Consider the following 71,519-nt stretch of genomic DNA (forward strand, 5'->3'; position numbering starts at 1 on the left):
ATCCTAGTCCATATTTGATCCCAGTCCATATTTGATTGCAGTGTGTGTGGTCCAGCACACACTCCCAGGGTCTGGAATTCCAGTTCCCAGCCAGGAAAAAATGTTCCTGCCCTTGAACTTCCTTCCTATTCTCTCAGCAAATTATAATAAATTAGAAATCAAGAAATTATAATTAAAATTAAATACATCAGAATAAAAATGAAATATAAAATGAAATATAATTTCAACTCTTCCTTACAATACTCCGATAATGACTCAAGTCAAAACAACAGTAATCTATTAATATAACATTACCAAAAATATAAATAAACAAATTATATACAAAGAAATACCTTTTGTAAGTTTTAACTCAGTAACCAATATACTTTAGATAAAAAATATCTAAAAAACTATCATAGAATCTAACACACCTTAGTAAAAAAAATTCCTATTACAAATATATTAAACACAAAACCAAACGCCACTATAATTTCTCACACATTTGAACCAAACAATTAAACTTTATTAACATCCTTAAGTACTCTAAAAAATTAATTTTTTTTTTCAAAATTCTAATTTCGTGTGCGTGGTTTTATTTGGATATTGGTTTTTGAATTGTCTGGGTTAGAGGATTTAAAGAATGAGATTTTTATAGGAATTGAAACAGCTGAGAAGGCAGCACTCTGCACACAGAAGTGACTGAAAATGAATGGGACAGAAATCAGTAACTCTGAAAGTTTTATTTGCTGTCAAATACATCCCACCCAGCCACCCCACACAATCCCCATCCCACTGCTCCAAATTGGGATCCCACTTCTACCAATCACCTCCCAACCCCAACTCACCCTGGTGGCTGTGGAATGGAGTGAGTCTGGCACAGGATTGAGTTTTTGTGAGGCGGGAACCAGCAATTTGAGGTGAGATTGAGCCCTGTTGGGTTAAAATGCAGTTGTTTTCATTGGGATTTGAGTGGTTTTGAGGTGACAGATTGATCCCTCTTGGCTTTGGAGTGCAAAGACATGGAGAAGAGAAAAAAATTCAAGCCAAACCAAAAGGAGAAGCAGCCAGGTGTGCTCCCAAAACAGATCACAGGGAATGTGAGTGACCAGGACTGTGCCCAAAGTGCCTCCTCCAGTGGGGGATGGAGCTGGAGCAGAGCACAAAGCTCTGACTGCACTCGAGGCACTCGCAGGGCTTCCCTTAGTGGTGCCTCCGTTGGTGTTGGGTCAAGCTAGAGCTGCTGGAGAAGCTCTTCCCATACTGGGGACACTTGTAGGGCGTCTCCCCAGTGTGGATGCAACGGTGTCTGATGAGAGTGGAGCTGTGCCTGAATCCCTTCCCGCAATCGGGGCATTGGAAGGGCCTGTCCTTTGTGTGAATCCAATAGTGCTGGAGGAGACTGGAGTTGGTCAGAAACCTCTTCCTGCATTTATCACACTCGTAGAGCCTCTCCCCAGTGTGGATGCGCTGGTGGGTGTCGAGGGTGGAGTTCTCCTTGAATCCCTTCCCACACTCAGGGCAGTGAAAGGGCCTCTCCTCTGTGTGACTCTGATAGTGGCGGAGGAAATGGGAGCTGGTTGGAAACCCCTTCCCACACTTGGAACACTCGTAGGGCCTTTCCCCAGTGTGGGTCCTCTGGTGCTTGATCAGGCTGGAGCTCCAGCTGAAGCTCTTGCCACATTCTCCACACTCGTATGGCCTCTCCCCAGTGTGGATCCTCTGGTGCAGGATCAGGGTGGAGCTCAGTGTGAAGCTCTTCCCACACTCCACGCACGTGTGGGGCTTCCCCCAATCATGGATCTGCTCATGGAGCACTAGCTCCGAGCTGTGGCCCGATCTCCGGCTGCCTTCCCAGTCCAGGCTGGCTCTTTCCCCCTCAGATCCCTGCCAGCTGTGTTTGCAGCCCCTCCTCGTGCGGCATCTCCAGGGCTTTTCCTCCCCATTGGCTTCCTGCGCTGTGGAACTGCTCAAAACGGCCTCTTCCACCACGTTCTGCCGTGGGCATTTGTCCTCCTTGCTCTCCATGCTCAGCTCCTGCTCTGGGGGAGGAAGGACAAGGACAGGATGGGATTTGCCTCCGTGCCACAGGCAAGAGCAAGGAGATCCCCCCAGGGCTGAGCTGCAACCGGGGCCATGCTGGGCTGGGAGATGGAGCAGCACAGAGGGGAAAGGGGCACTGACTTCCTCCTCACCTGCATCAGTGTCCCGGGGCATCTTCCTCTTCCTCGCAGCCTCCCAGGGGTTGGCAATGGGAAATCCTGGACTGGGGAAAACAAGGGATGAGCACATTTGTAGGAGCGTCGGGGGATAGGATGGTTGGGACGGACAGAGACGAGAGATCTCTGAAGCCAGGTCATGGAACTTGCGGTTTATTGCAAAAGGCCTGGGTGCAGGGCCCTGCTTGGAGCTGCCAGCCACGGCTCGGAGCAGGCCCGAGAGAAGAGAGGGGTAGAGAGGCTGAGAAGGTAAGAGAGTAAGAGGGGAAGAGCGTAAGAGAGTAAGTTTCCCATTACAATACAATAAATCTTCTTCTGGGTTTAATATTCTATTTCTCACTAACCAATGTAGTACAAGATACAAATCCTAGAGCATTTATATACAGCCTATAAAAATCATTACATTACCATACTGTGTTACATTTTAAACCCTAAAATGTACTCTTTGGACCCCTTCTGCTGAGCTAGTAGGGTCTGCTCTGACCCTTGGACCTGTCTGCAAGAAGAGGGAATCGTTTCATCAAAAGGGGATTACCCTATATCGGGCCACACCACTGTTTTCCAGTAGTTCAGTAACCAAGGTACTTCAAACCTTGTTTTCACTTTATCTTGCTTTTATTTTCTATATTCTTAAAATCATTTGCCAGACAAGCATATTTATAAGGCTTCCCTGTTACTTCTTCCCCAACACACGTTTAGTTTCAAGGTCCCTCAGCCCGAGTCCATCTCTACAACTCACCAGCCACCTGGGCTCCAGAATATCTTCCAAAACCACAAAGATTCAGGCCTGAAAAAGCCTCGTAGGAGTTTGCCATGCCTGGTCCGTTCCCTCTGGTGTTCAGGGGTGTTCCCCCCTGTCCCAGCTGCTGGGGTCACACTTGGATTGGGGGTCCCCCTTGTGCTCTGTACCCACCCTGCCCAGGCTGCTGGCAGTCCCAGCAATGCCAAAAGCTCCCCCCTCTTTGGTCTCCCCATTTCGGGATGCCGGGGTGTTTGGGCTCCCGGGCTCCCTTCTCCCCTCATTCTCTGCTCTGGGCTGCAGTGGCTCCAAGGAGTCCCCCCTGCCCCTCTCCAGGCTCCTGAGGCTCCCGCCAATGGCGGCACTCCCCCCTCTCTGGGCTCCCCACTTTGGGCTCTTGGGGGACACAGGGCTCTGCTCCTCCAGGCTGCCTCTGCCGGCAGCCGCCACCGGCACCTCCCCATGTCCCCCCAAGGGGCCTTTTCCGCTCAGCCTTGGACTTCTTCATCCTCCAAACATCCCCCCAAAAACCAAACCCAGGGACCCCCCAGGATATCTGGGCCAAACTCCCCCTCCCTGCTCACCTGCGCGATGGGGGGGGGGGGGGGGGGGGGGGGGGCGGAGGCGATGATCTCACAGGTGGGAGCTGCGAATTCAGGCAGGGCTCGAAACGCAGATACCGCAGCTCAGCCTTGATCCGCCTTTGTCCCTCCTCCTCCTCTTCCTCCCGCTCCTCCTCAGTCTGATCTCCACCTCCTTCTCCTCCTCCATCCCTCCTCCCTCTCCTCCTCCCCCCGAACCCCGCCTCCTTCACGCCTCTTTCTCCTCCCACTCCTCCGCTTCAATTCCCCCTCCTCCTCCTCCTCCTCTGTCTTATCCCACCTCCTTCTCCTCTGCCGTCCCTCCCCTTCCATCCCTTCTCCTCCTCCTCCTCCCTTCTAACCCCACCTCCTCCTCCTCCCCCTCCATCCCTGCCCTTCCCTCCCTCCTCCTTCTCCCCCAGCAGCAGCCACACCCTCGGTGCCCCGTTCCTGCAGCCCTCGCAGCCCGTGGCAGGAGCGGGGATGGAGCTGGGACAGGTCCGGATGGGCAGCGCAGGGCTCTCGGCTGCTCCCAGCCACTGCATGTGGGAGGAACCCGGCCCGGGCCAAAGGAGAGGCAAACTGGGCAAACTGGGGGCTGCACATCCAAACTGGGCCGTGCTGGGGAACCTGCCTGGGCACTGCCAGCCCTTGGGGCTCCTCTCGGCACATCCGCCAGGGGGGAACGCACACAGGGCTGGGGCATCCCAGCAGTGACAGCACTGCCAGGGACTGGGCTGGACTGGGATCCTACTGGGAGTGACTGGGGCTGTGCTGGCTTTGTACTGACATCATACTGGGATGATGCTGGGACTGTGCTGGGCTTGTACTGACATCATACTGGGATCATGCTGGGAGCGACTGGGATCACACTGGAGGCACTGGCATCACACTGGGAGTGACTGGGAGCAACTCGGATTAGACTGCAAGTGACTGGGATCATACTGGGAGTGGCTACAATCATACTGGGATTGGCTACAATCATACTGGGATTAGAAGGGGTGTAATTGGACCCTGAGTGGAGGTTACTGAGGGCTACCAGGCCCATGCTGGGAGAAAACTGGGGACATATGTAGAGCAACTGGGAGAACCCAGGAGAATACTGGGGGCAAGTGAACCACGCTGAGATAACTGGGAGTGCCTGGCAATGATTGCCAGAATGTTCAGGGCAACTGGGATGTACTGGGAGTGTCTGAGACCATATGAGTGGTGACTGGGATGAGCCTGGGAGTGACAGGGAATGTGTTGGGGGAACTGGGAACACTGGGAACACACTGAGGGCAAGTGGGAGAGAGTGGGGCCCTGCTGGGAGAGAATGGGATCATACTGGGAGTGACTAGGACTATGCTAGGGGAGAACTGGGAGAACTGGGAACACACTGGATGAAACTGGGAGGAACTGGGAGCAGCTGGGACCATGCTAGGAGCAAATTGCATCATAATAGAGAATGACAGTGAGGGACTGGGTTCATACTGGGAGCAACTGAGCTCATGCTGGGAGCAGCCATTGCCGGCACCGGCACCCCCGAACCTCTTTTCTGACCATCCCGCCCCTCCAGCCCCAGCACCCCCCATTGCCGGGTCCCGGCAATCCCAGGGGTTCCCCCTCTCGAGGTCCTCACTTTGCCCTTCTGGGGCTCTTCTCTCTCTGGGCTCCTGCTTGGGGAAGCTGCGGCTCTCCCCCAGCCCCAGCTCCCCCAAATCTCCGTGTCCCCCCACTTCTGCACTCCCTGCAGTGCCTGGAAGTGGTGCTGTTGGAGCCCTGCCTGGGGGCCCCCAGTCCTGAATTGTGGGGCATGTGGACAGGACCCCCGGGGAGTGCTGGGGCAGCGAGCGGGGCCAGATGGAGCCACAGACAGTGGGGATGGGGTCGGGAGCTGAGCTGGGATATTGGGATAGCCAGGGCTGGGATATTGAGATAGCCAGAGCTGGAACATTGGGATAGCCAGATCTGGGATATTGGGATATCCAGGGCTGGGATATTGGGATATCCAGCCCCGGCTCAAGGACAGGACCCGGCCCATGGCCGACAGTGTCCTGGAGATGGGGCCGGTACAACCAGAGTGGGGGGGGGACTGGGGGGAGCCTGGTCTCAACTGGGATCTGTGGGAATGGAGGACTCTGAGGGGCTGGGATGGGATCTCTGGGGATGGGGGTGATCCGTGGGATTGGGATGGGATCTCTGGGGATGGGGGGGATCTGTGGGGCTGGGACATGACTCCCTGGGTCTGTTCTCTCCTCGTTCCCAGGGCTCCACATGCTGCAGGTTGTTTCCAGCTGTGCCCTCCTGTCCCACAGAATGTCCATGGATCCCACGGGTGCAGCTACGAGAACTGGGATTTCATCTCCTTCCAGTTGGGACCCGGGAGCTTTGCAGGATCCGATGGTGCCACCTGGATCAGCCAGAGGTGCTGGGAATCCAAAGGGATCATGGTGGAGCAGATGAAGCATTACCTGGGACACACCTGTGTGGAAGAGCTCCCAAAATACATCAGACATGGTCGGGAGGCTCCGGAACACAAAGGTGGATGTTGGGGGAGGAGGGGAGTTCCTGTGGGAGTGTGGGATTCAGGAATGGGAGACTTGGGAATGTAGGAATTGCCATGGAATTTCCATGTCCAGATGTCAACTCTCATCCTAGTCAGGTGAGAATTCCATGGATGGATCCCCCCCTAACCCACTGCCATGGGAATTCCATAGGGAAATTATTTGAATGGATGACCAATGCAATGCCAGCAGTGCAATGAGAAGTAATCCCTGCTGGGATTCCATGGGACATCAATCCCAATCCTTTGCCCAGGCCGGCTCTGCTGTGCCCGTGGCAGCACCAGGGGACTGCCCTGTCCCTGCCCCTGCCCTGAGCCCAGCATGAGCCTTTCCTTGACTGTTCTGTCCCTGCCCGGGGCAGGAGGGCACTGCCGGAGCGGCTTTGGTGGCCCCGGGCACCCAGCTGGGCTGCAGCCACTGCAGGGGCTCCTGGGGAATGTTCCAGAGCAAAGCTGAAAGCAAAAAACAGTTCCTGGAGGGGATTCTGTCCCTGGGCCTGTGCTGGGAGCCCAAGGGCAACAGCTCAAAGTGCTGGAGCTCAGTGTCCCTCGGCCAGGCCATGTTCCCTGGCTGTGCCCTGTCCCTGTCCCTGAGCTGTCCCTGTCCCTGTCCCCTCTCCCTGTCCCTGTTCCCTGTCTCTCAGCTCTTTGGGGTAGGAGATGGCAGCAGGACCCGGAGCAGCCCTGGGGGAGAACAACCCTGAGCCCCAGCTGGCCCATTTGCCCCGGTTCCCCCCAGGGGTGCCCAGGTCACTCCTAGCATGGGCCCTGTGGCTCCCAGTGACCCCCAGAATGGTCCCAGTCACTTCCAGTTACACTCTGGATGTTCCCAGTATCATCCCAGTCACTCCCAGCATGATCCCAGTGTGATCCCAGCATTGTCCCAGGTGTTCCCATCCACCCTTACTATAGTTCCAGGCACTCCCAGTTTGGTTCCAGTCCTTCCCACTGTGATCTCAGTATGGTCCCAGTCACTCCAGGTAACCCACTATGATTCCAGTCACTCCCAGATACTCCCAGTATTATTCCTGTAACTTCCTCTGTGATGCCAGTCACTCCTGGTCTCTCCCAGTATATCCCAGTTGACCCCAATGTGCTTCCACTCATTCTCAGTTGCTCCCAGTATTTTCCAGCATTATTCCAGTTACTCACAACCACTCCGAGTCACCTCCAGCACGGTTCCTGTCACTTCCTGTATATCCCACTTGCCCCAACATGGTCCCAGTTGCCCTCAGCCTGCTCCCAGTCAGTTCAAGTGTGATCCCAGAATGACCTCAGTCACCCTCAGTGTGATGCCAGTTGCTCCCAGTATGATCCCATTTGTCCCCAGCATGTCACCATTTCCTCCCAGTGTGATCCCAGTTGCCTCTAGCACAGACCCAGTCCCTCCCAGTATGATCCTACTCTGATGCCATGATGATCCCAGTTGCTCCCAGCTTGGTCCTAGCTGCTCCCAATTGCTCCCAGCTTAGTCCTAATTGCTCCCATTTCCTCCCAGTCTGATCCCAGTTTCTCCCAGTGGCCCTGTGTTATGTTTTGGAATGGGAGGAAATTTAGGGAAGTGATGCAAAGTTTTTTGTGTATCTGACAGTCTGTTGAACTGCTGAAAAGCTAGACATGCTTTTGTAAAACACACATGTTAAAGATTAAAAACTTCAGAAATTTTTTTCTCTTTCTTGGTCGGCAGGCAGGTGCTGGGTTTGGGTTTCAGCCTCAGCTCTGTGTCTGGGCTGGGCTGGGCTGGGCTGGGCTGGCAATCTTGCTGCAGGTTGGAGTTCTTTTCTATTTCCTGGGCTGCTTGCTGGCTTCTCTCTCCATGGGCTCTGGTTTGGCCGGGCTGGGCTTCAGCAGCTGCTGGGCAAGGAGACAGGGGAGGCTGCGGAGCTTTAGCCAGAGCAGGGCTGGCTGTGGCTGTGAAGATCTCGCTGTCAGGCTGCTGCTTCTTCTTCTGAGCATGGCTGAGACCAGAGACTTCTGTGGCTGGTGTAGAAAACTAAACACTAACTATAAAGCTGATCTGAACACAACTGAGCCACAGCTTTCTGTTAGTAGTTATTGGTGGGTAGGCTTCAGGCGTGATGTTAACTTTTTCAGTACTTTGATCTTCTTTTGAGTGAGAGAAAAGAACAAAATGCAAGTATATGTATAAACAACATGAAGACATTCAAGTTAATAAAGAAGAAGTTAAGTCCCAGATGGGAGGGGTGAGAAGTTGCTTTGGTTTTAGAGTTGAAATCCTCTTGTAAGCTATAAAGAAAAGACTATTTCCTTATAACACAAAAAACTATAGGGAGATGAAAGTGTTTGAATTGATATTAGGTAAAGGCTTCTATGTTAAAGGAAGCAGATGTTGAATTAACTGTAATTCCATGAGAAGTTTGTACAGAGAGAGTAGTCTTGTGCTTCTAAAAAAAGATCTCTGTTCCCAGAAATGAAGATGATTTTAGAGATAGATAATGAGAACTTTTGCCTTTGAACGACTCATCTTTAAAACAATACCCCATAAATCAACATAGCCCATCACCAAGCTGTTGGAAGGCTTGTAGAAATAAGAAAGATTTCAGGATAGCAAGGTTCCCCTGGCAGTTGCTATTCATAACAAAATTGAGAACCATGAGAAAACTGTTTTTTCCTTTTGTAGAAAAGTCTCCATAACTTTAATAAGAGGAACTTCTCCCCCTAAGTGAACTAAAAAATATTTTAGAGGTAGCAAACTGACTAGAAATCTTAAGTTTAGTTTCTTTACATTGTCAGTGAGAAAGAAAAAGTTGTGAGAAGTATTCTGAAAAGTTTGCTTTGATTCTTACTACCTTTTTTTTCTTTTAGTTACTTTTAATAAAATTTTTCTTTATACACTTTTAAAGTTTTGAGCCTGCTTTACCTTTCTCCTAATCCTATCTCACAACAAAAAATAAGTGTATTAGTAATTAAAGAACACCAAACCCATCACATTCTTTAGTACATTAACCAAAAAATCTCAAAATGAAAGAAACCTTATATTAGCAAACCAAAACCACAACACCCTAGCACAGACCCAGTCACTCCCAGTATGACCCCAGTATGAATCCACTGTGATCCCAGTCTTCCCCAGCATAGTCCCAGTCAATCCCAGTTGCCCCCAGTGTAGACTCAGTTACTCCAGTCGCTCTCAGTGTGTTCCCAGTCATCCCCAGTATGGTTGCAGTCACTCCCAGTATATCCCAGTGGGTCCCACTATGATCCCTGTTGCCCCAGTTCTGGCCCTGCTGAGTCCCAGTGTGCTCTGATCCTGCTCCCATTGGGTCCTAGTGCTGGGCAGGGTGTATCCTGGTGTATCCCAGTATGACCCGGCATATCCCAGTGTGACCCGGTGTATCCCAGTGTATCCCAGTTTATCCTGGTGTATCCCGGTGTCCCAGTCCATCCCAGCCTGTCTCAGTCTGTCCCGGTCTCCTCCCTTCACTGGGAGTGACTGGGATCATACTGGTGGAAAGTGGAACCTTACTGGGCCAAGTGGATATGACTTGGAATGACCGTGAGTATGCTGAGGGCAACTGGGATATACTGGGAGTGTCTGTAACCATGCTGGGGGTGTCTGGGAACACACTGAGAGTTCCAGAGGGTCCAAGGACACCATGGTGACACCATGGAACCTCATGGACCAAGGGAATCATTGTGGCACTACTGGAGCCCATGCGATCAAGGGGCCATGGTGACAAAGCAGGGGCTCCATGGAACCCAGAGACCATGATGGCTCTGTGGGGTGTGATGGAACCATGGAGACCACTGTGACCCTTCAGAGCCTGGTGTCACCAAGGGGGCATTATGAGACCTCAGGGTCCCATGGAAGCAAGGGACCATTGGGACACTGTGGGACTCCATGGAACCCAGGGAACAAGGAACAGGTCTGGCTGGTTTGGCCTCCCAGGGCCACTTGATAGGTCTGGCTGATGTTGGAATGTCAAGGACTGCCTCTCATCAGCTCCTGGAGCCTGGGGCTCTGTGCTTTCCTTGCTATGGGAAAGAACTGTCCCTCTTTTCAGATGCCCAGTGCCAAAATTGGTACTCTTTCTAAATAATTCCTATATGCACGGGTATCTCTCAGAAAAAACCCTTCCAGCTCTAGCTGGCCTTGGCCTCCAGTGGTCATCTCTCATCTGCCCCTGAAACAGTAGGCCTCTGTTCATTCCCTCCTATGGAGAAGAACCAGATTTCGTGTCCAGGGGCCATGGCCAAAATTAGACTTTGGCCTCCCAAATTCTGTATATCCAAGGATTGCTCCCAGGCAAAAGTATCCAGGACAGACAGGTCAGGCTGGGCCTGTCCTCTGGTGATTTTCTTAAGAATATGAGCTGAATGTTTTGATTTGAAAACACCTTGGAGAGGGCCCAGAGATGTCCCAAGGTGGAGTTTTGAGGCCTCGAGCACATGACCATTATGTATGGACAAAGGAGTTCTGTGCTCTGTGCTGTTGTGGTGGTTACGCACCATGGAAGTGATGTTCTAAGAGAAGCTGCTAGCAGTTTCCTCCATGTCTGACAACAAATGCAATCAGTAATTAGCTTTTATTACAGCGTCCTGATGAGGTCTCCAGGGTGAGAGAAGGACGAGAATCTTATTTCATGATCAGAAAGCTGGATTTATTGATATATGATATATAATACATTATAACTATACTAAAAGGAATAAGGAGAGAAGTTGCAGAAGCTGCTAACCTAAGAAGAGAATAGAAAAGAAAAAATCACAAAGTTCTGTGTCCAGCAGAAAGCAAGGACAAACTCTCCTGTAAGTGGTCAGCAAATCCAAACACTCACAGACGCCCAATCACCGCTGCACCTGTTACATTCCACACCAGCCGATAACAATTGTTTACATTCTTCTTCTGGGGCCTCAGCTTCCCAGAAGATGAACAAATCCCAAAAAAAGGATTACTATGAAAAAATGTCTGCGACATCTCACCTTTCTAAATTGTATAAATTAAAAAGAAAAATGCTGATGTGAAATGAACAGGAAATTTCTTCACCTGTAAAATATAAAATTCTAACAAATCACTGAAACAATCCTACAATCTAAGAAAATGCAAAAAATAATGCAAAGAGAATTCAAGTCCAAGCAGCTGAGTTTCAGGAACAGTCCATGAGCTGAAGTTGTTTCTCTTGGACATATCTGTGAGACCTTTTGGTCCTGAAACAGACTTGCTGAAAAAAAGTCCCATCAATAGTTATCAAAAAACCATTGACAGTCATACAACAACTTCAAACAATTTCAAATAATTTGAACAACTTTTGAAATGTCCTTTTCTGGCCCTTCAATGCTTCAGTGCTTCAGAGCTGGTGCCCGCTATTTTCAATCCTTTTTATTTAATTTAATTTTTTTTTTTTTTTTTTATCGAAAAGGAAAAGAGCAGCAGCTGAGCAGAGCAGTGCCAGAGAAGGAAAGGGCCCTGGGGGCCCTGGCCCGTGATGTACCAGGAACCCCAAAAGTGGTCCACAAAGGGGGGCCAGGACAGGTAGGAGAAACCAAAACTCCCAGAAACATCAGGAGGCCAACTGATGGCCCTAGCCCAGAAACTTCCTGAGCCCAACAGGCCAGGCCAAACCCACAAGGCAGGCTCTGCATTACCACAGGCCTGCACTCTGCTGCCAGTACAATGGCAGCACGGGTGGTGACACGCCTCCTTTCCCCAAAACCACTGAGGCATGCCAGCAGTGAGGGAACAGAAGCCTTCCCCAAAAATCCCATCTGGGGTCTGGAGATGTTTGTTTCCCACAGCAAACCAGCTATGGTCTCCTCCATCTGTGCCCTCTTCCCCTGCAATGCAAATGCATCAGGTGTATCTTCCATCCGCCCCATGGCATCATCCCCACTGGGCTGGGGACCAAAGGCAGAACTCTCAGGATGCACCTGCCCCCCGCCACTAGGGCGCAAGAGAGGCGGCAGAGATGGAAGCCTCTATCGGACAATCCCCAAAAAAACACCCCCCAACCCGCTGAGAATGCTGATCTTGAAAGCAGGCAGACGCACTGCCCCTGCCCCCAGCTGTCGCGCACCCCCCACTCCACGGAAGGGGAGACCAGCCACCAGGGCCACTGGAGGGGCAGTCCCAGGACAACCCGAAACACTCGGAGGGGGGGTCACGCTGGGTGTAGGAGCAGCCACAGACTGCTCCGAGGGTCCCGCGTGTTCGGCGCCGTCTCCAGTACCATCTGGAACAGGGACCGTCTCGGCTTGAGGCGGCGGGGCGGCTGGTGGAAGCGGTGGGGGGGCCGAAGGGGCTGGACAGAACAACTCCTCCGCTGAGCCGGAAGCTGGAGACGCATTGTCATCGCCTAGCAACTCAGCAGGCACAGGAACTGCGGTTTCTGCATTCTCAGACGCAGGCGGGGAAGCCGGTGAAGCCGCGGGCAGGACCGCTTGGAGAGGCAGAGACGGGATCGCCTGGAGTGGTGGCTGTGCCTGCGAGGCGGGTCTTGGAGGCGAATGTGGCGCTGGCAGGGGCGGGGAGGCCTCAGGGACCGGTACCACCCCCATCTCTGAACGGGGCAGGGTCCGAGAGGCTGGCTATGGCGGCGCCGCCTCCTCCCATCCCCCCAGCGAAGGAGAAGGGGGGGCAAAGGGAAAGTTTCATCTGCACACGCTCCAGAGAAAGAGTAAAAAAAACTTCTTTGTGCGGCGAAGTTTCAACCCCCCCTGCTGCGAAGCAGGGGGGGCTGGGAAGCCCCAACTCATCCCCCACCGGGTCTTCTCCCACTGGGGACAGGGGAAATGGGGCCTGCCCATAGCAGTTAGAAATCCATGGAAAAACAGCTGCTCTCCATTTCAAAACTGTGAAGAGCTTTCTAAATGCTGGGTAGACAGGAGGGAAAACGCACCCCTGACTCCAAACGAATCGGAAAATGGAGTCCATGCATTCCCACATGAAAACATCCAAGCCGTATAAGATATCAGTAAAGAACCCAAAAAGCTTTGCCCATCAAAAGAACTCATAGAGATCTGTTGCTGACAAAAAAATTCCATCTTCTCCATACCATTTTTGGCAGAGGGCAATAAGGATCTCCTCTGAAGGAGAGAAACGAACCACGTTCTCCAAGGGGTGTGTCCCCCATATAAACAGCCACAATTTTCTCACGGCTGAACCCTCAGGGATAGAAAAGCCAACAGTACCTTTTGAAAGAGTCCAGCTTGCTCTGGCCAGCTCCACGGTTATGCTGCTCTTGTCTACCATCTTTTCTGAAGGTTTTCCAGAAGAAGGTTCACTTGTGGTCAGCCTTGGCTGTGAACTCTGTCCAAATCAGGATCTTCAGTTCTTCAGCTCCTGGCTTGAATCCACTTCTGTGGTCACTTCAAAGCAACCATCACATGCTACACATACAGGATTTTACCCAGTGCAGCAATTTGCTCCTCTGGTCTTATTAAATTAATTTTTGCTCTGACACGAGGGGTCACCAAATATTACAGTGACCTGATGAGGTCTCCAGGGTGAGAGAAGGACGAGAATCTTGTTTCATGATCAGAAGGCTGGATGTATTGATATATGATATATAATACATTATAACTATACTAAAAGGAATAAGGAGAGAAGTTGCAGAAGCTGCTAACATAAGAATAGAATAGAAAAGAAAAAATCACAAAGTTCTGTGTCCAGCAGAAAGCAAGGACAAACTCTCCTGTAAGTGGTCAGCAAATCCAAACACTCACAGACGCCCAATCACCACTGCACCTGTTACATTCCACACCAGCCGATAACAATAGTTTACATTCTTCTTCTGGGGCCTCAGCTTCCCAGAAGTTGAACAAATCCCAAAGAAAGGATTTCTATGAAAAAATGTCTGTGACAATCTTTGAGAATTGACACTCTGTTAAACCACTAAGGAAACTGTACACACCTCTGTGAAGACACATGTTAAAGATGAGAAAGCCTGGGAGGGTCTCTTTCCCTTCTGATTGGCAAAGAGGTAAGAAGGCTTACCCGGCCCCCGTCTCAGCCAGGCTGGGCCGGGAGGGTCCTGCCGTGGAGCCAGGCCCCTTCCCAGGGACCTCGCCAGGCCCCATTGGCTGCCGGGCAGGGCAGGGGAGGCCGAGGGGCCAAGGCCTGGCCGGGCCATGGCTGCAGTTGTGAACATCTGGGCACTGCTGAGCCCTGCCCCACCGCCAGCCCGAGCTGAGCCAGGATCCACCGGGCCCCAGGAGCAGCCCCGGGCCGGGCCGGCTTGGCCAAGATTCTGCCACCGTTAAGGTTCACCCTCAAGCCCTGGGCAAGGAGAGGAGAAGCCATCAGTTCCCAGCTGTTCTGCTGCTGTGTTCTGGCCTGGCTGCTGAGATCCTGGCCTTCCCCACAGCGCGGCCCATCCTGACACAGCCTCAGCACAGCCACTGCAGAAGCCTCCATCATAAAACAGCTCCGGCCGCAAGCACTGAGCCCGGCCGGGGTCACAGAACCATCTGCAGGCCCCCGGTGAGATATGAACTCTTTCAGTGCTTCCATCCTCCCTGGAGTGAGAGAAAAGGACAAAGTGCAGGCACATAGAGGAGCAACATGAAGACACCGAGATCAGCAAAGAGGAAGTTGAGTCCCTGATGTGAGGGATGAGGAGATGCCTTGATCTTGGGGCTGAAATCCTCTTGTAAAGCTGCGGAGAAGGGTGTAATTGATACATCAGACTCCCTTTTCCCCTATAACTCATTGAAAATCATGGGCAGATGACTTGTTCAGCAAAGGCCTCCATGCTAAAGTAAGCAAATATTGAAGTAGTTGAAGTAGCTGTGATCACATGAGAAATTACAACATTGAAAAAGGGAAGAGTGATGAGAACCTGTGCCTTCATGGTGAGAAGAAGATCTCTGTTCTCAGAGATAAAGATGATTTCAGAATAGATGAGGAGAACCTTTGCTCTTAAATGGCTCATCTTTAAACTAAGACCCCATAAGTTGACATGGCCCATAAACACAACTGTAAAAGAGCTGTGAAAAACTGGGAGGGACGTCACAATCACAGATTTCCCAGGCAGCTGCTATTCATGGAAATTGAGAGCCACAAGAGAAGTGTTTCTTCTGGAGAAGTCTCCATAGCATTAAAGAGAGACTCCTCTCCCTAAGTGAACTGAAGAAAGACTATTGTAGAGGTGGTAAACTGGCAGAAAATTCTAGGTTTTTTCTCTTTACATTGTCAGTAAGAAATAAAAAGTTGTAGGGAGAGGAGAAGTGTTCTGAATTCTTATTAGTCTTAGTTACTATTGACAAACTTTTCTTTATACCCTTTTAAAGCTTTGAGCCTACTTTGCCTTTCTCTTAATCCTATCTCACAGCAGGAAATGAGTAAATCTATTCCAGTGAGTGCACTCGTAATTACCCAACCACACCACACTAATTGATGCTTTGGCCAAGAAATCTCAAACTGGTGAACCAAAACCACTCAAGAAACCTTACTGATGAACTGCATGAGAGCAGAAGGAATTCAAGGCAGAGCCATGGTTTGTCAGGACTTGCGTGATCCTAATGAGCCCCGTGGGGCATTTGGAACTGAGCCCTTGAACCTCAGGGCCTGAGAGGAGAATACACAAACCTTTCCAGGAGGAAAAGGCAGAGGAAACACCCAAAGTGTCTCCAGGCATTCATGGCTCCCACTGAGGTCCCTCTCCAACACAGGCTACTCATGGACTCCTTGGAGGAGAGAATTGGTGGCCAGGATGGCACAGAAACCTTTCAGACACTCAGTGTGGAAAGGAAAATCCAAAGCACCTTAAAAACCTTGAGTATCTCAAGGCATTAATGAGTCCCATTGAGCCTCAGTACAAAGCTCTCCAGGGACACATTAACGCAGATAATTGGGGCCATGATTGCACAAACCTCTCCCAGAGTCTGTATCCAAAGGGAAACACCAAGTACCTTAAAAGAACTGAAGTACCTTGAAGCATTAATGAGCCCCACTGAGGGTTGTTACTGAGAAAGCCTCTGCAGGGACTAATTACAGCAGATAATTGGAGGCCATGATTGCACAAACCTCCCAGAGACTCCAAGGCAAAAACCAAACCCGAAGTCCTTTGAAAAACCTGCAGTACCTGCAGGGAGCATTCAGGAGCCCCCAGGGCCATTGCTGAGCAAGGCTCCCCAGGGAATCCTTCCAGCAGATCCTTGAGGCCACTGGGATGTGGGCTAGGGGGGGATGCTGAGGGCAGGACAAGGGGCTGACAGTGCCCAGCCTGGCTGGGGCTGTGCCAGGAGGCCCCAGTGCCTCAGCACAAGGTGTCTCCTCACAGCCCTTGGTGGCACAGACCCTGCTGTGCCTCAGGGCACCAAGACTTGGCTTCTCTTTGTCCCCACCTGTCATCACTGCCTGCAGTTCTCTGCTCTGCCTGGGGCCTGGGGACACTTTCTCTCTCATGTCCCTGACAGGGATCTCTTCAAAATACAAGAAACTTCAGTGTTTCAATAGAACTGAGTTCTTGAGGGTTTTGTGACATCACTGAGTGGGTGGTGACATCACAGAGCTGGCTGTGACATCACAGAGTAGGGTGTGAGGCTATAGAGCAGAGTCTGCCATCATGGATTGTAGCTCTGTGGCATCAGAGAGTGGGTTGTGACATCACGTGTTGGCTGTGTAACATCATAGAGCAGGCTGTGACATCACAGAACAGATTGTGACATCACAGGGTGACTTTGTGACATCACTCTTGTGTGACATCACAGCACTGCTGTATGACATCACAAGGTGACATAAAGTTGGTTTTGTGATATCACAGGGGGCTGTGTGACATCACAGCAATGGCTCTGTGACATCAGATGGGCTGTGTGATATCACAGGGGCTGTGTGACATCACAGAGATGGCTGTGTGCCATCACATGGGCTGTGTGACCTCACAGGGGGCAGTGTGACCTCAAAGGGGGCAGTGTGACATCACAGGAGGCTGTGTGACATCACAGGGGCTGTGTGACATCACAGGGGGCTGTGTGAGGTCACTGGGGAGGTCACTCTGCCCCAGCCCCCCTCACAGTTCCCCCCAGAGCAGTCCAACGCTGCTCGTGCACAGCGAGGTCCCCTGTCCCCCCGGGTCCCCCCGCCCCCAGCCCCGCAGCCTCCCCCAGAGGATGTTCCACGAGATCGACCCCAGAGCCTGACACAGAGACGCAGGGCCGGGGCCCTGGGGGTGGCACAGGGGTCAGGGACCCCCCGGCAGCAGCGTCCCCGTGTCCCCCAGGGCCAGAGCCTGGGCCAGGGCTCCTTCACACTGCTACCAACGAGGCCTTGAGAGTGCTGAAAAATCCCCAGCAAGGGAGCAGCAAAAACCAGATTGAATATTAAGGGACAGCAGTACAAAGTTCCTTGCCAAGACTCACTCTGCTCCTGACTGGACACTTCAGACACTCCAAGGAAACAAAGCAACAACAAAACCAAATCCAGGCAACCAAACCAGAAATGAACCGAGAACTGTCCCTGTGTGTGTGTGTGAGAAAACGACAGTGAGGGCAAGGATAAAAGGAATACAGCCCAAAAGGTTAACAGAGCTCAAACTAAATAGGACTTAACTGATACCTTAACCTTAACTGATACCTTCAACTTCACAACTTAGAAAAGAACAGAGCTTAACAGTATTTAACCTAACTTATAACCTATGACTTAGCAATTTAACAGAGGAATAACACTTAACTATATTCAACTTAACTTATATTCAACATAAAAACTTAGCAAAAGAAGAACTCTTAGCAGCATTTAACTTAGCTTAAACCTTGTGACTTAACCTCACTTACAGGCCTGACTGACTCAGCTATCCAAGGCTCTCAAACCCCTCAGAGAGCAGCATTTCTGCCACATTTCCCCAGCACAGGCACTCCTGTGTGCACACAGACACAAAGAGTCAGTGCAAGGCACCTGTGAGAAATTCCCCTGAGTCCAGGGAATGCTCACTGTGGATCCTTTGGCATCTCCCCAGTGGGTGAAGGGTTGAGTCTGGAGGAGTGGGGGGCTCGGCCCAGGCTCCGTCGTTGTTCGGGATCCCCAAGTGCAGCAAACGGGAGAGTTCCCGACTGGGAGAGGCCCCACTCAGAGGGAGTCGCTGGCCCAGGAGAGCTCCAAGGGCTCCTTTTGGAGCGCTGTTTGCAGGGCCCCAAGAGAGGGGCTTCAGTCCCAGCAATAGTTCATCCCGGCCGCACTTGGCACCAACAGCTTTCTTTGGCAGTGTGAGAAGAGGGATGTTGTGCCACTGAGGGAACAAAAACAGTTCCCAGGGCTGCTCCTACAGAAAGCAGGAGCTGGTTGGGCAGCAGCAGTGCCTGGAGCAGACAGTGTTTGTGATGAGCTGCAGAGGACCGTGGAGACCATTGTGACATTTGGGGTGTCATAGAACCAAGGGACCATCGTGACACTGTGAGACCCCCTGGAGCCAAAGGTCATTGTGACATTGCAAGGCCTCATGGAACCATGGCGAGACTGTTAAGACACTTCACAGCCTCATGGAACCAAGGGGCCTTTGTGACACTGTGGGGCACCGTGGAATCATGGAGACCAATTTAACACTGAGGGACCTCATGGAATCACAGAGTTTATTGTGACACTGTGAGGCCCCATGGAGTAAGCAAAGCATTGTGACACTGCAGGGCCTCATGGAATCAGTGAGTGCATTGTGACACTGTGGAGCCAAAGGAGATCATTGTAACACTGCAAACCTGCAGGGTCCAAAGGTCCATTGTGACATTGCAGGCCTCATGTAACAGAGGAGCTGTAAGACACTGTGGGGCCTGGGGCACAACAGTGACACTGTGACACTGCAAGGCCTCGTGGAACCAAGGTGTCATTATGACACTATAGGGCACCATAAAACTAAGGGAACATGGAACAGGTCTGGCTGGTTGGGCCTCCTGGGCACCCTTACTGGTCCAGCTGACCATGGCATGTTGAGGGTCTCTTCTCCTCTGCTGCTGAAACGCTGGGGCTCTGTGCTTTCCTTCCCAATGGAAAAGATCTGTCCTTCTCCTCCAGGCACCCGTGGCCAGAACTGGGATTTCACCACCAAATTTCCTTATATCCAGGCATTGTTCCCATAGCAATATTGCCAGGACAAGTCTGTCTGGCAGTGGTTTCACAGGGGTCACCTCTCATCTGTCCCCAAAACTCTGGTGAAGGCTTTGTGCTTTCCTTCATATGGAAACAAACTGTTCTGCTTCTCCAGGTGCCCATAGCCAAATTTGGGTTCCACCTCCAACATTGCCTATTGTGACAAACTGGAGGAGATTGTTGGCTCAATATATTTTGTGTGGGGGAAGAAGGGGGAGGTCCAGCCTTGCTCGGCCCGGGTACCCCAGCACTGCCCTGCCCTGGAACCCCAATCCCCCCAGAGCCTCTATCCCAGCCCAGCAGTGTCTGCCAGTCCCCGGCACAGCACAGGCAATGCTCCACAGCCACCTCTGCAGCCCCAGCCCAGCTCCTGAGGGACCAAATGAGCCCAAGTTCCACCTGGGGGAAGGGCCCAGGAAGACCAAGGGGTATTTAAGGCTGACCACAAGGCAAGCACACATCTTGACTCTGCCTCCTCTTGGAATTTCCATCTGAATACTGCTGGAATGCAGGAGTTGGTAGTTTGGTAGGATCTGGTAGTGTGTGCTTCTCTGTATCTTTTTTGTCTTTCTTGCTTTCTATGTCTTTTTCTTCAGTTTCTGTGCTCCTGCAAATTTTGATTAACTTAAAATTGAACAGACTTAGAGTTTGTGAGGTTGAATGGGCCAAGTCAAGACTTTGAGAAGTGTTTTTTGTTGACTGAATGTCTGTCATAGTTTGACATGAGAAGGATTTTAAAAAGTAACACAAAACTTTTAGTGTAACTGACAATCTGTTAAACCACTAAGATACTGAACACGCCTCTGTGAAACACATATGTTAAAGATGAAAAAGCCCTGGAACCTCCTCTTTCTTTTCCAGTCAACAAAGAAGCAGTGGGCCCTGGCCCTGGCCCCCATCTCAACCAAACCAAACCCAACCAAACCAAACCAAACCAAACTAAACCAAACCAAGCCAAGCAACCCTGCCATGGGCTGAGCCCCTTCCCCCCTCCCCAGGCTGCCCCTCGCCATCGGCCCCATTCTAACCAAACCAAACCCAAAATACTTCGAAACGGGAAAACAAGAGAGGCTACAAACCCCTAACCAGAACAAAGCCAGCCACAGCTATTAAAATCTTATCATCAAGTCGTTGTCCCCCCACTCCCAACACAACTCAAACCAAAAACCCCTACAACCTATAACTCATAAAAAATAACCCTACAACCAAAATTAAACACAAAAAACCCCAAAACCTACCATAAAACCAATCCTAACACAACCCAAAACCAACTCCCACCACAAGTTACTGGCAGGTCAGGTGTTAATCCTTTCAATACATCAATCCTCCATTGAGTAAAAGAAAAAACAAAATGCAAACATATTAAAAAACACTCATCAAAGTCAGTAAAAAAGAAATGCAATCCCAAATTTAAAAAAAAGAAGAAAAAATACCTTCTTGTTAAATCTTAAATCCTCCTACAAACTAAGAAAAACCCCTCTTTTTTATAGCATATAAAATTATAAAAAATAATATTCAAATAAATATCAAACAAAAACCTACATAGTAAAATAAACAAATGTTAAAATTACTGTAATTTCATTAAAAGTTTAAAAAGTAAAAGAAAAAAAACATAATCCAATATCCTCAAGAGAAGAACTCTATTCGGGAAGATAAAAATAATTTTAAAAGTAAATAATAAAACCTTTTACCTTCAAACAACTCATCTTTAAACAATACCTCATAAGTCAGCAAGGCCGATCAACAAGCAGTAAAATGGCTTGTAGCAATAAAAGGAACTTCACAATACCCAAGTTCCCTAGACAACTGTATTCATGACAAAATTAAGAACCACCAAAAACCTAGTTTTTCCTCCTGTAATAAAACTCCTTAAGTTTAACACAAAAAACTTCTCTCCCAAAGTAAACTAAAAAAAAAGATTATTCTGGAAATAGTTAACTATCTAGAAATTTTAAATTTAGTTACTTCACATTGTCAGAAAAAGTTGAAAGAAAAAATAGTGTACTACAGAGTTTATTTTAATTCTTGCTACTTTCTTCTTTTTAAATTTATTTTTAATAAAATTTTCTTTATACCCTTTTAAAATTTTAAGCCTACTTTCCCTTTCTTGTAATACTATCTCACAATAAAATAAATACAGAAATAATTAATCGACACTAAAACCCACAATACTCATCAATACATTAATTAAGAAATTTCAAGATTAGAAAAATTTTAAATTAACAAACCAAAACCAATACAATATTGTAATAAACATTTTGCCAAAATTTCTCTGATTTTCTAAAGTTGCCAGTAAAGGCTGTTTGGTTGTTCTGAGTGTCTGAGAACCTCTTGTTATTTTCCAGGGAGTCCAACTCAGAGGACACATGCAATTGTAATTCCTTTTAAATCTCTCTTCAAGAGAGGTGTTTGGGGAATGGGAGTCAGGGCTTGTGTGTCCTGCTTGGCACAGCCCAGGCAGGGCTTTCCCAGCCACATTCCACACTCCATTTCCCAGCTGGAGCCGCTGCTGCCTCTGAGTTGTGCTGCCCCAGCCCCAGGGACGCTCTCCTTGTCTGCCCATTCCCCCACGGTCTCTGGGCAGGGATGGCCTCAGTGGGGGCTGCTGACATCCTCAGCACCTTGGAGGCTGCTGCTGAATTTCACTGCTCCAGGGGCTTGTTCAGCCTTCAGCTCTTCAGTGCAGCAATTCAGTGGTCCGGGGCTCATTAACATTCAGAACACCTGAACAAGCCAAGCCTCTGGGAACAATTTGATTGTAATTTTCAAATCTTTTGTGGTTAATTAGACAAATTCCAGCAGTGTATTCAAGCTGAATATATTCTTTTTAAAAAAGAGAGTGAGAAAAGATTTCTTAGGTCAAATTTTGGGGTTTTTTCCCTGTCAATTTATTGATATGTGCAATATCCAGCTGACACAGAATCCAAGTACCTCCTCATGCAGTTTGAATAGATATGAAAATCAAGACCCTTCATGGCTGACAATCAATCAGACTCTGTCCCTACCCCCACCCCACCATTTCCCCCATCCAAGCCCTGGCACTCAGAGCAGCCTTGTGCAAATCTGAGCTCCATCCAGCCCAGGCTGCACCTGCAGCTTTCAGCTCCTTGGCTCCAACTCCCACCTGCTTTCCTTGGAGAAGGAGCTGCCTGAGACACAGAGGGATGTTCATTTATTGTCAGTCAGCAAAGAAAAGGGAAGGCACAGCTCCATCAAATGCAAAAGTCATTCCTCTGCTGGATAATAAATCCACTTTCTACAGCAGACAGCCTGAGAGCAATGGAAAACACTTTCTGTGTCCAGCGCAGATCCCAAAGTCCCCCCAAACCCTCCCTGCCCCAATTCTGCCCAGATTTGCTCTTTGCACACATGAGTCACACACTGAAGTCAGGAGCTCCCTCCATTCCCAGAGGGAGGGAAAGAGAGAAAGGGGATGAAGAGCTCTCCTGTGCAGAGCCAAGGTCCAAGTGCAGCCCCTGCAGTGGGAGCCACAACTCATCGGGTTTGTGTCCTTTGGGCTCAGGGACTGGAGACACTCACAGGCACAGAAAGGTTTCTTGCCAACAAACAGAACCTGATCATTTGAACAGTTTAATAACCATCACAGATCTTCCCTCAGCTCTCTGTGATATCCCAGCAGCATCTGACATGTCCACCATCCCCCAAGGACCTCCATACAGGAAGAGTTTTAGACAGAGACAAAAGAAAACCTAATTCTAGGATAGATATAAATATAATTACGGTGTTGAGTAATGTGCTATATATTTCTATTTTAGAAATATTGAGGATAATCCGGCAGTTCAAAGCATGAAGCCAGTCAGTTGAGAGGCACTTGAACGACCAGAAAGCATATGGATGAGGAGATCTGGGAGAAATGGAAGGGAAATAGATCCAGCTGGTCGAATGAAGAGATGTCCTTTGACATGACCACAGACCCAGGAGGCCTGGAAACATCTGAAGGAAGAGGCACATGAAATATTAGACTGAATGTTGATGGCAAAGGTCAGGGGAAGATCAGTATTTCTTCTCCTCTCATCACTAAAAGGATCCAGTAGATCCAGGAAATTCCTGTTCCTGGTGGGAAAACTTTGCCATTCCTTAAAATACTCAAATGACCCAGATAATAAAAATGTGCATGTATATTATGAAACCAACTAGTCTTAAAACCTGTGCCCCTTTCCAGGCAGGTATCAGCTATGGGCCCACGAACAGGCAGTGCCACTTATGCCCTGAGGTGCCCAGCTGGGACTGGATCTCTCCGAGAGCAACTGAGGGACAGCAGAGCACCTTGCAAGCTGCAGGTCCCTGCAGGGCTCCTGTCCCATCAACATCTTCTCTACTCCAGTCTGGAACAGGGCCCAGCATGGTGCTGGGATCATCAGAGAGCTGAGGTGTGTGCTGGAATTCAATGCCCTCCCCATCACACAGCAGCCCTGCATTTCCCTCCTGCAGTCTTGGTCTCCAGCACAGCCATGGAGGCTCTTTGGGCTCTGGACTGTTGCTGCAGCCCCCAAGGGCAGCTGAGCTCTGCCTTTGGCACAGTCAGGCCTGGCCAGCGCAGGCCACGCTCAGCAATTGCTTGTGTGAGCCTGGCCTTGCTATCAGCCCCGGCAGCGGCTGCGTGGCCCCTTTGTGGCCCTGTGCTGGCCCAGCCATGGTGGCCCAGCCCCTGTGCAGGCCCAGCCCAGGCCAGGAGCATTGCAGCTGGGAACGGCCCCTGTGCCGTGGTGCCCACAGCAGCCTTGGGGCTCTGTGTCCCATGGCCTCCCTGCTGGGCAGCCTCTGCCAGCTCCTGCAGAGCCCCTGGCACCTGTGGGGCTGCACAGACAGCCCTGCCCCGGGCTCTGCCAGCCTCTGGGCCAGCAGAGAGGCAGCCAGGGCTGGCCATGGCTGGGAACAGGCCCTGAGCCCCGCAGGAGGATGAAGCTGGGCCACAGCCAAACTCAGCCCAGACCAAAGCTGAGCTCAGCAACCAGGGCTGCCAAGGGCTGGGCACAGAGGCTGGTGCTGACAAATGTCCTGGGCCCCCTCCCTGATCTGTCCATGCCACCAAGGGCACAGAGCAGCCTCCTCTCTGGGCCACTTGCCTGCTTGCAATGCCTTGCACAGGCACTGGCCCTGCCCCACAAGGCCTGGCCTGAGTCCTGCCCCTGCACGCTCAGCCAGGCTGAGATGGACACTGATGGTTTCTGGGCCAGGCTCTCTGAGCCCAGCCCAACTCCCTGCAAGCTCTGCCAGCTGCCCTGAGCTCTGGGCAGCACCAAGGGCCTCTCCCCAGCCCAGCCCAGCCCAGCCAGCTCTGGCCCCACAGCTGTGCTCAGGCCAGGCCGCTCTGGGCACTGCCCCATGGCCTCATCCCCTAGCAAGGGCACAGCAGCAGCTGTAGCTGCCACAGGACTCAGCCCCAGCCATGGGGGAAGGTGCTTGGCCAAGGCCAAAGGAGGCTCCCTGGCTGCCCTGCTCCCCTCAGGCTGAGGTGCTGAGAGCTCTGCAGCCCCTGCTGCCATCCCATCTGCCCAGGGCAGCACAAGAGCCGCGGCCTTGGGGCCCTCAAGAGCTGCTCCTGCTCCAGGCCCAGGGCCCAGGCCAGAGCTGGGGCAGCCACAAAGCTGTGCCCATTTCTGTTCATTGCTGCTCTGATGGGGATGGATCCTCAGCCACTTGGATTTTACTCCTCCAGAGGCTTCTTCTTTCTTCAGCACGTCATTTCAGGAATTCAGTGAGAAAAGCTCATAAACATTTGCTCAAAACACTAGAACAATACAAGCCCCACAGAAAAATCAAAGTTTTCAATATTTCTGTTGTTAATTCACAAGTGTATTAAAAGTGAAACTGCTATATTGAAAAAAAAAAAAAAAACAAAAACAAAACCAGAACTGTTTTGTCCTGTTTTCTTTTACTATTTATGGATTGATATCAGCAATGTCCAGTTGGTATTAACTCCCAGAACCTTCTAATGCATCCTGAACATATATGAAAATCAAGACCCTTCATGGCTGACAGTCATACAGATCTTTTCCACACCTCCTCCCCACCATTTCCATCATCCCATGCCTGTAACTCCTATGGATCAGGAATGGTGTGGCCAGCAGGAGCAGGGCAGGGATTCTTCCCCTGTGCTCAGCACTGCTTGGGCAGCTCCTTAAATGCTGTGTCCAGTTCTGGCCCCCAATTTAGGAAGGACATGGAGGGGCTGGAGCATTTCCAGAGAAGGGCAAAAAGGCTGATGACGGATGTGGAACACAAGAGCTTTGAGGAGTGGCTGAGGGAGCTGGGGTTCTTTATCCTGGAAAAGAGGAGGCCCAGGGGCGACAAGGCAGTGTCGGGGCACAGGTTGGACGTGATGACCTCCAAGGTCTTTTCCAACCTTGCTGACTCTGGGATTCTCTGAAACCACCCTTGGAGCAGTTCAGGATGAGCCCTGGGCCTCCTCTTGAGAAGCTCCAGCAGCCCAGGTCCCTCAGCTTCTCCTGCCAGCCCCAAAGCCCATCCTGTCAGTCCTGCAGAGCCTCTGCAGCTCCTCCTCATTGCCCAGAAAAGGGATCCCCAGAGCCAGACACAGCAGCTCTGATGTGCCCCCCTGGCCTGGGGTGCCTCTGGCAAGGGAGCAGCACCAGGCACTGCAGGAGCCTGCAGACAATTCCTGCAGCACTTGTAGGATGATCCTGCTGCCCAAGGGACGTTCCCATGGTGCCAAGTCAGGAACTGCAATGGGGAGTGGGGCCAGAGAGGAAAGGGAAAACAGGGATGGCAGTAGGAAGAAATTTGTATCAGGAAGAGTAAAGAAAGCAAAGGTGAAGCCAAGGAAATGCTCAGGGCAGTTTGGGGCTGGCGGCCAGGCGGCCCCGGCTCTGAGAAACAGCGTCTGCAGTGGGACAGGAAACTCCCAGCTGATGGGAACAAACTTTCTGGCTGAGTGTAGAGGCCAGGACAAAGCTGAGTGGTTTCCCTGGTGTCCCCCAGCCCTTGCTGGCCCCAGGGGCTGATGGCATTTGTGCTCTCTCAGGTTCATGTCCCCACAGCAACAGCATGGGGGTGCTCCCCCTGCTGTGTGCAATGCAAACAGGGGCTGCTGAGCCAGTGCTGCCGTGTCTGTGCCTGCAAGGATGGGGCACCTATGTGAGCTGGGGGAGAGGCCAGGGCTGCAGAGGGGGGATGTTGTTGGCAGCTCCATCAGGACACTCTGGGACACTGCCCTGGGCTGTGCAGCGCACTGGGGATGGATCAGCCCCTGCTCTGCTGCTCCTTCCCATATGCCCCAGGGCCCTTGCATAATCCCAGTCATGCTGTTTGCCCCCAGCCTGCCCACGGCCAGACTGGGGCTGCTCACGGGGGTTTTCTGTGCTGAGCATTGCCTGGCCATGTTCTTGAGAGAGCCTGGGCAAGGAGCCTGGAGCCCCCAGGCCCTGGGCTGAGGCGTCAGCGCTGCCCCAGCAGTGCCCATGGCCTGTCCCTGCTGCAGCCCTGGCACTGCCACCCCCAGGGCTGTGCCTGGCCCCGAGAGCACTCAGGCCCTGCAGCAACACCAGGGCCACCAGGGCAGTGGGGAAGGGCCACGGCAGCAGCACTGGCAACACCAAGTGCTGCTGCTGCTGGGCACAGCTGCTGGACCAGCACTGATCTGCCCCCAGCTCTGCACACAGACATTGCTGCTGCAGCTCCAGAGAAGGCAACAAAAGGGCATTTCTGCAGAAAACCCTGCTGGGAGATCCTTTAGTTCCTTTAAAGCCACAGAGAGTGCAGCCCCTCATTGACACAGTTTTGGTTACAGTGAAGGAATAGAGAAACAAAATGAGAAATGGTATAAAAATTGGCATTTCTTTGTAGACAATATGAAAAAATTAAAAGAAAGAAACAGAACCTCCAGAAGGAAACCAACAAGAAGTATCAAAGATTAGTTTTATTACAAGCACTTTGCATAAATTAGCCAGCAGTTTAATGTTCCTGAAACCATCCAGTCATCAGTCTCCACACTGCAGCCTTGAGCTCCTTGTTCCTCAGGCTGTAGATGAGAGGGTTCAGGACTGGAGGCACCACTGAGTACAGAACTGAGAGGGCCACATCCAGGGATGGGGAGGAGATGGAGGGGGGCTTCAGGTAGGCAAATGTGGCTGTGCTGATGAACAGGGAGACCACAGCCAGGTGAGGGAGGCAGGTGGAAAAGGCTTTGTGCTGTCCCTGCTCAGATGGAATCCTCAGCACGGCCCTGAAGATCTGCACATAGGAGAAAACCATGAACACAAAACAGCCAAAACTTAAACAGACACCAACAGCAAGAAGTCCCAGTTCCCTGAGGTTTGAGTGTGAGCAGGAGAGCTTGAGGATCTGTGGGATTTCACAGAAGAACTGGCCCAGGGCATTGCCATGGCACAGGGGCAGGGAAAATGTATTGGCCGTGTGCAGCAGTGAATAGAGAAAGCCACTGGCCCAGGCAGCTGCTGCCATGTGGGCACAAGCTCTGCTGCCCAGGAGGGTCCCATAGTGCAGGGGTTTGCAGATGGACACGTAGCGGTCGTAGCACATGATGGTCAGGAGGAAATACTCTGCTCCAATGAAGAACAGAAAGAAAAAGAGCTGTGTAGCACATCCAGTGTAGGAGATGTTCCTGGTGTCCCAGAGGGAATTGTGCATGGCTTTGGGGACAGTGGTGAAGATGGAGCCCAGGTCGCTGAGGGCCAGGTTGAGCAGGAAGAAGAACATGGGCGTGTGCAGGTGGTGGCCGCAGGCTACGGCGCTGATGATGAGGCCGTTGCCCAGGAGGGCAGCCAGGGAGATGCCCAGCAAGAGGCAGAAGTGCAGGAGCTGCAGCTGCCGCGTGTCTGCAAATGCCAGCAGGAGGAAGTGCCTGATGCAGCTGCTGTTGGACATTTGCTGTGCCTTGGCATGGGGATCTGTAAGAAAAGTAATCATGGAATACTTGGGTTTGGAGAGGACTTAAAATATCCTAGCATAGCCTGGGGGAACTTTCCCCCCTCTGCCTGCCCAGGACTCTGCTGCCTGGAGCTGTCCCTTCCAGCAGCTGCTTCCCTGTGCCCAGGGCTGGGCCCTGCCAGTGCTGCCAGAGCCCAGCCCAGCCCTGGGGGCTCAGCTCTGCCCTGCAGACCCCTCCCAGCTCTGGCATTGCCAAGGGGCAGGTCTGGCTCTGCAGGCTCTGATGGCAAAGTAATATCAACCCTGAGGAGGCTGGAAAAGGAACACTGATGCTGCCTGTGAGGGGGCCTCTGCTGATCTTTGTAACAGCCCAGTTTATTCACATCTAAGAGAATTTTTTTGTTTATTTCTCTCAGCCTTAACAGGGAGATGAATATCTGTGGGCTGTTTCTCACCCAGGCAACCCAGAGCATTAGATTCAAAAAGCAGGTTTTCCCCTTTATGCAACCCCTGCCTTGCTCTGCTCCCTGTATAATCTACTTGGAAATGTCATGCAGTTAAATGCCATGCTGGGAGCAGTCCTGAACAATGCAGCATCATCACCCCACACAAGGAGAACGCTTCCAAGCCTGACCAGCTGTCGCCTCCCACCCAGATCTTGTCCCCCAGCGCTGGGAGCAGCTGCCAGGGCTGGCTGAGAGCTGTCCCTGGCAGGCAGCAGAGTCCCTGCCCCAGCACAGCGCCCTGGGCTGCAGGACCCTGCTCTGCAGGACCTGGGCCCCCCTGGCTGCTCTGCACAAGAGACAATCAGAGAATGTACTCACAGGGTCTGCAGGCATTGGGATGTTCCAGCTCGATGTTCCAGCTTTAGGAGATCATTCCAGGAGCTGCAGCTGCATTGTCCTGCAGCCAGAGGTTCCTGTGCCAAGGGCTTGCAGTGATTGTGCCCCAGGCACTTCTCAGCACCTTCCCAGCCCTGACTGATTGAAGCTCTCCGTGGCTCTGTGCTATGCCCAGGGTGGCTGCAGGCAGTGCCCTAGCCCATCTGGGCTGGCAGAAGAGCTGCTCATCAAGAGAAATGTGCTTTTGAAGCTCTTCTTCATTACCAGGAGCTGCCTTTGTGCCAGGAGCCCAGCCCAGCTCAGCAGCACAGACACAGCACAAGGACTTTAATGAGCCTCTGGAGCTTCGTGCTGAGGCCCTGACCATCAGTCCCTGAGAGGGAGCTGAATAAACCTCTCCAGAACTCCCAAGTCAGAATCCAACTCCAAAGTTTCTTGGACTTTTAATGGGTCCCACTGAAGAGCACAAATGAGAAAGTGTCCCCAGGCCCCAGGCAGAGCAGAGAACTGGAGGCAGTGATGACAGTTGGGGACAAAGAGAAGCCAAGTCTTGGTGCCCTGAGGCAAAGCAGGGTCTGTGCCACCAAGGGCTGTGAGGAGACACCTTGTGCTGAGGCACTGGGGCCTCCTGGCACAGCCTCAGCCAGGCTAGGCACTGTCAGCCCCTTGTCCTGTCCTCAGCATCCCCCCCTAGCCCACATCCCAGGGGCTTCAAGGATCTGCTGGAAGGAGTCCCTGGGGAGCCTTGCTCAGCAATGGCCCTGGGGAATCCTTAATGCTCCCTGCAGGGACTGCAGGTTTTTGAAAGGACTTTGGGTTTGGCTTTTGCCTTGGAGTCTCTGAGAGGTTTGTGCAATCATGGCCTCCAATTATCTGCTGTAATTATTCCCTGGAGAGGCTTTGTCAGTAACAACACTCAGTGGGGCTCATTAATACTACAGGGTACTTCAGTTATTTTAAGGTACTTGGTGTTTCCCTTTTGATACACACTGTGCCAGAGGTTTTTGAATCATGGCCCCAATTATCTGCTTTAATGAGTCCCTGGGGAGCTTTGAACTGACACTCAGTGGGGCTCATTAATGCCTTGAGATACTCAAGGTTTTTAAGGTACTTTATGGATTTAAGAATACTTTTAGGAACTTTTAAGGAATTTCCTTCCAAAATTGAGTGTCTGAGAGGTTTTTGTGCCTTCCGGACCTCCAGTTCTCTCCTCCAAGGAGTCCCTGAGGAGCCTGTGTTGGGTATCTTCCCTCTTTCTGTTTTACAACAAAGACAAAACTGAAAGAATTTTGTAAGACTTTCTAAAAGCATCTAAACAAACATGAGACAATTAACAATACAACAACAACTAGGAAAATTAAATGTCCTGTTTTAGATAGATATCATCCAAGCCTTTTATCCCTTGGATTGGAAGAGTTTATTGAACCAGTCTTTGTTTTCCACTTGAAGCTTCTTGAACTCTTCATTCAGTACTTGAATGCTCTTGTGGATTGACTCTCTGTGGCTGGAGAGGTTCATGCAAAACATGCCCTCAGAGTCTACACAGCCATGCCCCTGTGCCCAGAGTTAAAACTCTATCGCTGTTTTGCAAGGTGGCATGTCTGATGGACTCTATGTCTGAGAGCAGGCCCCTCAGTGTGAGGGAGGTAGCATTGGTTTGCTTACTTAACAGGCACCCAAGATGGTGTAATTGTCCTAAAGCTTTAGCTGCAGCCACCCAAGCTAGTCCAAATTGGGGGTGCTACCATCCAATACCTGGATTAAAGCTTGCAAAGCCATCTCTTTGATATCATCCAATACTTCTCTGAGGATACCTGCTGCTTGATCATCTGGTAGGCTGTGTTGTCCTTCTCCAGCTAGATGGTTGATTGTCAATTCCGCCTTTGCCTCATTATTAGCATACTCATTGCTATTAGCATAATAAACATTTCCATCCCTCTTCCCACAGGGTGTATTTTGTAAATGACAACAACATAATATATTTTAAATCATAGGTGCCAGAATTTTGAAGCATGCTCGGGGTTCACATCGGTGACCTGAGCCATACGTGCTGCTGGAGCCTGGAAAGCTTCAAGAGCGCTCACGAAAGAGGTATGAAAAGGCAAGCAGCATATAAGTTATCCGCCACGTATGTAGAATGGTGAGGGATAAAGGGGATAGAATTGTTATTAGCCTACGGATACGCTGAAGAAACTTTCCTTAACCCACATGAACTTTCAGAATGGAGAAAATCTGGGGATATACTGTGGGAAGCAGTGTTAGAAGATGATAAGTCAGCAAAGAAACCGAGCAAGCCATGGCGGGTGATGTACAATACACTTCAGCATGTCTCTGAGTGCACAGCAGCAGCTGCGGCTCGGGACGCCTGCGAGGCTGTGCTGCTCCGAACTCGGCATGGGCGCTCCGCCATGGGGAGCAGCCGCGGCGAGCGGCCGCCTGAAATGCTGCGCTGCAGCGGCGGCAGCGGCGGCAGCCCTCGGGGGGGGTCGCCCCCTCCGACACAAGCGCCGCGGGACCGGAGCGCTTCTTCCAGCGGGAGCGCTCTCCCTCCGCCCCGCAGCCGGCAAAAGCTTCAGTGTGAGACCTAACAGCATAATAAATGTGACTCTTGTCAACAAAAGAAAGATTCCTACTGCAAGTAAGAAGCCAGTGATAATAAACAAAGGACACCAAGGACCATTACGGTCAAGACATTTTTCACCTATGTCAAAAGGATTTTTTATTTTTCCTAGCAGAGACTGTAAAAGAGACTTTAAATATCAGAAGCCCAACTAACTCAGTCAGTAGAACATTAAACTCTGAAATTATATTTTGAAAAAATTTAAAAACGTTAAAAATGTGTTAAAGTGGTTGTAGAAGTAAGATGTAATGAGTGTGTTTTTTGTATTTTTTAAACTTTGTTTAGATGTGATAAAAGTAAAAGCAAGCACTGAATTTAAAAGAATTTTTCCACAGGTATACCTTTAAAAAAAACATTTTATGTTTGAGTGCATTTAAGTATAAAAATGCTGCAGCAAATACGTGAAGAAACTTGTTTTAGTTTAGTATTTTAGAATCAGGCCTGTAAGTAAGTTATAGTAAATGCGATATTTTATTTCTATAGTAAGTGTTATCCGTTGCTTAGTTTAAGTTAAATTATCTATTAAGTGCCATTAAATGTTAAATACTGTTAAGGTTGAGTTTTGTTAAATTTATCTCCTGTTAAGTTTAAGTGTTATTAATTTTAAATAAACCTAGATTCTGTTTAAATTATATTAGGTTTAAGTTATGTAGAATTTAAAGTCAGTTAAGTTTTGTTGAAGTTTTGTTAGATTTAAGTGATTTTACATGTAAGTTCTGTTGATTTAAAAATCTGTTAAGTTTAAGTAAAGATAAGTTTAAGTAATGTTAAGTTCTATTAAGTTAAAATATTTTAAGTTTAAGCATTTTATGTCTAGGTACTATTAAGTTTAAGTGATGTTAGATAGATCTATACTTTTATGATAGGCGTTTATTTTTATGACTTGTGTGCGAAGTGTTGTTGTGAACATCAGAGAAACTCTAGTTAAAAAAGGACAATCAGAAGCATTTGTAAGTAGAGCCATTCCTGTTTGAAGTATATCTGCTGTTTGAGAATAGAAAGCAAACTGACCAGACAGTTGACACGGGTGAAACCTGCGCACACGTTACTCCTTTAGCTTATTTTTGTAAGTTGTATTAGCACACCTGAGTTTGGTTTGAGCCTTGTAGCACATAGAATTCTTTTTGTATCTGTTGTATAGCATATCCTATAAATAGTGACAGCCTTTTTGTTTTGTTTCCCTGGCTTAGATCCCTTGTAAGAGAGAAACCTTGCTAGCTGAGAATACTGTTTGAAATACTGTTTAGTTGTTAGAATTGCCTATTTTTGTGCTGCAAAGAGTGTGACACAGTTAGCCCATAGAATTTTGCTTTTCATAAAAAATAAAAACAGGGGAAGTGTTGGGAAATTTAGGAGGCTGGAGATTGGAAAAGTACAAAGCCGTGGTTAATTCCAAGTCCTGCACCTGTGAGATAGCGTGTCCTTGGGCCTAGCTGTAGTAGGATAACAAATAGTGAAAAAGACATGAGAAAAGAGAGATGTAACCCCTAAGGAATGAGGAAGAGTTCATGGTATAGTTTAACCAATAGATTGCTTGGCTTACAGAATATTCATGAGCTTATTATTTGCTGCATAAGTGCTTGATGCTTTCTTCAATAAACTGGACCTGTGATGAACCACCTGGTGTCCTGGTCTCCTTCCCACAACAGAACCCCATAACCACATGACCGTGATGGACCTCCATAACCACATGGCCTTGATGGACCCCCATAACCACATGGCCTTGATGGAACCCCATAACCCCATGACCTTGATGGACCCCGAGGACCTTGATGGACCCCCATGACCCAGATTGACCCCCATAACCACATAACCTTTATGGACCTCCATAACCCCATGACCCTGATGGAACTCCATAACCCCATGATCCTGCTGACCCACCATGACCTTGATGGACCCTCATGACCCTGATTGACCCCCATGACCCCATAGCCTTGATCGACCTCCATAACCCCATGACCCTGATGGACCCCCATAACCACATGGCCCTGATGGAACCCCATAACACCATGACCCTGGTTACTCCCATGATCTTGATGGACCCCCATAACCACATGACCCCATAACCCTGATGGACCCCCATAACCACATGTCCCTGTGCAGGATGTCCATGTGCGGGATGTCCCCGTGCGGGATGTCCCCGTGCGGGATGTCCATGTGCGGGATGTCCGTGTGCGGCACAAAGCCGCCGGCCCCCCACAGGAACACCCGGGGCAGCTGGGCCACCACCAGGAGCAGCGCGTCACCCGCCAGGACGGGGGGGGCAGGACACCGGGGACAAGCCTGGGGGAGAGGGGACACGAGTGAGGAGACCTTGGAGACCTTGGGGACCTTGGAGATGTTGGAGATGTTGGGGTGATGGGGATCTTGGGGACCTTGGGGAGCTTGGGGACACTGGGGACCTTGGAGATGTTGGAGATGTTGGAGACCTTGGGAATCTTGAGGACATTGGGGACTTTGGGAATATGGAGGTTGTTGGGCACATTGGAGATGTTGGGGACCTTTGAGACCTTGGGGACATTGGAGATGTTGGGGACATTGGAGATGTTGGGGTGATGGGGACATTGGAGACCTTGGGGACATTGGGATGATGGGGACCTTGGGCACACTGGAGATGTTGGGGTGATGGGACATTGCAGACATTGGAAAACACTGGGGACATTGGAGATGTTGGGGCAATGGGGACCTTGGGGACCTTGGGGACATTGGAGATGTTGGAGACCTTTGGGACCTTGGGGACACTGGGGGCACTGGGGACATCAGGTGCACTGGGGTGATGGGGCCTTGGGGACCTTGGGGACATTGGAGAACGTTGGGGACACTGGAGATGTTGGGGTGATGGGACCTTGGGGATACTGAGGACATTGGAGACCTTGGGGACATTGGAGATGCTGGGGTGATGGCACCTCGGGGACATTGGAGATGTTGGGGACCTTGAGGACCTTGGGAGTATGGAGGACACTGGGGACATCGGGGATGTTGGAGCAATGGGGACCTTGAGGACCCTGGGGACATTGGGATGATGGGGACCTTGGGGACACTGGAGATGTTTGGGACCTTGGAGACCTTGGGGACCTTGCGAATATGGAGGGTGTTGGGGCCGTTGGGGACATTGGGGACCTTGGAGATGTTGGGGTGATGCGACAGTGGGGACATTGGAGATGTTGGGGTGATGGGACACTGGGGACATTGGACATGTTGGGGTGATGGGGACCTTGGGGACATTGGAAAACCTGGGGGACATTGGAGATGTTTGGACATTGGGGACCCTGGAGATGTTGGGGTGATGGGACACTGGGGACATTGGAGATGTTTGGACATTGGGGACATTGGGGACCCTGGAGATATTGGGGTGATGGCACCTTGGGGACATTGGGGACCTTGGGGACATTGGAGATGCTGGGGTGATGGGACCTTGGGGACATCTGGGGACATTGGAGACCTTGGGGACCTTGGGGACATCTGAGGAGGCCTCGGGGCCATTGTTCTCCCCGAGGCCACTTTGGTGTCCCTCAGCCCATCCTGGTGTCCCCAAGGCCACTCCTGGGCTAGCATTGTCACCCTCGGTGTCCCCAAGGCCGTTCCTGGGCTGGCATTGTCACCCTCGGTGTCCTCGGGCTCCATCTTGATGTCCCTCACCCATTGTCACCATTTCCACCCAAATTTCACCTTTTTAGCCCAATTTTCACCATTTTTCACCATTTTTAACCCAATTTTCACCATTTCCCACACGAATTTTCACCATTTCCCACACGAATTTTCACCATTTTAACCAAATTTTCACCATTTTAACCCATTTTTTACCATTTTAACCCATTTTCACCCATTTTCACCATTTTTAACCCAAATTTCACCATTTTAACCATTTCCCACCCCATTTTTCACCATTTCCCCCAATGTTTTCACCATTTTTAACCCATTTTCACCATTTTAACCAAATTTCACCATTATAACCCAGTTTTCACCATTTGCCCCAAATTTTCACCATTTTTAACCTATTTTCCACCATTTCCACCCCATTTTTCCCCATTTTAAACCCATTTTCCACCATTTCCCACCCCAATTTTCACCATTTTTAACACAATTTTCACCATTTCCCCCCCATTTTCACCATTTCCACCCATTTTTCACCATTTTAACCCATTTTCACAATTTCCACCCAATTTTCCCCATTTCCACCCCAATTTTCACCATTTTAAACCAAATTTTCACCATTTTAAACCCATTTTCCACCATTTCCCCAATATTTTCACCACTTCCCACCCATTTTCCCCATTTTTTCACTATTTTTCCATTTTCTCAAATTTTTCCGATTTTTCCCTCCTTTCCCCTCCCTTTTTCCCCCATTTTCCCCCTATTTTTTTTCTCAATTCCCCCTATTTTTTCCCGTTACCCCAATTTTTCCATTTTACCCCCGATTTTCCCTGGTTTCCCCCATTTTTCCCTGTTTTCCCCCCAATTTCCCCATTTTTCTGCAGTTCTTTCCATTTCTTCACCATTTTTCCCAATTTCCCTCCATTTTCCCCATTTTTCCCTGGGTTTCTCCTATTTTTTCCCCATTTTCCCCACATTTTTCCTGTTTTTTCCTCCCATTTTTCCCCATTTTTCCCTGTTTTTTCCTATTTTTTCCCATTTTCCCCACATTTTTTCCTATTTTTCCCCATTTCCACCCCATTTTTCCCACATTTTTTCCTGTTTTTTCCTCCCATTTCCCCCCCTTTTCCCCACATTTTTTTCCTATTTTTCCCCATTTTTCCCCACATTTTTCCCCATTTCCCTCCGTTTTTTTCCTATTTTTTCCCCACTTTTCTCTGGGTTTTTTCCTAATTTTTCCCCATTTCCCCCCCATTTTTCCCATATTTTTTAAATTTTTTTTCCACATTTTTTCCTATTTTTCCCCCACTTTTCCCGGATTTTTTTTCCTGTTTATTCCTCCCATTTCCCCCCCATTTTTACCTGTTTTTTTCCTTTTTTTTTTTTTCCCATTTTCCCCCATTTTCCCTGTTTTTTTCCTATTTTTCCCCATTTTCCCCCCATATTTCCCACATTTTTTCCTGGTTTTTCCCCATTTCCCCCCCATTTTCCCCTGGATTTTTTCCTATTTTTCCCCCATTTTCCCCACATTTTTTCCACCCATTTTTCCCTGTTTTTTTCCCTGTTTTTTTTCCCCATTCCCCCCATTTTTCCCCCATTTTCCTGTTTTTTCCTCCCATTTTCCACCCATTTTTCTCTCTTTTTTCCTATTTTTTCCCCATTTCCCCCCATTTTTCCCACATTTTTTCCTATTTTCCCCCACTTTTCCTGCCTTTTTTCCTGTTTTTTCCTCCCATTTTCCCCCCATTTTTTCCTGGTTTTTTCCTTTTTTTTCCCCATTTCCCTCCATTTTTCCCTGTTTTTTTCCTATTTTTCCCCATTTCCCCCCTATTTTCCCACATTTTTCCCTGGTTTTTTTCCCTATTTTTTCCCTATTTTTCCCACATTTTTTCCACCCATTTTCCCCTGTTTTTTCCCCATTTCCCCCCATTTTCCCTATTTTTTCCCCATTTTCCCTGTTTTTTTTCCTATTTTTTTCCCACATATTTCCCACATTTTTTCCTCACATTTTCCCCCCATTTTTCCCTGTTTTTTCCTATTTTTTCCCCGTTTTTCCTTTGTTTTACCCCATTTTTTTCCTTTTTTCCCCACATTTTTTTTTTTTGTTTTTTGCCGGTTTTTTCTCCCAATTTTTAAATTTTTCCATTTTCCCCAATTTTCCCATTTTTCCCCCCAATTTCTCTCCCCATTGACCACGCTCTGAGCCTGGAACCTCCCCCTCATTTTCCCTTTGTTTTTCCCCATTTTCCCCATTTTTTTCCCATTTTTTTCCATTTTTTCTCATTTCTTTCCCTGTTTCCCCCCAATTTTTAAATTTTTCCAGTTTTCCCAATTTCTCCATTTCCCCCCCCCAATTTCTCTCCCCGTTGACCACGCTCTGAGCCAGAACCTCCCCCTCATTTTCCCTTTGTTTTCCCTCATTTTTTCCATTTTTTCCCGATTTTCTCTTTTTTTTTCCATTTTTTTCAATTCTTTCCCCATTTTTCCCAATTTCCCCGCAGCTCCGGGGACACAAAATGGGGACTAAAATTGGAAAATTTGGTTTAAAATGGGGGGGAAAGCAGGAAATTTGGTCCAAAATGGGAAAATTTGGTTAAAAATGGGGAAATTTGGTTAAAAATGGGAAAAAATGGGAAAATTTGGGATTTTTGAGAGCCTGGAACGGCCACAGCTCTGGGGACACAAAATGGGGACAAAAATGGGAAAATTTGGGGAAGTTTGGGATTTTTGAGAGACTGGAATGGCCGCAGCTCCTGGGACAGAAAATGGGGACAAAAATGGGAAAATTTGGTTAAAAATGGGAAATTTGGGATTTTAGGGAGGCTGGAACGGGCACAGCTGTGGGGACACAAAATGGGGGGAAAATGGGAAAATTTGGAGTTTTTCATCCAAAAATTTGGGTAAAAAAGGGAAAATTTGGGGAAAATTTGAGAAAAATTTGGGATTCTTTAGAGTCTGGAACGGCCGCAGCTCTGGGGACACAAAATAGGGGAAAAAACCAGAAAATTTGGTTAAAAATGGGGGGGGGGGGAAATTGAAAATTTAGTTAAAATGGGGAAATTTGGGGCAATTTGGGGAAATTTGGGGAAAATTTGGGATTTTTGAGAGTCTGGAATGGCCGCAGGTCTTGGGACACAAAATGGAGACAAAAATGGGAAAATTTGGGGAAATTTGGGGAAATTTGGGATTTTTGAGAGTCCGGAACGGCCGCAGCTCGTGGGACACAAAATGGGGGAAAAATCAGAAAATTTGGGTACACTCCCAGCCCCTCCCAGTCCCATTTTCCCCTCTAAAATCCCCATTTTTAACCCTAAAATCCCCGGATTTTTCCTCCCAGTACAAACCAGTACAAACCAGTACAAACCACTCCCATTTCCCCCTCTAAACCCCCAATTTTTAACCCTTAAATCCCAATTTTTCCCTCGAAAATCCCCATTTTTAACCCTAAAATGCCCAATTTTTAACCCTTAAATCCCCTGATTTTTTTCCCTTTAGTCCCTCCCAGTTTGTCCCAGTCCCTGCCAGTATAACCCAGTCCCATTTTCCCCTCTGAAACCCCAATTTTTAACCCTAAAATGCCCAAATTTTAACCCCAAAGTCCCCGGATTTTTCCCTCCCAGTCCCTCCCAGTATAACCCAGTCCCGTTTTCCCCTCTAAGGCCCCGATTATTAACCCTTAAATCTCCATTATTAACCCTAAAATCCCCAATTTTTAACCCTAAAATGCCCGGATTTTCTCCCCCCAGTCCCTCCCACTCCCCCCCAGTACAAACCAGTATAACCCAGTCCCCTCCCAGTAACTCCCAGTCCAAACCAGTCCCATTTTAAACCCCTAAATCCACGTTATTAACCCTAAAAAAAACCTCGCCATTTTTAACCCTTAAATTCCCACTTTTAACCCTTAAATTCCCGGGTTTTTTTCCCAAAAATCCCCGGATTTTTCCCCCCAGTCCCTCCCACCCCATCCCAGTTTGTCCCAGTCCCTCCCAGTATAAACCAGTATAACCCAGTCCCGTTTTCCCCTCTAAGGCCCCAATTATTACCCCAAAATCCCCATTTTAACCCTAAAATCCCCCCTCTTAACCCTTAAATTCCCGGGTTTTTTTTTCCAAAAATCCCCGGATTTTTCCCCCCAGTCCCTCCCAGTCCCTCCCAGTCCATCCCAGTTTGTCCCAGTATAACCCAGTCCCCTCCCAGGCCCATTTTCCCCTCTAAACCCCCAATTTTTAACCCTTAAATCCCCATTTTTCCCGCGAAAATCCCCAATTTTTAACCCTAAAATGCCCAAATTTTAACCCCAAAATCCCCGGATTTTTTCCCTCCCAGTCCCTCCCAGTATAACCCAGTCCCGTTTTCCCCTCTAAGGCCCCGATTATTAACCCTTAAATCTCCATTATTAACCCTAAAATCCCCAATTTTTAACCCTAAAATGCCCAGATTTTCTCCTCCCAGTCCCTCCCACTCCCCCCCAGTACAAACCAGTATAAACCAGTCCCCTCCCAGTCCCATTTTTCCCCCTAAAATCCCCATTTTAACCCTTCAATCCCCAATTTAACCCTTCAATCCCAGGATTTCCCCCCCCCAGTACAAACCAGTATAACCCAGTCCCCTCCCAGTGCCTCCCAGTCCAAACCAGTCCCACTTTTAACCCCTAAATCCACGTTATTAACCCTGAAAAAAAAATCGCCATTTTTAACCCTTAAATTCCCACTTTTAACCCCTAAATTCCCGGTTTTTTTCCCCAAAATCCCCGGATTTTTCCCCCCAGTCCCTCCCAGCCCATCCCAGTTTGTCCCAGTCCCTCCCAGTATAACCCAGTCCCGTTTTCCCCTTTATCACCCTGATTTTTAACCCTTAAATCTCCATTATTAACCCTTAAATCCCCATTTTTACCCCATAAATCCCCGGATTTTTTCCCTTTAGTCCCTCCCAGTCCCCCCAGTCCATCCCAGTATAACCCAGTCCCCTCCCAGTCCCATTTTCCCCCTAAATTCCCCATTTTTAACCCCAACATCCCCGGATTTTTTCCCTTTAGTCCCTCCCAGTCCCTCCCAGTCCATCCCAGTTCAAACCAGTTTGTCCCAGTATAACCCAGTCCTCTCCCAGTCCCATTTTCCCCTCTAAAATCCCCATTTTTCCCCCCTCAAATCCCTAATTTTTGACACAAAACCACCAGATTTTCACCTCCCAGTCCCTCCCAGTCCATCCCAGTTTGTCCCAGTCCGCCCCAGTCCCCACGCCTGCGCACTGGAGCCGCGGGGGGCGGGGCCTCGACAGGGCCACGCCCATCTGGGGGAGGGGCCCTGGGGGGGGAGGGGCGGTAGCGGCCCCAGGGCTGAGCCCGCGCAGGGCACTGTCCCAAAATGGGGACAAATGGCACCAAATGGCACCAAATGGCACCAAAGGGGAGCCGGGGGGTGCCAGGGGTGCCAGGTGTCCCTGCGTGGCACCAGAGTGGCACCGAGTGGCACCAAAGTGGCACTAAAGGGACAAAAAATGGCACCAAAGTGACAAAAATGGCACCAGAGTGGCACCAAATGGCATCAAAGTGACAAAAAATGGCACCAGATGGCATCAGGTGGCACCAAAGTGGCACCAAAGTGACAAAAAATGGCATCAAAGTGGCACCAGCGGCATCAAAGGGACATCAGATGGCATCCAGGTGGCACCAGGTGGCACTGAATGGCACAAAGTGCCACTAAAGGGACATCAGGTGGCACCAAATGGCACCAGAGTGGCACCAAGTGGCACCAAAGTAGCACCAGATGGCACCAAATGGCGCCAAATGGCACTAAGGTGGCACTAAAGGGACATGAAGTGGCACCAGGTGGCACCAAATGGCACCAGAGTGGCACCGAGTGGTGCCAGGTGTCACCTGAGTGGCACCAAAGTGGCACCAAATGGCACCGAGTGGCATTAGAGTGGCACCACGTGGCACTAAAGTGACATCAAATGGCACCAAATGTCACCCAGGTGGCACCAAAGGCACAAAGAGTGGCACCAGGGTGACACCGAGGGGCCACAAAGTGGCACCAACCCCCCCAATGTCCCCAAAGTGTCACCAGAGTGTCACCAAAGTGTCCCCAATGTCCCCAATGTCCCCAATGTCCCCCCAATGTCCCCCAATGTCCCCCAATGTCCCCCCAATGTCCCCCCAATGTCCCCAAATGTCCTCAAATGTCTCAAAATGGCCGCCAAATTTTAGGGACAATTTTGGGGACAATTTGGGGACATTTTCAGGATATTTGGGGACATTTTAGGGACAATATTGGAGTTGAATTTTTGGCAAATTTGGGGACAATTTTGGGGACAATTCTTGGTTATTTTGGGGACAGTTTGGGGTCAATTTTCAGAATATTTGGGGACATTTGGGGACAATTTTCGGACATTTTGGGGTCAATTCTGGGGACAAATTTGGGGCATTTTGGGGCCATTTGGGGGAAAATTTGGGGCCAATTCTGGGACTGTTGGGGTCAATTTGGGCATTTTTGGGGCAAATTTGGGACATTTGGGACATTTTGGGGACATTTGGTGTCATTTTTGGGGTAAAATTTAGGGGAAAATTGGGACATTTTAGGGACAATTCTGGGGGAAAATTGAGGAAAACTTGGGGCAAAATTTCGGGACAAATTGGGGAAATTTTGGGACAATTTGGGGACAATTATGGGGAAAATTTGAGGTCAACTTTGGGGGCATTTTGGGGCATTTGGGGACAATTCAGGGTCAATTTGAGGCAATTTTGGGACAAATTTGGGTCATTTTGGGGACATTTGGGGAAATTTGGGGGACAGTTTTGGGGATTTGGGGGCATTTGGGGACAATTGAGGACATTTGAGGGGCAATTTTGGGATATTTTGGGGTCCATTTGGGACATTTTGGGGTGAATTTTGGGGAAACTTGGGGGCATTTCGGGGTCATTGCAGGAATTCGGGTGAGTTTGGGTCATTTTGGGACATTTGGGATTTTTGGGGGAATTTTGGGATTTTTTGGGTTCACGCACAGCAGGGTCAGTGCCAGGAGTTCAATTTGGGGTTTTGGGGAATTTCTGGGACTTTTTGGGGTAAATCTTGGGGGTTTGGGGTCATTTGGGGACATTTTTGGGTTCAGCATCGGGGGGGAGTTTGGGGTGAATTTGGGAAATTTTGGGGTAAATTTTGGGGTGAATTTTCAGATATTTTGGGGTGAATTTTGGGATGCTTTATGACATTTTTGGGGTGAATTTTTGGGTAAATTTTGGGGTTTTATGGGGGTGAATTTAGGACATTTTGGGGTAAATTTGGGGGGTTTTGGGGTGAATTTGGGGGTTTTTGGGTCACTCTCAGCACGGTCAGCGCTGGGAGGTGAATTTGGGGTGAATTTGGGATTTTTGGGGTGAATTTTGGGGTGAATTCGGGATATTTTGGGGTGAATTTTTGGGTGAATTTGGGATTTTTGGAGATAATTTTGGGGTAAATTTTGCGGTGAAATTCGGATTTTTGGGGGGTAATTTTGGGGTGAATTTCAGGGTAAATTTGGGATTTTTGGGGTGTATCTTGGGGTGAATTTTTGGGGAAATTTTGAGGGCTTTGGGGATATTTTGGGGTGAATTTTGGGGTTTTTGGTCACTCACAGCAGGGTCAGCATCGGGAGGTGAACTTGGGAATTTTGGGGTAAATCTTGGGGTGAATGTTGGGATTTTTTGGAGATAATTTTGGGGGGAATTTGGGACTTTTTGGGGTAATTTCAGGGTCAATTTGGGATATTTTGTGGTAACTTTGGGGGTAATTTTGGGATTTTGGGGTGGATTTTGGGGTAAAGTTGGGCCATTTTTGGGTTGGATTTTGGGGTGAATTTGGGACTTTTTGGGACATTTTGGGGTAAATTTCAGGGTGAAATTCGGATCAGGGAGCTGGAATGGGGCAAAACCTGGGGAAATTGGGGAATTTTGGATGAAAATTGAGGAAAAATTGGGAATTTGGGAGAAAATGGGAAAATTAGGGAAATTTTGAGGGAAATTTGGTGAGAAAATGGGGAATTTTGTAGGAAAATGGGAAATTTGGGGGATTTTGGGGAGATAAAATTGGGGATTTTTGGGGAGGAAAATTTTCGGGGAATTTGGGAGATTTTGGAGGAATTTGAAAGGAATCAGGGAGAAAATGGGAAATCTTGAGGAAATTTGGGGAGGAAATGGGAATTTTGGGGAAATTTGGGGGAATTTTGGGAAGAAAATGGGGAATTTGTGGGGGAAATTTGGGGGGAAATTTGGGGAATTTTGGGGGGTCCTGGGGGGGTTTTGGGGAGTCCAATATTTGGCGATTTTGGGGGGTCCTGGGGAGGATTTGGGGGCCCAATTTTGGGGTTCAAGGGGGGATTTTGGGGTAACGGGGTGGGGGAGGGGTCCCAAATTGGGGGAATTTGGGGAATTTTGGGTCTCAAATTTGGGGATTTTGGGGGGTCCCAAGGGAGTTTTGGGGGGGTCCCAAATCTGAGAGATTTGGGGATTTCGGGGTCACAAAGTTTAAAAAATATGCCCCAAAAAATCGGAAAATATAACCCAAAAAATAACCCAAAAAATCTCAAAAAAAAGTAAAAAAAAGATCAAAACAATGGCCAGAATATCCCAAAATATGCGAAAAAAATCCCCAAAATTTTAAAAAATATCCCCCAAAAATACGAAACTATAACCCCCCAAAAAATCGGAAAATATAACCTAAAAAATCCCCAAAAAATAACCCAGAAAAATCTCAAAAAAACCCCCAAAAAATCGAGAAAAATACCCCAGAATATCCCAAAAGGACCCCAAAAATGTTTTGAAGTCCCCTAAAAATTTGGAAAATATAACCCAAAAAATCCCCCCAAAAATAACCCAGAAAAATATTAAAAAATATTGCAAAAATACCCCAAAATATCCTACAAAATCCCCAAAAAATTAAAATAAAATATCCCCCAAAAAAGCGAAATTATAACCCCAAAAAATCGGAAAATATAACGAAAAAAATATCAAAAAAATAACCCAGAAAAATCTAAAAAAAACCAAAAAAATCGAAAAAAATACCCCAAAATATCCTAAAAATTCCCCAGATTTTTTTTTTTAAATCCCCTTAAAAAATTGGGAAATATAACCAAAAAAATCTCAAAAAATAGCCCAGAAAGTCTAAAACACCCCCCCCCCCAAAAAAAAGGAAAAAAAATACCCCAAAATCTCCTAAAAAGTCCCAAAAAATTAATATCAAATATCCCCCAAAAATGGGAAAATTAACCCCAAAAAATTCCCCAAAATGTGTTAAAAAATCCAAAAAACAATCCGAAAAAATCCCAAAAAATATCCCCAAAAAATAAAAAAAAACCCTAAAAAATTCCCCAAAATTCCCCTCAAAATTCCAAAAAATAACCTTTAAAATCCCCCCCAAAACCTCAAAAGAATCCCAGAAAATAAGCCAAAAGTTCTTTAAAAATCTCCCCCCCAAAAAAAAAAAAAAAAAAAAATCCCAAAAAATCCCCTCAAAAATTCGCCAAAAAATTCCCCAAAATACTAAAAAAAAAAAAAAAATGTGGAAAAAATCCCCCAAGAAAGCCACAAAAAATCCCCCGAAATTCCTGGGAAATTAAAAACAATCCCCCCAAAAAATCCTAAAAATTTCTCAAAAATCCCTCAAAAAATTCCCCCAAAATCCTGAAAAAAATCCAACAAATTTCACAAAAATTTTGGGCTCCAACTCCCATTATAAATCCAGAAAAATTCCCCTGAAAACCCCAAAAATTACAAAAAAAAAATTTAAAAATTAACCCTGAAAAGTTCCCCAAAATTCCCAGAAAATTAAGAATTTAAAAATCAAAACATTCTCACAAAACCCACAAAATACCCAAAAAATCCTCAATACAACCAAACAAAAAACGCCCAAAACCCACGAAAAATGCCCAAAAAACTCCTCCAAAAACTCAAAAAACCCCCCAAAAATACAAAAAATCCCCTAAAACAGTCCAGAAAGAAAAAAAAATAAATAAATAAATAAAGAAAACCCCAAAGAGCCCAAAGCCCCCTCAAAAAAAACCCTAAAAAGACCTCAAAAAAACACCCTAAAACAGAAAACAAAACCTAAAAACTCCTGAAAAACACCTTTAAAAGGCCTTTAAAAAGCCAAGAAAACCCCCAAAACGACCCCAAAACCTCAAAAAAAATCCTAAAAAAGAAACAAAAAACCCCTATAAAACACCTGAAAAAGTCCTAAAAAACCCACAAAAACTCTAAAAAGAAACCAAAAAAAACACCAAAAACCTCAAAAAAACCTAAAAAATAAACGGAAAAAGCCCCTAAAAATGCCTAAAAAATTCCTAAAAAACTCCACAAAAATCCCTGAAAAACCCCCAAAAACTCCTAAAAAAACAACGGAAAAAAACTCTAAAAACCACCTTGAAAGAGTCTTAAAAAAAACCCACAAAAAAAACCCCTAAAAAAACCCCTAAAAACAAACGGAAAAGAAACCTAAGAAATGCCAAAAATCGGCCTTAAAACAACCCCAAAAACGCCTCAAAAAAACCTTAAAAAACTCTAAAAAAACACCAAACCCCACAAAAAATCCTAAAAAAAAAAAAAAAAGAAACTGAAAAAAAACCCTAAAAAAACCCTAAAAATCCTAAAATAAACTAAAAAAACCCCAAAAACCTCAAAAACACCCTAAAATCAAATAGAAATAAACCTAAAAAAGGGGATTTGGGGCTGAATTCAGGGACTCTGGAGCCGATTTTGGGGCTTATTTTGGGATTTTAGAGCCGATTTTGGGGCTGATTTTAGGGCTAAACCTGGAGAATTTGTGGCCAAATTTTGGGGATTTTGGGACCGGATTTTGGGGCCAAATTTGGGGATTTGAGAGCCAATTTTGGGGTCAAATTTGGGGCCAAACTTGGGGATTTTGGGGCCAAATTTGGGGCCAATTTTTGGGCTGAATTTGGGAACAAACTTGGGGATTTGGGGATATTTTAGGATGGATTTGGGATATTTTAGGTTATTTTGGGATATTTTAGGGATATTTTAGGATGGATTTCGGATAATTTAAGATGGATTTGAGACATTTTAGGATCATTTGGGACATTTTAAGGATATTTTGAAAATATTTTAGGAAGGATTAAGGATATTTTAGGGCGGATTTTGGAGACTTTAGGATAATTTTGAATATTTTTGGCTCCTTCTATGGGGCGCTCTCTTCTCAGCAGCCGAGTGATCCAGTCCCATTCTGTCATCCATTGCAGGACCCTGGGCACTGACTTGCTTGTCTCCACCTTTGCAGACGATGTCAATAATGCTTCCTGTAAGTCCACTGAATTAACCAGGTACCAGTCCATGGTAGTCCCATGGTACTTTTTCCATGGGAAGCCTAATGGTGGCAGGCTCTCAACCGTTCACTTCAGTAATTCTGAGACGGCCTTTTTTGATCAACACAGCCAATTGTTTGATTTTTGAGAATATTGTTCTTTTATGTTGTAGCGGTGGTGACAGCCATTCCAATACCCGTATCTCCCCCGTTTTGTTCTCGCATTGGGAGAGAGCGCCAAGTAGGTGACAAGGACTATTCCAAGCGGTGAGGTCAGTAGGGCAATCTAGCTGTCGACAGGACACATATCCTTGTTGTACACAATTACTGATTTGCTGTAGGGCGGTGTGCTGTTCCTTGGTGAGGCATACAGGGGTAGTGGGGTCAGTGCCCTTTAACAAGGGTCGTAGGGTCTCCAACAAGTGATTTGGTATTCCCACAATGGGTTTTAGCCACTGCAAGTCTCCTAGCAACTTTTGAGCATCATGCAAAGTCTTAATGTCCAAGTGCAGTTCTTATTTTTGGGGTACCACTGTTTGGTCCAATAAAGTCCATCCCAAATACTTCCATGGTTTCGTGGTCTGAATTTTCTCTGTGGCAATAACAAGTGAATATGCTGCAAGAGTGTCTCTGATGCTGTCAGCCTGCAAAGGGGAAAATGGCTGTTGCTGTGCAAACAAAATATCATCCATGTAATGATATATTATGGTAGCTGGCCGCTGCTGACGCAATGGCTGTAATGCGGCATCAACATAAAGCTGGCACAACATGGGGGAATTGCGCATCCCCTGCGGCAATGACGTCCACTCAAATCTTTTGTCTGGTTCCCCACAATTTATTGCTGGTACGGTAAAGGCAAACCTTTTCATGTCATCGGGATGCAGCCCAATAGTGAACAAACAATCCTTTAAGTCGATGATTAGAAGTGGCCAATCTTGAGGTATCATGGCTGGATTTGGAAGACCAGGCTGCAAGGCCCCCATCGGTTCCATCTGGTCATTCACAGCTCATAGATCGTGTACCAGGCGGTATTTTCCTGACTTCTTCTTAATCACAAAAATGGGCGTGTTCCACGGACTCGCTGAGAGTCGCAAATGTCCTTGCGTGTATTGTTCCTTCACCAATTCATGGGCGTGCATAAGACTCTCCCCTTTCAAGGGCCACTGCTTAACCATCACCGGTGTATCTGTTTTCCAGGTGAGTGGAATGGGGAAAGTCCAAGCAATGGCAATTACCCCAAAGGGTGGTGATTGGTCAACACCACCCCCAGCTGTGTTAAAATGTCCCTGCCAATCAGGCAAGAGACTGTAGGAGGCAACTGAACAACTGAGAACACAACAGATACCTGTTGCCCATCAATGCGCACTGACACAGGCGGTGTTCTGCTTGCCGAGGTAAGTCCTCCTTCTCCTGTGAGCATGTTTGTTGATGGGAACAAGGGCCAATGCTGTGGCCATGCTTCTGGAGATATAATGCTGGTGTCTGCTCCCGTATCCAATAGTCCATAAAGGGTTATACTCTGACGTCCATGGGTGATCTCAACTCTCTGTTTTGGCCTCTCCTGTAGATCTACAGTCAGGACTGTAATGCTGGTGGAGCCAAAACCCTTTCCATCACGCTTCTGTCCAGTAAGCGATGGAATACCCGATGTCATCTGAGGTAACGGTACCAATTGCGCAACGAATTGACCTTATGTTATCTTTAGCGGGGGATAATGGATGTAAGCCATGATTTGTATTTCTCCTGTATAGTCTGCATCTATGACCCCAGGCAATACAAATAGTCCCAGCATGGACATCGAGGAGCGTCCTAGTAAAGATGCTCCACATTTTTGTCCTTGTAGCATGAGAGGACCGTTTACTCCAGTTGGTATCCTTTCAGGCCGGTTCGTCATTAACGTGACATCTACTGCTGCTGATATGTCCAAGCCGAGGCTCCCTGCTGCTGCTGGCTGCAGAAAGGAGGTGGCGCTGATGTCATGGCGGCAACTTGTGTCTGGGCATGGACGGCAATCGCGCTCCACCGCCCATTTCCCGATCGGCGCCGGCAAGCCGTAGTGTTTTGGGAGCTAGATTGGCAGCTTTGGCACCACACGCCAGTCGCTCTGCATTCTCGGCGCATGTGTCCCCGATTGCCACATCGGTAGCACATGAGGTGTGATCTCGAGCCTCCCTGCGTGACTGCCATTGAGCCGTTTCGGAGAGGAGCAAGAGCAGCTAACACCTGATTTTGAGTGGATTCTGCTTGCTTTTGCAGCCCTAATCCTAATTCCTTTAAGGCATCTAATAAAAATGCCTGTGAGGCTATTGGCTGTAATGCCATTCGCTCTAGTGCTTCCTCAATGGTCCAATTTGCTCCCAGAGTGGCTAGCACCCTTTGCGTGGCCGGATAGCTATTTTGTAAGGTGCACTGCTTCAATAGCGCCCCCTTCATTTATTCTGCGACTCCCGCCCGGCCTATGGCCGCAGCTGCTTTGTCAATAAAACTCCCAAATGATTCCTCTCTACCTTGTTTTATGCCCATGTACGCCGGCAGCCCTCCTGGCTCTTTAACCCTCTCTATGGCAGCACGTACCAACCGCATGGCTTCTCTAAGCTTATCTGCTCCTGCTATCATCTGTGCCTCCGTGTGCAAGTATGCCCCTAAGCCCATGAGCTCATCTATCGTCACTCCATGCAGCGGATCCCCCTGAGCTCGCTGTGTCACAACTGACTCATTAACCAAGGCTTGCCAATGCGCATTAAACAACAATTGCTGATGCTGAGTAAATATTACCCGTACTATTCCCCTCAAGTAATTTGGGCACAAAATCTGCGTATTAAAGAGATAATCCAGCATCTGCCTAACAGGTTCGCTTTTTACACCGAACTGACTAACTGTGGACCGCAACTGGGATAACAACTTCCAGTCTAAAGGAGTGTACTCCGCCAGATCCTGTGTGTGGTTCCCCTGAGCATCCTACTGTGGCGTGTATGTAACCGGACAGGCAAGAGCAGAAGCGGCCTCCATTGCCTCACCATCCCCCGTTTGCATTGTCTCTTTTGCCAGAGCAGCCCAAGCCTCTCTCCTCTGTTTAGCCATCTCCTCCCACAGGTCACTGAGTGCCCCGGGATAGGATCTGACTCTCCAAGAGTTCTGCGCTGTTGGCGCTTCTGCACAGGCCATTCGGGTGGGGGAGGCGGCAGGCTCAGCTCGCTCTCTCTGCCGTCCTCCAACTCGTCCTTCTCCTCCGTGCAGATGGCCCCCCCGCGCCTGTAACAAGATCCTCCATACCAAACTGTTGTAAACCCTTGGTATTAACACCTTGTTTACTGAAGGCGCAAGAGGATCATCCTCACGACCATACCCTATATTCCTCTTATGAGCTTCTGTCACCCTTTCTGCTGCCTTGCACTCAGAGACATGTTGAAGCAGTGTATTGTGCACCACCCACCATGGCTTGCCCAATTTCTTTGCTGTCTTATCATCTTCTAACACCGCTTCCCGCAGTATATCCCCAAATTTTCTCCATTCCGCAAGCTCATGGACCGTATGTGGGTTAAGGAAAACCCCTTTAGCATAGCCGTAGGCTAACAACCCTGGTAGCTCCTTTTGTAGATCTATCCCCTTTACTCCTCGCCTTTCTAAATACGCGGCTAAAAGATCATATGCTGCTTGCCTATCCATACCTATTCGTATACGTCAGCGCTGTTGCGGCTTTCCAGGCTCTGGCAGACACGTATTGCCCGAGTCACCGATGTGAACTTCAAGGGTGCTTCAAAATTCTGGCACCGTTCCGGCTGCGATCAGGACCCAACTTCAACTACCCTCGACCGTGGCGTGTCCTCCCCCGTTTTCTTTTTCAGCAAGACACGGAGGCAGACGTCAAAAGAAGGAGACCAGGACACCAGATGGTCATCAACAGGTCTAATTTATTGATTGATTTGGCAACCTAAATACAGTACATAATGAGCATCATACATATTGAAAAAGTTGAGCTCAGGGTTGGCTATTCAGCTACATGTCAACCCCGCATAATTTAGCCTTTAGCTACATTCCTGTGGTTAGCAAGAATAGCAACTTCTGCATTCCACATCCCATTCTTGTATAACTTCAGCATCTTCTTTGTGAACAAGGACACCCTGCCCGCGAAAGGGCCTCTGCCCTAGTTAGGACATCTTTACCAAATTGATTCGGCTGTGTCCCCTCTCCTCAAGCCACTCTTTGACAAAACTCTCCACAGGATTCCACCTCCAAAATTCGGTATATCCAAGGGTTGCTCCCAGGTGAATCTGTCAGTGTGGCTGGCCTTGGCCTCTGGTGAATGCCCGTGCAACACTGGGGTTGGGTTCCTTCCTTCCCATGGAGATCCCTGGGACACTGTGGGGCCCCATGGAACTGAGGGAACAGGGAGCAGGTCTGGCTGCAAGCACTGAGCCCGGCCGGGGTCATGGAACCATCTGCAGGCCCCAGGTGAGATATGAACTCTTTCAGTGCTTCCATCCTCCCTGGAGTGAGAGAAAAGGACAAAGTGCAGGCACATAGAGGAGCAACATGAAGACACCGAGGTCAGTGAAGAGGAAGTTGAGTCCCAGATGGGAGGGATGAGGAGATGTCCTGATCTTGGGGCCGAAATCCTCTTGTAAAGCTATGGAGAAGGATGTAACTGATACATCAGACTCTCTTTTTCCCAGTATCACATTGAAAAGTACGAGGAAATGACTTGTTCAGCAAAGGCCTCCGTGCTAAAGTAAGCAAATGTTGAAGTAGCTGTGATCCCATGAGAAGTTTGAACACTGAAAAAGCGAAGAGTGATGAGATCCTGTGCTTTCCGAGGGAGAAGAAAAAGATCTCTGTTCTCAGAGATGAAGATGACTTCAGAAATAGATGATGAGGACCTTTGCTCTTAAACAGCTCATCTTTAAACTAATACCCCATAAGTTGATATGGCCCACAAACACAACTGTAAAAGAGCTTTGAACAACTGGGAAGGATGTCCCAATTGCAGATTTTTCTGGGCAGTTGCTTTTCATGGAAATTGAGAGCCACAACAGAAGTGTTTCTTCTGGAGAAGTCTCCATAGCATGAAAGAGAGACTCCTCTCCCTAAGTGAACTCAAGAAAGACTATTCTAGTTGGGGTAAACTGACTGAAAATTCTAGGTTTGTCTCTTTATACTATCAGTAAGAAAGAAAAGGTTGTAGGGAGAGAAGAAGTCTTCTGAAAGTTTTGTTCTTATTACTCTTTCTTTTAGTTGCTATTAATGAAATTTTCCTTATACCCTCTTTAAGTTTTGAGCCTGCTTTGCTGTTCTCCTAATCTTATCACACAGGAGGAAATGAGTAAGTATATTCTAGTGAGTGCACTGGTAATTAGCCCACACTGGACCCACAACAATAAATGCTGCATTCTCCAAGAAATCTCAAATAGGTGAACGAAAACCACTACAGAAATATTTCTGATGAACTGAACTAGAGCAGAGGGAAATCAAGGCAGAGCCATGGTTTGTCGGGACTTGTTTGATCCTAATGAGCCACGTGGTGCATTTGGAGATGAGCCCTGGAATCTTAGGGCCTGAGAGGAGATTGCACAAACCTTTCCAGGAGTCCAAGTCAGAAAAAAAACCCAAAGTGTCTCAAATCATGGATGTGTCCCCCTGAGGTCCATCTGCTACACAGGCTCCTCATGGACTTCTTGGAGGAGAGATTTGGAGGCCAGGATGGCACAAAAACTTCTAAGAGATTCAGTGCGGAAAGGAAAATCCAAAGTACTTTAAAAACCTTGAGTATCCTAAAGTATTAATGAGCTCCACTGAGTGTCAGTACAAAGATCTCAAGGGACTCGTTAAAGCAGATAATTGGGGCCATGATTGCACAAGCCTCTCACAGAGTCTCTATCTAAAGGGAAACACCAAGTACCCTAAAATAATTGAAGTACCTGAAGCATTAATGAGCCCACAATGTGTAGTTATTGACAAAGCCTCTCCAGGGACTAATTACAGCTGATAATTGTAGGCCATGATTGCAAAAACCTCTCAGAGACTCCAAGGCAAAAGCCAAACCCAAAGTCCTTTGAAAAACTCTGTGAGCATTAAGGAGACCCCAAGGCCATTCCTGAGCAAGGCTCCCCAGGGACTCCTTCCAGCAGATCCTTGAGGGCACTGGGATGTGGGCTAGGGGGGGGTGCTGAGGGCAGGACAATGAGCTTACAGTGCCCAGCCTGGCTGAGGCTGTGCCAGGAGGCCCCAGGGCCTCAGGACAAGGTGTCTCCTCACAGCCCTTGGTGGCACAGACACTGCTGTGCCCCAGGGCACCAAGACTTGACTTCTCCTTGTTCCAACATGTCATCACTGCCTCCAGTTCTCTGCTCTGCCTGGAGTCTGGGGACATTTTCTCAGTCGTGTCCCTCTCTGGGACCCATTAAAAGTCCACAAAACTTTGAGCTGGATTCTGACTTGGAGTTCTGGAGAAGTTTCTTCAGCTCCCTCTCAGGGACTGATGTTCAGGGCCTGAGCACAAAGCCCCAGAGGCTCATTAAAGTCCTTCTGCTGTGTCTGTGCTGCTGAGCTGGCTGGGCTCCAGGCACAGAGGCAGCTCCTGATAACCAATAAGAGCTTCAAAAGCACATTTCTCTTGATGAGCAGCTCTTCTGCCAGCCCAGCAGGGCTGGGGCACTGCCTGCAGCCATCCCGGGCAAAGCACAGAGGCACAGAGAGCTTCAATCATTCAGGTCTGGGAAGGTGCTGAGAAGTGCCTGGGGCAGAATCACTGCCAGCCCTTGGCACAGGAACCTCTGGCTGCAGGACAATGCAGCTGCAGCTCCTGGAGTGATCTCCTAAAGCTGGAACATTCTAATGCCTACAGACTCTGTGAGTACATTCTCTGATTGTCTCTTGTGCAGAGCAGCGAGGGGTGCCCAGGGCTGTTCTGCAGAGCAGGGTCCTGCAGCCCAGGGCACTGTGCTGGGGCAGGGACTCTGCTGCCTGCCAGGGACAGCTCTCAGCCATCCCTGGCAGCTGATCCCAGCACTGGGGAACATGGTCTGGGTGGGAGGAGACAGTTGGTCAGGCTTGGAAGTGTTCTCCTTGTGTGGGGTGGATGCTGCATTGTTCAGGACTGCTTCCAGGATGGCATTTAATGCCAGAACAAATAGATTATACAGGGAGCACAGCAAGGCAGGGGCTGCATGAAAGGGAACTCCCTGCTTTTTGAATATACTGTTCTGGGTTGCCTGGATAGGAAAGTGCACATAGATATTCATCTCTCAGTTCAGGTTGAGAAAAAAACCCCAAAAAAACCCCCAAAATTCTCTCAGATGTTAATAAACCAGGCAGTGACAGAAATCCTTGCAGGGCCCCTTAGAGGCAGCATCAGTGTTGCTTTCCCAGTCTCCTCAGTGTTCCTGTGATGTTGCCATCAGAGCCTGCAGAGCCAAAGCTGCCCCTGGGCAGTGCCAGAGCTGGGAGGGGTCTGCAGGGCAGAGCTGAGCCCCCAGGGCTGGGCTGGGCTCTGGCAGCACTGGCAGGGCCCAGCCCTGGGCACAGGGAAGCAGCTGCTGGCAGGGACAGCTCCACGTAGCAGAGCCCTGGGCAGGCAGTGGGAGGAAAGTGCCCCCAAGCTGTGCTGGGATATTTAAAGTCCTCTCCAAACCCAACTATTCCATGATTACTTTTCTTACAGATCCCCATGCCAAGGCACAGTAAATGTCCAACAGCAGCTCCATCAGGCACTTCCTCCTCCTGGCATTGGCAGACATGCGGCAGTTGCAGCTCCTGCACTTCTGCCTCTTGCTGGGCATCTCCCTGGCTGCCCTCCTGGGCAACGGACTCATCATCAGCACTGTAGCCTGCAGCCACCACCTGCACACACCCCTGTTCTTCTTCCTGCTCAACTTGGCCCTCAGCGACCTGGGCTCCATCTGCACCACTGTCCCCAAAGCCATGCACAATTCCCTCTGGGACACCAGGGACATCTCCTACACTGGATGTGCTGTCCAAGTCTTTCTGATTTTCTTCTTCCTCTCAGCAGAGTTTTCTCTCCTGACCATCATGTGCTACGACCGCTACGTGTCCATCTGCAAACCCCTTCACTACAGGACCCTCCTGGGCAGCAGAACTTGTGCCCACATGGCAGCAGCTGCCTGGGCCAGTGCCTTTCTCAATGCTCTCATGCACACAGCCAATACATTTTCCCTGCCCCTGTGCCATGGCAATGCCTTGGGCCAGTTCTTCTGTGAAATCCCACAGATCCTCACACTCTCCTGCTCCAAATCCTATCTCAGAGAATTTGGGCTCCTTGTGTTTTCCATCTGTTTAGCATTGTGTTGCTTTGTGTTCATTGTTTTCTCTTATGTGCAGATCTTCAGGGCTGTGCTGAGGATCCCCTCTGAGCAGAGACGGCACAAAGCCTTTTCCACCTGCCTCCCTCACTTGGCCGTGGTCTCCCTGTTCCTCAGCACTGGTACACTTTATTATCTTAAGCCCCCCTCCATCTCCTCCCCATCCCTGGATCTGGCCCTGTCAGTTCTGTACTCGGTGGTGCCTCCAGTGCTGAATCCCCTCATCTACAGCCTGAGGAACCAGGAGCTGAAGGCTGCAGTGTGGAGACTGATGACTGGCGTGTTTCGGAAGCATTAAACTGCTGGCCAGTTTCTGCAAGTCACATGTAATAAAAGTCATCTTTGATACTTCTTGATGGTTTCATTTTCGTGGTTCTTTATCTATTTATTTTACTTTTTAAATCTTGTCCACTAATAAATATAATTATTTGTGCCATTTTTCATTTTGTTTCTCTCCACCTTCCTTGTGGCCACAGACTGTTTTAATAAGGGACTGCACTCTTTGTTGCTTTAAAGAAATTAAAGGATCTCCAAGCAGTGTTCTATGCAGAGATGCCCCTTTTGTTGTCTCCTCTGGAGCTGCAGCAGCAATGTCTGTGTGCTGAGCTGGGGCAGATCAGAGCTGGCCCAGCAGCTGTGCCCCGCAGCAGCAGCACTTGGTGTTGCCAGTGCTGCTGCTGTGGCCCTGCCCCGCTGCCCTGGTGGCCCTGGGCTCTGCAAGAGCCCTGAGGGAGATGAAAAGGAGCAGCAGAGCAGGGGCTGATCCATCCCCAGTATGCTGCACAGCCCAGGGCAGCATCCCAGAGCGTCCTCATGGAGCTGCCAACAACATACACCCCCTGCAGCCCTGGCCTCTCCCCCAGCTCACAAAGGTGCCCCATCCTTGCAGGCACAGACACAGCAGCACTGGCTCAGCAGCCCCTGTTTGCATTGCGCAGAGCAGGGGGAGCACCCCCATGCTGTTGCTGTGGGGACAGGAACATGAGGGACCACAAATGCCATCAGCCGCTGGGGCCAGCAAGGCCTGGGGGACACCAGGGAAACCACTCAGCTTTGTCCTGGCCTCTGCAGTCAGTCAGAAAGTCTATTCCCATCAGCTGGGAGTTTCCTGTGCCAATGCAGATGCTGTTAGTCAGAGCCAGGGCCGCCTGGCAGTGTCCTGGGGTGATGTTATGATGCTTGTATCCCCATTCATCTGTTCTGTGCCTTTAAGACCGGCTCTGAGGAGTGAAAGTTTATTTTGGGTTTCTCTTATCAGGGACACAGAGACGAGCAGTACATAGGGCTGTTTTTCACTTCTTTCTTTCAGTTTGCTTCTTTGCTTGCTCTCTTTTCTGCTCTCGCTTCTGCTCTGCTTTGGCCTCTGCTTATTAGCTAGTTCTAGCTAAACAGTCCACATCCCTACCTGGACTGTTTCTCCTCTCCTGGTTCTGTGACCCTCTCGAACCTGCTCCGGACTGGGACCTGGGAACACCGAAGGTTTGCACCGTGTGGCTGCAGCAGCTGCCCCAGCGCCGGAGGTACTGAGAACAGAGCAACCACCCCCGAAAGAGACTTTCTGATTTTGTCATCTTTCTCAGAGCGGCGTCATCTGGTATTGTTCATTTTGTGTGCTGGGGGGTGCTGTGCCTGAAATAAACAGGTTCTTTCCACCTCTCTCCAAGGAATGTTTTCCCGAACCGGTTGGGGGAGGGGCCGTGTGGGTTTGGTTTTCTGGAGGGGCCCTCCTTTGCAGATTCTTTAACAAATTTGCCCTAAACCAGGACAAAATATTGGCGCCCAACATGGGGCTCGAGAGAGAGTGGAAAAACCCTGTTTTGACTGCATTTTGGTTGTTATTACTCTGTGTTCTTTTAAATCAGCTAATAGCCATGCTTTTTGAATTCATACTGTCTATTGGGGTGAAGGTTTGCATGCATTTCTGGTCCCTAGGGTTTTTTGAGATTTTAATACCTCTCTGGTCCCTAGATTTATTTCCTTATCCAGGAATAGCTTTAGTATTGTCTCTAATTTGGAGAGTCTGGTTCTAGCATGGCTTAAAGAAAGAGACCATGAATGTATACAGCAGAGGGAAAAGTAAAAGGTAGTTGTAAAGCATTTCCCAGGCTTGATTCTATAAACAATTAGGCTCTCTCAAGTACCACTTTATAAACAATAAGATTCTCAGACAGTTTTCCCATACAGGCAAACATTCTGTCCTTGGGCTCTCTGAGAACACTGATCCTGTTTTCAATAGACAAACCACAGGTATTGTAAACAACAGGAGGGGTTAGAGTTTTCTGTGTAACCTATCATGAGCTTAGATTTTGCAATATGCATGAAGTTAATTAACACTGTTATATGAAGTGGCTGATTGATCAATAAATCAAAGTCAATGCTGATCAATGACAAGGTGGGTTGGCTTCCTTCGCTTTCAACATAATGGTGACACCCGGACGTGATACGGCAATGCACCACGAAGAAGCGAAGAAAACGGGTCAGGTCCTGAGCAGCGGGACGGCAGTAAACGCGATAAAGGGATAAAAAAGAAGCTGAGTCGTGTCGTGCCTTGGGTGTCGTACAGGCGAGCCCGACTGAGATGTGCTGCACGGACCTTGAAGAGGCTGCATTCAGCGCTGATTAATTAGGTATGGAAAGGAAAGCAGCATATGAATTATTGACTGTCTTTTTACAAAAAAGGCAAATTAAGGGGGTAGATTGGCAAAAGGATTTAACAGGACTTCGGACTTATGGCTACAGTAAAGGGGTTTTCCTTAAACCCTGTGTGGTTTACAAGTTAACGGAATGGCGTGAATTCGGTGATTTATTATGGGAGGCTACTTTAGAAAGTGATAAAACTGTCAAGAGGCTAAGCAAGCCATGGTGGGTGATGTACGGTGCACTTTCTCACTATGTCTCTGAGTGCAAGACAGCGGCTGCAGCTCGTGGAGCTTGCGGGGCTGTGCTACTCCGAACTCGGCACAGGCGCTCTGCCATGGGGAGCAGCCGTGGCGAGCGGCCACCTAAAATACTGCACCGCAGCGGCGGGAGCGGAGGCAGTGGCGGGGAGAGCGGAGCCGCCGCGTGGGAGCCGCGCCGCAGGGGGAGCGACCCGACCAGCAGTGTCTGCAGCGCACGCTGTGATCCAACCTGACACCACAGGGAGTCGCCACGGGGCTGGCGGGGCCGCCGCAGAGGAAGTGACCCGCAGCACAGAGCAGGGGGGGACGCCTGCTCCGGCACAAGCGGCGGGGCACTGGAGTGCTTTTCCAGCGCCAGAGCTTGTCTCTCCGCCCCGCAGCTGGCAAAGAGCCTCGGTTTTGGACCTAACAGCCTAATGGATGTGACCTTTTGTCAACAAGGGAGGGGATCCCTGCTGAAATTTAGAAACCAGTGATAATAAACAAATGACATCAAAGGCTATCAGGACGTTTTCCACCTAAGTCAAGGGGACTTTTGTTCTTCCCAGCAGACTGTGAAACAGAAATCAGCGTAGAAATGTGTGGGTCAAATTTTGGCCGATTTGGCTCGGCATTGGTTATGCTGTCAGAATCACCTGCATTAACGTAGACTTTAACATCAGAAGCCCGGATGGCTCAGTCGGTGGAACATCAGACTCTAAAATTATATTTTGAAAAATTTAAAAATGCTAAGATGTCTTGGACTGATTGTATGAGTGAGATGTTGTGAGTGTGGTTTTTGGTATAGAAATGCTATAGCAAACACGTGAAGAAAGTTATTTTAGCTTAATATTTTAGAATCAGGCCTGTAAGTAAGTTATAGTAAATGCTATATTTTTTTTTTTTAAGTTTTATCTTTTATTAAGTAGTTTAAGTTAAATTGTCTATTAAGTGCCATTAAATATTAAATACTGTTAAGATAAATTATATTAGGTTTAAGTTAAGTTAGATTCTGTTAAGTTTGAATTATATTTGGTTTAAGTTGTATAGAATTTAAAGTCAGTTAATTTTGTTAAAGTTTTATTAGATTTAAGTGATTTTACATTATTTACAAATAAGTCTGTTAAGTTTAAATATTTTAAGTGCTTGAAGTGCATACTATTTTCCCACCACTCCAAATCAACAAAGGACTGAGAATCGACCAGCTGATGCCATTTGAGCCAAATGACTAAAGGATTAAAGACCGTAAAACTGATTTTGAACTTTTCTGAGAGACCCAGGAGGGGGGTGGATGTGAAAATCTCAAGGAAAGAAAGGATCATTTTCAGGCTTGCCGTTTGCCTCCTCTCCAGGTTCGCATGAATGAAAAGAGCTAACAGCCTGCTTTTCTTAGTCCAATTACCACCTACCATGCAATGCCTGAAAAGGCCGGACATCATGGCTCGGCTGGGGGTGGTTTTAACCGTTTGGGATAAAAGCCATTGCTCGGACCGTGGCTGGGGAACCTTATAGAGATACTGAGTGTGCTTTTAAATGCTTTTACTTATTTTACTTTGTCTTTGTAGTTGTATCCAAAATATGGTTGGTAGGATGACAGAGAAAACTTGGCAAACTAACCTCCTTTCTCAAAAAGAAAAAGTCGGGGGAAGTGTGGAGAGTCTGGTTCTAGCATGGCTTAAAGAAAGAGACCATGAAGGTATACAGCAGAGGGAAAAGTAAAAGGTAGTTGTAAAGCATTTCCCAGGCTTGATTCTATAAACAATTAGGTTCTCTCAAGCACCAATTTATAAACAATAAGATTCTCAGACAGTTTTCCCATACAGGCAAACATTCTGTCCTTGGGCTCTCTGAGAACACTGATCCTGTTTTCAATAGACAAACCACAGGTATTGTAAACAACAGGAGGGGTTAGAGTTTTCTGTGTAACCTATCATGAGCTTAGATTTTGCAATATGCATGAAGTTAATTAACACTGTTATATGAAGTGGCTGATTGATCAATAAATCAAAGTCAATGCTGATCAGCGACAAGGTGGGTTGGCTTCCTTCACTTTCAACACCTAATACGTAGTTTTTACATCAGAGGGGCAGTGACCAGAGTAGCTATCCTGCTGGGCTTGGTGGCAATATTTTGCAAGAAGTTTATAAACATGCTAGGGTCTGCTCCAGGTATGAATGGTTCATGGCTATGGTTATGCATCCAGTTTGTTGCAGGAGGAGCAGGAGGGAACGAGGTTTTTCAGCCTCTGCTTTCCTTCTTCTCCTATGAATCAGTTGCATCACTAGTGAAGGATGTTCAGTTTCCCCTCAATGTTAAAGAAACCATCTTCGTGGTATTCATTCTTGTAACCTTCCTCTATACAGCCTGCTGCTTCTCTAGAATGAGGGCTGAGATTTCTAGACGGGCTGATAAGACCCCTGACTCAGGAGTAGACCCCGGTGTGGAAAATCCTAAGTGGTGTGGGAAATGGGAGGATATGGGCCAAATCCTGAGGGAATTCTCTGACCCTATAGTCTGGGATTTTCCCCATGAACAAATTCAGAACCCAGCTGAGGTGGGGAAATCTCTGAAAGAGAAGTACCAGGATAAGCCTAAGGAGAGGAAGGTCATTGCAGTGACCTGGGCCCTGGCCTATGCTTATTGCACACTGCTAGATACTGTTGGGCAGCAGAGAGAGGCAGGGGGGCAGGGAGATAAATCAGCAACTGTCCCGGTGACTCAGGCTGCAGCTAATACTCCAGGCTCGAAGCCAGCATCTAAACCCATGGCTGTTGCTACCAGCACTAGAACTGGGAAATGCACGGACAAGACCAATCGACCAGGGGATGATGATGATGATGAAGGAGAAGGAACCTCAATGATTCCTGACATAAAATCAGGAGTCAAAGCAGCAGGTGCAAGATCAGATGCAAATATTGAGTCCTTTTCCCTGAAGGACCTTCGTGGCCTATGGAAGGATTACACTCAAAGGTCTGATGAATCCATAATTAGTTGGCTCTGGGACGCTGCAGGCGAGGCTACAATTCTGGACGGCACTGAAGCCAGGCATTTGGGATCTCTGTCACAGGATCCTGTCATAGACCAAGGAATGATGAGGGGGGCTAACCCTCACAGCCTCTGGGAACGGGTCCTAAGAAGCGTAGCAGAAAGATACCTGTGTGCGGACGATCTCTATATGCAGCAAAGTCAGTGGAAGACAATAGAGCAAGGGATCCAACGCCTGAGAGAAATGGCAGTGGCAGAGATTATCTTCTCAGATGATGTAACAACTAGAAACCCAGACTTGGTACCATGCACGTCTGTGATGTGGCGAAAACTCGTACGACTTGGGCCACATGAATATGCTTCTGCCTTAGCCATCATGACGAGAGATGAGAGGGATGAGACTGTGCTTGACATGGCAAGGAAGCTCTGAGCATATGCAGATGCTGTACATGGCCCGACACATGCCAGAATTGCAGTGGTAGAAACACATCTGCAGAATTAAGAGGATAAGATAGAGGAGAACCATAAGAAGCTTAGAGAGGAGATTAAAGAAGACCTTCTCCAAATTTCAGCAGTACAGATCCGAGGTTCTGGTATCCAAGGCAGATATTTCCCAGATGGAGAGAGAAGGTACACCCCATGAGCTGAGCTGTGCTTCTACCTGTGTGATTGTGAGGAAAACATGAGAAGGTGGGATGGAAAACCTACTGCTGTTATGGCACAACAGGTGCATGAATTGAAGGAAGCCACGAGAAGGAAAACAGCTCCAGTTGCCTGTAGCCGAACTGCCGGGTACGATGATGATGACATGTCTGATCCCGTTGAAGGCACATCCAAGACATACGTCCAGGGAAAGAAGGATAACCAGGCTTAGAGGGGCCCTGCCCCTAGCCAGGTAGAGGCCAGGGAAAATCGTGTTTATTGGTCTATGTGGATTCGGTGGCCTGGCACATCGGAACCACAAGACTATAAAGTTTTGGTCGATACTGGTGCGCAATGCACATTAATCCCATCAAGACATGTGGGGACAGAGTCTTTTTCTATTGCTGGTGTGACAGGGGGATCCCAGGATTTCACTTTGGTGGAAGCTGATGTGAGCCTGACTGGGAATGAGTGGAAGAAGCATCCTATCGTGAGTGGGCCAGAGGCCCCATGTATTTTGGGCATGGAGTACTTCGAAGTGGGTATTTCAAAGACCTGAAAGAACTCAGATGGGCTTTTGGCATAGCTGCTGTAGAGGCTGAAGACATTAAGCAGTTGAACATTTTGCCTGGACTATCAGAAAGCCCATCTGCAGTAGGACTCCTGAAGGTGGAAGAGCAACAAGTGCCAGTTGCCGCCTCTACAGTCCACTGTCAGCAGTATCAGACAACTCGAGATGCTGTGATTCCCATCCACAAAATGATCCGTGAGCTGGAGAGGGAGAGCCAAAGGGTGATCAGCAAGACTCACTCACCCTCCTCTGGACTGTGCACAAGTCTGACAGAGAATGGAGATTGACTGTGGACTATCGTGGCTTAATGAAGTGACTCCACTGCTGAGTGCTGCTGTGCCAGACATGCTGGAACTCCAGTACAAGCTGGAGTCCAAGGCAGCAAAGTGGTTCACCATCATTGACATTGCTAACACATTTTTCTCCATTCCTCTGGCAGCAGAATGCAGGCCTCAGTTTGCTTTCACCTGGAGGGGAGTGCAGTACACCTGGAACCGACTGCCCCAGGGGTGGAAGCACAGCCCCACTATCTGCCATGGACTGATCCAGACTGCACTAGAAAGGGGAGAGGCTCCAGAACATCTGCAGTATATTGATGACATCATTGTGTGGGGGAACACAGCTGCGGAAGTGTTTGAGAAAGGGAAGGAAATCATCCAGATCCTCCTGGGAGCTGGTTTGGCCATTAAAAAGAGCAAAGTAAAGGGACCAGCTCGTGAGATTCAATTCCTGGGAGAGAAGTGGCAAGATGAACGGCGTCAGATTCCTACAGATGTTATCAACAAGATCACAGCAATGTCTCCACCCACCAATAAGAAAGAGACACAAGCTTTCTTGGGTGCAATAGGTTTTTGGAGAATGCATATTCCTGAGTACAGTAGATCGTGAGCCCTCTTTACCTGGTCACCCACAAGAAGAACAATTTCCAGTGGGGCCCTGAGCAGCAACAAGCCTTTGTCCAGATTAAGCAGGAGATTGCTCATGCAGTAGCCCTTGGCCCAGTCAGGACAGGATCAGATGTGAAGAACGTGCTCTACTCTGCAGCCGGGAACAATGGCTTGTCCTGGAGCCTTTGGCAGAAGGTGCCTGGGGAGACTCGAGGTCGACCACTGGGATTTTGGAGTCTTAGCTACAGAGGTTCTGAATCCAACTACACTCCCACAGAGAAGGAGATCTTGGCTGCCTATGAAGGAGTCCAAGCTGCCTCAGAGGTGATTGGTGCAGAAGTGCAACACCTCCTGGCACCCCGACTACTGGTGCTGGGGTGGATGTTCAAAGCAAAGGTTCCTTCCACTCACCATGCCACCAGTGCTACATGGAGCAAGTGGATTGCTCTTATCACTCAGCGTGCCTGTATAGGTAAACTGAATCTCCCTGGGATTTTGGAGGTAATTGCAAACTGGCCCAAGGTGGGAATTTTGGTGTCACAGAAGAAGAACAAGAGCCTGTGACACAGGTTGACAAAGTTCCTCCATATAACCAACTGCCACCAGAGGAAACACGCTACGCTCTTTTCACTGACGGTTCCTATCGCATCGTAGGGATGAACCCAAAGTGGAAAGCAGCTGTATGGAGCCCTGCACGACAGGTTGCACAAGCTACCGAAGGAGAAGGTGGATCAAGTCAACTTGCTGAACTCAAAGCCGTTCAACTGGCCCTGGACATTGCAGAAAAAGAGAAATGGCCAAAGATCTACCTTTATACTGATTCATGGATGGTAGCCAATGCTCTGTGGGGATGGCTGGAGAGGTGGAAAGAGGCTAACTGGCAACATAGAGGGAAACCAGTTTGGGCTGCTGATGAGTGGAAAGACATCACTACCAGGGTAGGGAGGCTACCTTTGAAAGTCTGCCATGTAGATGCTCATGTCCCCAAGAGTAGAGCCAATGAGGAGCACCAAAACAATCAGCAGGTAGATCAGGCTGCAAAGATAGAGGTGCCCAAGATGGATCTAGATTGGGAGAACAAGGGAGGTGTCATGGTTTAGCCCTGGCACAAAGCCAGCGCCTCCATGAGAATACCTTCTCCCTGGTGTCTGCTGTGAGATGTGACCAGGAATAAGCAAAGCAGGTTCCTGCTTAGAAATAAAGATAACCCTGTTAACTAAACTACAAGAAAAGAAGAAAGAAAAAAAAAACATGAGGGAAAAAATGAAAAAATTTCCTCCTCCCCCCCACCAAATTACCCAATGCATTACATTCCCCCAAAATCATCAACTCTCAGTCCAGCACAACCCTTTAGAATACTCAATCTTCAGTTCATGAAGAGGAGAGGAGTCCTTCTTTCACCATAGGCTTCTCCTGGAAACACGTTGAAACCTCGTGTGCTTCCATGTCACTCAGCACCGCCCGGAAAGTCCTTTGCCATCATGAAACCTTTCCTTCCATGCCCAGTGCTCTCACCACTGTGCATGGACCAGAGCTGCTTCTAGAGTTGTCTTTCAAGGATGCCTTGTCTCACTCCAAAAAAAGGCACAGCCTCTCCTTTGGGACTGTCCCACCCATTTTTTCACCCCCTGGGGCTGAGAGGTACCCACACTGAACCCTCCCGGTTCTGAGGTACTTCCTCCCCCTAAATGCAGTCTCTGTGTCACAGGAAAAAACTGGTTCAGTCTATGGCCACACAAGAAAAGTCCAGCCAAAAGGCCACTCCATCATCTCTCCCCCACTCAAGAGTCTTCTGCACTTCCCTCGTGGTCCATTCCCTCTTATCTCATCTCTTATCTCTCTTCTTATTCAGCTCCAGGAGGATCAGCATTTGCAAGGTCTCAATCATGCAAGAAAAAGGGTTAAAAATTTCAGTGTCTGCCTGTCCCAGAGCTCCAGCACTCCCACGCTGCCCTCGCACTCCCCCCTTCTCCTCCTGGGCCAGCGCTGCTATTGAATTCAGACGCCGGCTCTCCCTCTCTCTCTCCTAGGGGGGAATGGCTGCCCGATGTCTCTTGGTGCTCTTCCACCCTTCCATCCTTGGGCTGGGCCTACCTCATGGCCCCGTGGCTTTTCCCCTCCCCCCGCCCAGCTGGCAGCTGGGACAGGGGGAGAGATCCAAAGCCTCTCCCGACGTAAGTCCCAAGAGACTCTGGGCGGGCGCAGCTCTGGGTTTTAACCCCTATGTTTTTCTCAGAGGCGGTCCTAGAATCTGAGCATCCATTGGCCTGATGGTAGTGACCCCAGCATCCCAGAAATCCCATTTCTGGTCCAACCACCACAACTGGGAACACTGGGGCCATTGCAGAGAAGACTGACGACACTGGGGCATCCTGTGGATGTCACTGGGATGAACTGGGAGGGACTGGGAATGGGCACAGGTGTATTGGGAGGGACTGGGCTGTACTGGGAGGGACTGGAGGGACACTGGGGTTGTACTGGGTTCTACTTGGGATGAACTGGGCTGTACTGGGAGGGACTGGAGAGGTTGAATTGGATGTTCCCACCTCTGCCGCATCCCATTTGCCGAGGTTTCTGCCCATCACTACCCAAAGCCAATCAGCACCTGGTTTAGGATCTCGCAAGCAGTGCCTGATATTGGCACGACTTTTTTTGCCTAAAACTCCCATCATGCCCCGCGGTCTGATTGAGACCCATTGAAGCTGGACTACAACGCCCACCATGCCCCGCGCTCCACAGAAAGCCGGTATCGCCCCCCACCTGTCCCTTAAGTGTCCCCCAGATCCTCCAGGATCTCTCAGTGCCCCCTCAGCGCCCATTCGGGACCCCCAAAAGCATGCTCGGACCCCTGAGTGCTCCGAACCCCACAGATGCCCGGTACAGCCATTTCTGGGAATTCATCTCCTCTCATACCCCGCCGCCCCAGAGGCCCTCAGAAAAATCCTGCGCCTAAAACTCCTGCCGTGCCCTGCACCCTAAAGAGCCCACTTAGAGATGCCTGAGCTCCCCGCAAGTGTTCCCGAACTGTTTATGTTCCCCCGAGGATCTCAAGTTGCAACTCGGACGCAGCAGTGTCCCCCAAGAGCCTTCCCAGACCCACTAACAAAGTGTTCCAGCCACTTCCGGGAGTACGGCTCCCATCATGCTCTGTGGAGCGTGTCCAGTGCTCTTGGAGCCGGGACTTCATCTCCCATCATGCTCCGCGCCTCCACCGAGAGCCATTGCAGCTGCGCCTCGAACTCCTGTGATGCTCCGCGGCCCCGTTTAACAGTATTACATCCACGTTTTCAACTCCCATCACCCCCCGCACCCCAGAGAGCCCTTTTCGAGCCTCACAAGGGTCCACCCAGACACCAAAGGGCCCCAAATTCCCCTCCCTGACCTCCAAGGGCCCCCCTGGACCCCCAAGTGCTGCCCCGGGCGCTGAACTGTCCCTCGGAATCCCTGAGTGCCCCTCCAAGTGCCCACCCACCTCCCCCAAGTGCCCTTCAGACCCTCAAGTTGTCTCTGAATTCCCTCTCCAGACCCTGAACTGCCCCAAATGTGCCCCAGAAATGTCACCAGGGACCCGAAAGTGCCCCCCTTAACCCTTTCTGAGAAAAAGATGATAAAAAAGGTGACAAAAAGACTCAAATATTACTAGTTACCAAAAAGAGAAATAAATAAATAGCCAATGGAGATTAACGAATGAATGAAGGGCATTGCATTACTTAGAAACAATGACCAATAATTTTTTTCGTTCCTAAAAATGCATTGGTTTTTTAATATAAACGAAATAAATAGGGCAGGAGATCTTTCTCCTTTTTAATGTCTTTATTAAAAATCAGCTCAGGTGGGGTGATCCGATGGGTCTCACACTGCCGCTGCCCCCAGAAGTGGCACAGAGGAGGAGGAAGAGTCCAGTTTGTCCACTGGTGTGCCAGCAGAGCTGGGGGTTCCTTCCTCACCAGAGCACGAGTTGATTCCCAGTATTTTGGTTTGACATTCGAGGTCCTCTTTGCAGCCAACATGTTTTTAGGTTACGGTGAGTGGTAAAAAGGGTCTTAGTGGACACTGGATTCTGTTCTTCCCATCTAGACATCACTTTGACCCCTCAATTCCATGTTGGTTTGTTGTTTTTAGGGGTTTTTGGCTAGGTTTGGTGAGGGGCTTCCTCATTTGCTTGCCAACCCCAATGTCATTTGCATGCCAATCAAATTATTGTCCCATCCTTGGTTGTCCCCTCCTCTTCACTGTCCCGGGTGCCATCCTCCAGGAAGCGGCAGGGTGCCACTCGACAAAAAGGGGAATTCCCAACCATCAACAACAGGTAGTTAATAAAAAACTATTAACAACAGCTGATTACAACAACAAACAGTTAGAACTCCACCCTGGCAGCAACTGGCCCAACCTGGGAACTCTGCAACCTTTTAATAAAATGGGCAACTTTTCTACTCATAACAGTATGACATCACAGAGAGCGCTTTGTGACATCACTGAGGGAATTGTGACATCATAAAGCTTCTGTGACATCATAGAGTAGGGTGTCTGGCCATAGAGGAGATCCTGCCATCATAGAGGGTGGCTCTGTGGCATGAGTGAATGGATTGTGACATCACTAGGTGGCTGTGTAACATCATAGAGCAGGTTGTGAAATCACAGAACAGATTCTGACATCACATTATGGCTTTCTGACATCACAGAGTCTTTTGTGACATCACAGTGCAACTGCATGACATTCCAGGCTGACATTCCAGAGTTGGCTCTGTGACATCACAAGGGTGCTCTGTGACATGCTAGAGTGGGCTGTGACATCACAGGTGGCTGTGTGACATTGCAAAAAAGCTGTGTGACATCACCAGGGCTCTGTGACATCACAGGAGCTGTGTGACATCACAGGGGCTGTGTGACATCACAGGAGGATGTGTGACATCACAGGAGCTGTGTGACATTGCAAAAAAGCTGTGTGGCATCACTGGAGGCTCTGTGACATCACAGGAGCTGTGTGAGGTCACTGGGGAGGTCACTCTGCCCTGGCCCCCCTCACAGTTCCCCCCACAGCAGTCCAACCCTGCTCATGCACAGCGGGGTCCCCTGTCCCCCCAGGTCCCCCTGCCCCCAGCCCTGCAGCCTCCCCCAGAGGATGTTCCATGAGATCAACCCCAGAGCCTGACACGGGGACGGGGGGCCGGGGCCCTGGGAGTGGGACAGGGGGACAGGGACCCCCTGGCAGCGTCCCCGTGTCCCCCAGGGCCAGAGCCTGGGACAGGACTCCTTCACCCTGTTACGAACGAGGCCTTGAGAGCGCTGAAAATATCCCCAGCAAGGGATCAGCAAAAAACAGATTGAATATTAAGGGACAGCAGCACAAAGTTCCTTGGGAAGAGTCATTCTGCTCCTGACTGGACACTTCAGGCACACCAAGGAAACAAGGCAACAACAACACCAAACATAAACCAGGCAATCAAACCAAAATTTAACAGAGAACTGTCCCTCTGTGTGTGTGTGAGACACAAGGACAATGAGGGCAAGGATAAAAGGAACATGGTCCAAAAGCTTAACAGAGCTCAAACTTAACAGGACTTAACTTATTCCTTAACTTTACCTGATCTTGTCAACTTCAAAATTTAGCAAAAGAGCAGCACTTAACAATATTTAACCCAAAATAAAACCTATGACTTAGAAATTAACAGAGGAATAACACTTAACAATCCTTAACTTAGCTAATAACTTAAACTTAACAACTTACAAACAGTGCAACTCTTAGGAGCATTTAACTTAGTTTAGACCTTGTGACTTGACCTTACCTACTGATATCTGGATATCTGACTGACTCAGCTGTCCAAGGCACTCCAACCCCTCAGAGAGCAGCATTTCTGCCACATCTCCCCAGCACAGGCACTCCTGTGTGCACACAGACACAAAGAGTCAGTGCAAGGCACTGGTGAGCAATTCCCCTGAGGGCAGGGAATGCTCACTGTGGATCCTTTGCCATCTCCCCAGTGGGTGAAGAGTTTAGCCTGGAGGAGTGGGGGGATCGGCACAGGCTCTGTGGTTGCTCAGGATCCCTGAGTGCAGCAAACGGGAGAGTTCCCGGCTGGGAGAGGCCCCACTCAGAGGGAGTGGCTGGCCCAGGAGAGCTCCAAGGGCTCCTTTTGGAGCGCTGTTTGCAGGGCCCCAAGAGAGGGGCTGCAGTCCCAGCAATGGCTCATCCTGACTGCACTTGGCATCAACAGCTTCCTTTGGCAGGGTGAGAACAGGAATGTTGTGTTACTGAGGGAACACAAACAGCTCCCAGGGCTGCTGGTAAAGGAACCAGGAGCTGGTTTGGCAGCAGCAGTGCCTGGAGCAGACAGTGTTTGTGATGAGCTGCAGAGGAGCTGAGCCCAGGGGCTGTTGGCTAAGGCCGAGGCCCAAGGAGCATTTCTCAGCTGGCAGGGCGGCCTGAGAAAGGCAGGGGGAATGCAGCAGCACAGGGCCCATGGAACCAAGGGACCATTGTGACACTGTGGGGCCCTGTGAGATCAAGGGACCATTGTGACACTCTGGGGTCTCATGGGACCAGGGGGGACGTACCGACATTGCGTGGCTCCATGGAATGTAGGGATCATTGTGACACTGTGAGGCCTCATCGAACCAAGGGTCCGTTGTGACACTGTGAGGCCTCATGGAACTGTGGAGACCATTGTGACACTTTGGAGTGTCATGGTAATAAGGGGCTGTTGCGACACTGCAAGACCCCATGGAGCCAAAGGTCCGTTGTGACATCTCAAGGCCTCATGGAACCATGGAGACATCACTAAGAGACTTCACAGCCTCATGGTACAATGGGGCCATTGTGACACTGAGGGGACTGGGGGACTAATGGAGATCATTGTGACACTGTGAGGCCCCATGGAATAAGCAAACCATTGTGACACTGTGGGGCCTCATGGAACCAGTGATAACATTGTGACCCTGGGGGTCCCCACAGAACCAAGAGGACCACTGTGATACTGTGGGGCCTTGTGTGAAACCAAGAGGCCTTTGTGACACTGCAGGACTGCATGGAACCAAAGGTCCATTGTGACACAGAGGGGCTTCCTGTTATCAATGGTCCTTTGTGACACTGTGGAGCCAAAGGAGATCATTGTAACACTGCAAACCTCCAGGGTCCAAAGGTCCATTGTGACATTGCAGGCCTAATGTAACAGAGGAGCTGCATGACATTGTGGGGCCTGGGGCACAACAGAGACCACAGTGACACTGCAAGGCCTCATAGAACCCAGGTGTCATTGTGACACTATAGGGCACCATAAAACTAAGGGAATGTGGAACAGGTCTGGCTGGTTTGGCCTCCTGGGCCCCCTTACTGGTCCAGCTGACCATGGCATGTTGAGGGTCTCTTCTCATCTGCTGCTGAAACACTGGGGCTCTGTGCTTTCCTTCCTATGGAAAAGATCTGCCCTTGTCCTCCAGGCACCCATGGCCAGAATTGGGATTTCACCTCCAACATTGCCTTTTGTGAGAGACTGGAGGAGATTGTTGGCTCAAAACATTTCATGTGTGGGGGATGAAAAGGCAGGTCCAGCCCTGCCCTGCCCTGGAACCCCAATCCCCCCAGAGCCTCTATCCCAGCCCAACAGTGTCTGCCAGTCCCTGGCACAGCACAGGCAATGCTCCACAGCCACCTCTGCAGCCCCAGCCCAGCTCCTGAGGGACCAAATGAGCCCAAGTCCCACCTGGGGTAGGGCCCAGGGAAACCAAGGGGTACTGAAGGCTGACCACAAGGCAAGCACACATCTTGACCCTGCCTCCTCTTGGAATTTCCATCTAAACACTGCTGGAATCCAGGAGCTGGTAGCTGTGTGTGCTTTTTGTCTTTCTTGCTTTCTATGCCTTTTTCTTCAGTTTCTGTGCTCCTGAATATTTTGATTAACTGAAAATTGAACAAACTTAAGAGTTTGTGAGGTTGAATGGGCCAAGTCAACACTTTGAGAAGTGTTTTTTGTTGACTGAATGTCTGTCATTGTTTGACATGAGAAGAATTTTAAAAAGTAATACAAAACTTTTTGTGTAACTGACAATCTATTAAACCACTAAGATACTGAACACGCCTCTGTGAAACACAAATGTTAAAGATGAAAAAACCCAGGAACCTCCTCTTTCTTCTGCAGTCAACAAAGAAGCAGCGGGCCGTGGCCCTGGCCCCCATCTCAACCAAACCAAACCAAACCAAACCAAACCAAACCAAACCAAACCAAACCAAACCAAACCAAACCAAACCAAGCAGCCCTGCCATGGGCTGAGCCCCTTCCCCCATCCCCTGGCTGCCCCTCCCTATCGGCCCCATTCTAACCAAACCAAACCCCAACAACTCCCAAACAGGAAAACAAAAGAGGCTACAAAACCCCAACTAGAACAAAGATGGCCACAGCTTTTAAAATCTTATCATCAAGTTGTTGTCCCCCCCCTCCCAACACAACTCAAACCAAAAACCCCCACAACTTTTAACTCATAAAAAATAACCCTATAACTAAAATTAAACACAAAAAAAACCCAAAAACCAAACATAAATCCAATCCTAACACAACCCAAAACAAACTCCCACCACAAGTTACTGGCAGGTCAGGTGTTAATCCTTTCAATACATCAATCCTCCATAGAGTAAAAGAAAAAACAAAATGCAAACATATTAAAAAACACTCATCAAAGTCAGTACAAAAGAAATGCAATCCCAAATTAAAAAAAGAAGAAAAAATACCTTATTCTTAAATCTTAAATCCTCCTATAAAGTATGAAAAAACCCTCTTTTTTATAGCACATAATATTATAAAAAAAATATTCAAATTAATATCAAACAAAAACCTACATACTAAAATAAAGAACTGTTAAAATTACTGTAATTTCAGTAGAAGTTTAAAAGTAAAAGAATAAAACCATAATCCAATACCCTCAAGAGAAGAACTCTATTCCGGAA

General features: G+C 48.7%; 2 protein-coding genes across 2 annotated transcripts; one reads left to right on the forward strand and one right to left on the reverse strand.

Moving 5' to 3' along the window:
• Nucleotides 1-12,173: 12,173 nt before the first annotated feature.
• LOC134433906 (olfactory receptor 5V1-like) lies at nucleotides 12,174-27,688 on the reverse strand (the record flags this gene model as incomplete). Its single annotated transcript, XM_063182601.1, has 2 exons — nucleotides 12,174-12,335; nucleotides 27,068-27,688. Coding segments are annotated over 2 exons (783 nt in total), but the record flags the coding sequence as incomplete, so codon positions are not given.
• A 26,294-nt stretch (nucleotides 27,689-53,982) lies between these two features.
• Nucleotides 53,983-54,915, forward strand: LOC134433965 (olfactory receptor 14A16-like). Its single transcript, XM_063182650.1, has one exon. The coding sequence runs from the start codon at nucleotides 53,983-53,985 to the stop codon at nucleotides 54,913-54,915; it is 933 nt and encodes a 310-aa protein (XP_063038720.1).
• Nucleotides 54,916-71,519: the final 16,604 nt, after the last annotated feature.

This window comes from Melospiza melodia, unplaced genomic scaffold (assembly GCF_035770615.1).
Source record: "Melospiza melodia melodia isolate bMelMel2 unplaced genomic scaffold, bMelMel2.pri scaffold_28, whole genome shotgun sequence".
Lineage (NCBI taxonomy): Eukaryota > Metazoa > Chordata > Aves > Passeriformes > Passerellidae > Melospiza > Melospiza melodia.

Excerpts from the sequence above, each read along its gene's own strand:
- LOC134433965 (XM_063182650.1), top strand. The coding sequence starts at position 53,983 with ATGTCCAACAGCAGCTCCATCAGGCACTTCCTCCTCCTGGCATTGGCA.